Source organism: Drosophila hydei, unplaced genomic scaffold (genome assembly GCF_003285905.1).
Source record: "Drosophila hydei strain 15085-1641.00,03,60 unplaced genomic scaffold, DhydRS2 tig00008113-arrow-arrow-pilon, whole genome shotgun sequence".
Classification (NCBI taxonomy): Eukaryota; Metazoa; Arthropoda; class Insecta; order Diptera; family Drosophilidae; genus Drosophila; species Drosophila hydei.
This window is the reverse complement of record NW_022045826.1, coordinates 1-56,047: the sequence shown is the minus strand read 5'-3', so window position 1 is coordinate 56,047 and position 56,047 is coordinate 1. Positions and strand designations below refer to the sequence as shown.

At 39.5% G+C, this 56,047-nt stretch overlaps 12 protein-coding genes across 18 annotated transcripts; 7 read left to right on the top strand and 5 right to left on the bottom strand.

Annotated features, from left to right (window-relative positions):
* Positions 1 to 2,928: 2,928 nt before the first annotated feature.
* Positions 2,929 to 8,341, top strand: LOC115483183 (protein FAM49B-like; the record flags this gene model as incomplete). Its single annotated transcript, XM_030224341.1, is given in 4 exon segments — positions 2,929 to 3,013; positions 3,016 to 3,191; positions 7,258 to 7,520; positions 7,588 to 8,341. Coding segments are annotated over 4 exon segments (789 nt in total), but the record flags the coding sequence as incomplete, so codon positions are not given.
* LOC111599841 (myb-like protein M) lies at positions 5,635 to 6,689 on the bottom strand. The gene is made up of 2 exons (XM_023315636.2): positions 6,615 to 6,689; positions 5,635 to 6,532 (listed from the first exon to the last, which is right to left on the bottom strand). The coding sequence occupies exons 1-2, from the start codon at positions 6,663 to 6,665 to the stop codon at positions 5,843 to 5,845; spliced, it is 741 nt and encodes a 246-aa protein (XP_023171404.2). The 5' UTR covers positions 6,666 to 6,689; the 3' UTR covers positions 5,635 to 5,842.
* Positions 8,342 to 11,523: 3,182 nt separating the features above from the next.
* Positions 11,524 to 12,538, bottom strand: LOC111599775 (nuclear envelope phosphatase-regulatory subunit 1 homolog). Its single transcript, XM_023315537.2, has 2 exons — positions 12,289 to 12,538; positions 11,524 to 12,217 (listed from the first exon to the last, which is right to left on the bottom strand). Exons 1-2 carry the CDS (start codon positions 12,380 to 12,382, stop codon positions 11,922 to 11,924), a joined length of 390 nt encoding a protein of 129 aa, XP_023171305.1. The 5' UTR covers positions 12,383 to 12,538; the 3' UTR covers positions 11,524 to 11,921.
* Positions 12,539 to 12,654: 116 nt separating this feature from the next.
* Positions 12,655 to 15,860, top strand: LOC111599772 (histone-lysine N-methyltransferase E(z)). Of its 2 annotated transcripts, XM_023315529.2 has the most exons (8): positions 12,655 to 12,836; positions 12,900 to 13,598; positions 13,654 to 13,814; positions 13,975 to 13,989; positions 14,303 to 14,400; positions 14,461 to 14,641; positions 14,757 to 15,323; positions 15,381 to 15,860. In XM_023315529.2, the coding sequence occupies exons 1-8, from the start codon at positions 12,727 to 12,729 to the stop codon at positions 15,788 to 15,790; spliced, it is 2,241 nt and encodes a 746-aa protein (XP_023171297.1). In that variant the 5' UTR covers positions 12,655 to 12,726; the 3' UTR covers positions 15,791 to 15,860. The 2 variants fall into 2 exon arrangements, with proteins under 2 accessions (XP_023171297.1, XP_023171298.1); XM_023315530.2 differs by lacking the exon at positions 13,975 to 13,989.
* Positions 15,834 to 19,379, bottom strand: LOC111599774 (chromosome transmission fidelity protein 8 homolog). The gene is made up of 3 exons (XM_023315536.2): positions 19,250 to 19,379; positions 16,230 to 16,353; positions 15,834 to 16,172 (listed from the first exon to the last, which is right to left on the bottom strand). Exons 1-3 carry the CDS (start codon positions 19,267 to 19,269, stop codon positions 15,867 to 15,869), a joined length of 450 nt encoding a protein of 149 aa, XP_023171304.2. The 5' UTR covers positions 19,270 to 19,379; the 3' UTR covers positions 15,834 to 15,866.
* LOC111599771 (general transcription and DNA repair factor IIH helicase subunit XPB) lies at positions 16,435 to 19,138 on the bottom strand. The gene is made up of 3 exons (XM_023315528.2): positions 18,995 to 19,138; positions 17,101 to 18,941; positions 16,435 to 17,040 (listed from the first exon to the last, which is right to left on the bottom strand). Exons 1-3 carry the CDS (start codon positions 19,044 to 19,046, stop codon positions 16,498 to 16,500), a joined length of 2,436 nt encoding a protein of 811 aa, XP_023171296.2. The 5' UTR covers positions 19,047 to 19,138; the 3' UTR covers positions 16,435 to 16,497.
* A 120-nt stretch (positions 19,380 to 19,499) lies between the features above and the next one.
* LOC111599773 lies at positions 19,500 to 21,508 on the top strand. Of its 5 annotated transcripts, none has more exons than XM_023315533.2 (4): positions 19,500 to 19,797; positions 19,853 to 19,936; positions 20,010 to 20,141; positions 20,204 to 20,500. In XM_023315533.2, the coding sequence occupies exons 1-4, from the start codon at positions 19,719 to 19,721 to the stop codon at positions 20,380 to 20,382; spliced, it is 474 nt and encodes a 157-aa protein (XP_023171301.2). In that variant the 5' UTR covers positions 19,500 to 19,718; the 3' UTR covers positions 20,383 to 20,500. The 5 variants fall into 5 exon arrangements, 4 of the variants coding, with proteins under 4 accessions (XP_023171301.2, XP_023171299.1, XP_023171300.1 ...); XM_023315531.1 differs by having other exon boundaries at positions 19,994 to 20,141; XM_023315532.1 differs by lacking the exons at positions 20,010 to 20,141; positions 20,204 to 20,500 and adding an exon at positions 21,345 to 21,508.
* Positions 21,509 to 22,305: 797 nt separating this feature from the next.
* Positions 22,306 to 23,150, top strand: LOC111599805. Of its 2 annotated transcripts, none has more exons than XM_023315588.2 (3): positions 22,306 to 22,481; positions 22,538 to 22,769; positions 22,826 to 23,150. In XM_023315588.2, the coding sequence occupies exons 1-3, from the start codon at positions 22,380 to 22,382 to the stop codon at positions 23,062 to 23,064; spliced, it is 573 nt and encodes a 190-aa protein (XP_023171356.2). In that variant the 5' UTR covers positions 22,306 to 22,379; the 3' UTR covers positions 23,065 to 23,150. The 2 variants fall into 2 exon arrangements, with proteins under 2 accessions (XP_023171356.2, XP_023171355.2); XM_023315587.2 differs by having other exon boundaries at positions 22,309 to 22,481; positions 22,820 to 23,149.
* Positions 23,092 to 24,029, top strand: LOC111599804. The gene is made up of 4 exons (XM_023315586.2): positions 23,092 to 23,285; positions 23,340 to 23,423; positions 23,478 to 23,625; positions 23,701 to 24,029. Exons 1-4 carry the CDS (start codon positions 23,175 to 23,177, stop codon positions 24,012 to 24,014), a joined length of 657 nt encoding a protein of 218 aa, XP_023171354.2. The 5' UTR covers positions 23,092 to 23,174; the 3' UTR covers positions 24,015 to 24,029.
* A 656-nt stretch (positions 24,030 to 24,685) lies between these two features.
* Positions 24,686 to 25,484, top strand: LOC111599822. Its single transcript, XM_023315610.2, has 4 exons — positions 24,686 to 24,915; positions 24,983 to 25,086; positions 25,145 to 25,295; positions 25,349 to 25,484. The coding sequence occupies exons 1-4, from the start codon at positions 24,765 to 24,767 to the stop codon at positions 25,465 to 25,467; spliced, it is 525 nt and encodes a 174-aa protein (XP_023171378.1). The 5' UTR covers positions 24,686 to 24,764; the 3' UTR covers positions 25,468 to 25,484.
* Positions 25,482 to 26,203, bottom strand: LOC111599823. The gene is made up of 3 exons (XM_023315612.2): positions 26,013 to 26,203; positions 25,871 to 25,954; positions 25,482 to 25,810 (listed from the first exon to the last, which is right to left on the bottom strand). The coding sequence occupies exons 1-3, from the start codon at positions 26,115 to 26,117 to the stop codon at positions 25,514 to 25,516; spliced, it is 486 nt and encodes a 161-aa protein (XP_023171380.2). The 5' UTR covers positions 26,118 to 26,203; the 3' UTR covers positions 25,482 to 25,513.
* A 1,860-nt stretch (positions 26,204 to 28,063) lies between these two features.
* Positions 28,064 to 28,507, top strand: LOC111599845. Its single transcript, XM_023315638.2, has 3 exons — positions 28,064 to 28,124; positions 28,186 to 28,275; positions 28,347 to 28,507. The coding sequence occupies exons 1-3, from the start codon at positions 28,064 to 28,066 to the stop codon at positions 28,505 to 28,507; spliced, it is 312 nt and encodes a 103-aa protein (XP_023171406.2).
* Positions 28,508 to 56,047: the final 27,540 nt, after the last annotated feature.

The following is a 56,047-nucleotide window of genomic DNA, read 5'->3' as shown; positions in this document are numbered from 1 at the left end:
CCAATTTATTTATAATATATTTTCTGAGCAGTTGTAAATGTCCTCATTATTTATAGATAGTTACAAAATATAAATTTCAAATTTTAAGCCGTACTCATTATCCTTATGACGATCGGTATTAATTGTGCACATGATGGCGTTGCTTCTGCGACTGCCCTTAACTTTAATGTGCACTTATCGATTATTACATTCGATATATGCTTAGTTAAACATGCAAACGACCTCCAACACTGGTTGGGCGAGTGTCATCGTTGGTCGACATCAAAGTAGCCGCAGAAGATTAAACACTCGTTTCCGCGTTGAGTGTAATTTAATTTACAATAAAAAATATAAAAAACAACAACAGCAGCAGCAGAAGGCAGTAGGCAGCAATTACAACGAGTTTACTTCTTCTTTTATGCAGAGTGCTGCAGTTCGCAAAGTTAATTAACTATGTGGCGGACGTTATCTCTCTCTCTCTCTCGCTTTCTCTCTTACTCTCTCTCTAGCTGAATTAGATAAAATGCTGAACGATTGAGCTCGTGTATGGCGCATTTGTTGTTGTTGTTGTTGGGCACATTAAGTGTTAATTAAAAAAAGAACTAGAAACAGTTACAAAACGAAAACTGTTTCTTAAAAGTCATGCAAGTTCAAGTTTGTTGTGGTTGTTGTTGTTGCTGTTGTGGGTGAAGTGTGAAGTATTCTTGGTAAAATGCATGAAGCAGACACAGCACGTGCTTTGTTATTGGAGCATGTAACGTTTTATGCGATGCTGCGGAAAAAGGCGATGAATCAACAAATGTTGAATAAGTGAGCGAATGTGTGTGGGGAGTGTGTGTGCGTGTGTGTAGGTGTGTGTCCGTCTGTGTGAGTCTGTGCCAGCTTCCTGTGACAAAGCGCAAGATGCAGCAGAAACTCTTGTACCTATGGCTAGGCTCTTTGTTTTCGACTTGCACATGTCGCGATGTGAGATAAATGCCCTGAAAATAAGCAAAGGGGCTGAATCAGATGCACACCCACACATACATATACATCTAGAAACAATGTGAAACATCTGAGATACACACAGAGTCGCACACACATAAACAGAAATGCAGTAAAGGCGCAATCTCAGCCTGTGAATCTGTCTGTCCACATAGCTGCAGCAGGAGCGCAGTTTCCGTTGCATGGCCAGCCATAAGAGTCCTTAGAGAATCGCAGGCGTAAACGGGACAATACAACAGCAAAGTCAAAAGAGTTTGCTGTCTCTCGTTTACCTCCTCTCTCGCGCCCTCTCTCTATCTGTTCTTTTCTTTGCTTTCTTTTTATTTGTCTCTTCGTTTCGTGACTTGTTTGTTTGCACGTGTTAAACATTTGTGCAGCTTCAAGTGCAGCAGCCAACAGCTGCCGGTGGCCAAGGACAACTCCTGCTTCTGCAGCTTCACAGACAGGTGTAAACGTTGTTTAGCACACAAAGTAATGCACCTAGCGAGCTACTGCTTCAATGCAGCATATCTGGCTTTATGCTCCACTTGGGTCCATGTGTTGATTTAGATGCCGACGGTTGCATTTTGATTATGCCAAAGCACTCGTCGATGTCTGAGGGTAGCTGCAGACTTTTGTTGATGATATGTGAAGCAATTTAATTACAAGCATACAACATGTGGTAACAGGAACTCATGTAATTACAGCCCAAACAGTAAGAGGTGCCCACGTACCAAACATAACAACACATCATTCATTCAGACAATTAGAGTTGAGCTTTTGCCTTGTCTAAAAATTTCGTTATAAATATTTTCTATATTTAGACCCAAGTTCCTTTTAATCAAAACGCTATCTTTTTTAACTTTGCAATCTGTAATCTAAAATAAACAATTTGTGGGTGTGGCTAAACTAAATAAATAGAGCAAAGACTAAAGAGGCAGCAAAGCTAGTAAATTGTGAGTGAGTTTTCTCATTTTGTAGTTTTTTTGTGTGCAGAAGCTGATTCCGAAAGAGAAGAAGCTGTTCCCATTTAGAGATGTTAGAATACAGTAAAGATTCGTTTAATAAAATAAATATAAAATCTTAATTATGTGAACTAAGAAAAAATGATTTATTTTCTATTAATATATCTTTATTTCATTAATTTTTAAATAATATATGCCTTTATTTGATTTGTAATTCTTTTTTTAATGAAAACAGAAATCATAATACCAACAAACAGTTCGAATTATAAATGCTTATTTCAAGCCACTGAATCTATGCTTATATTCTATACATGCATTTAAAATAATTTCTGAAATATTTAACTATCAACTTAAAAGTTTTTTATGTTTTTGCCTACTATCCCAAATGAGTAGTGCCTTATTTCTTGAACTGTGATATTCAGATTAAATCAAGATTGCAGCTTTGAGGTCATTAACTTGCTGGAGCCACTAGCCTTTCAGCTGTGTGCGATTTAAATGGTAACTTAACTGTTATTAGTGGCACTTGGCACTTGTGCATGTGTCGATTAGAGTCTCAGCTGCAACGCCACTGAAACGAATTGAAATAATCGACGCCATTTGCTGATTGCCTATGCGGCAGCAAAGTTTCAAAAAACGGACCTGAAATCAACTTTTGAAAACATGCAATGACCGAGCATTCATTGGGCTTTGTGTTGTGCTTTTTTTGTGGTTTCCTCGCTAGAATCTAGATCAGAGAGTGTCGATAAAAATCGCAGCGCTGGTCACTGCACGCAGCGACGTCGTCGTCGTCGGCGTCATTGTTTGCATGTGGCATAGAAATAATAAAGCCTAAAGCAACAACAACAACAATGCAAGTTGTGTTGCTGTAATAAAAAAATGCCTGAAAAGAGAAAATGAAATCTATAAAACGCGAGGAAAACCGTTTATTCGCTTATTGTTTGCATGTCAGGCGAACATTTCACTAGGCAACGCCAATATTGAATTGAAAGAAAAACTAAATCATTTTCATGTGTGTTTGCAGGGCGCCAACAAAGAAATACGCGAAGCCATCGCTGATCCCTCGCCGGAGGTGCAGGCCAAAGCGTGGTCTGCGGTGCTTCCATTGGTCATCAGCTGAAGCGGTGCTACGAGCACTCCCTGGAGCTGGACAAAATAGTGCCCAAGCTGCTGGGCCAATTGGTTGGCGGCAAGCTCAATCCGACACAGCATCTGGAGACGCAGCAGGCGCTGGTCAAGCAGCTGGCTGAGATATTGGAATTTGTGTTGAAATTCGATGAGTACAAGGTGAGTTACACGACAGCCATGTGTGTGTGTGTGTGTGTGTGTGTGTGTGGTGTGTGTGTGTGCGTGTTTGTGTGGGTGTATGTGTGTTACAACTCTTGCCTAGTTTGGGCACCAGTTACGCCCAATGTATAAATATATCGCTGCTTCAAGGCGCGTGGGTCAACAGTGTTATGTCTTCTTTGAGACCAGACCCGACCAGAGCAGGCAACGTTTGCTGTCGTTTGGCTTACCTTATGTGGGTGCAACAGCCGGTTGAGGTCTTAGCCAACTCTTTGCCAACTCATTGCGCGCGTGGTTGCATTTTTAATTGACTGCCAGTTCGTACATCTATCCATTCGTCTCTCGGTCCCTCCAGCTGCCCGTCGGTCCGTCTGCCAGTCAGTTAAGGCGAGCGCGTGCTGCTGCTCATTGATGAAATATCTTCAACGTTGCTGCATGCGTTCTACAGTGAAGCCTCATTTGCTGCGCACACACGCACTCATTTTACTGGCTTGGCCAAATGTCGGCGCTTCAGTGAGCACGCAAAGCAGAACGTTGTGTTTTGAGGCTGAGCGTATCTCTAGTAACTCGGTTGAAGCGTGTTCAAAATAATTTAAAACTGTTAATAGAAAAATATTTTTCTTTTTTTTTATGTATATTTCCCTCTCTCTATGCATGTGTGGTTGAGGCTCTCTTATTAGACCACACTACGGCAAACTAAATCGAAAATATCTTGAGCTCAGCTCAGAATTAAACAAATCTGGTTTGAGTTGTGGCTAAATATCAAACAACAAATCTTAAACTTGGGCAGAGACCGATGTAAATCCTACACATACAGAAATCTTTCAAGATTCGGTATTTTAATAGATTTCATTTTAAGACTATTATAATCGTCAAGTTCGGCTGGAAATAATCGGAATTAAAATCGATTTTAATTCGCACTTAAAATATCGAGCTTTGAGTGTAGCTTTCATAGCCTGAGTGCATTGAAAATGGGAAACTAAATCATAATGGTTTTGCTAAAATGTATGCAACAGGCAGAAGAATGCGTGGCAGACCACATAAAGTCTACATATTCTAGCTCAGGATGCCAAGCTTAGTCGATCTTGCTATATCCGTCTGTCCTTCAGGGTGAACGCAGCAATCTTGTAAGTCTCGAAAGCTAGAGCTTTGAAATTTGAATAGTTTACTTGTCTATACCATACGCAGTACGAGCTTATAATTATAATTCGATAAGAATCGATAAGTTGAATTCTTTTTTAAGCGTAGCTTGAATACTTCAGATTAACTGTGTGGGTTTCAGTGATGAATACAAAATAGCAAAAACATATATAAATGTCATAATCAAGCTCTGAAAAGTCCAATCTAGAAGAGTAATTTAATAATTAAATTCCCATAGTAAAGCCCGTACTGCAGCCCAATCTCTGTCAAATACTCATTTAGAATGGCATAGTTGGAATCACTTATCTCGTCGAATTGATCAAGAATCAATGCAAATATAAAATGCCGTTCTCTGCCCGTGATTTATAGATATCATTGCAGAAAACTAAAATGGATTTAGAGCATTCAAATTGTCTAATGCAAAATTTTACAACTAAACAAAACGGCCTTAATGTAGGTTAAACTGTTAACTCTTAACTTTTGAGATCTGATTTCTCTCTGTATCCCTTTGTATTCCCTCTGTATTCCCTCCTCCCCTTGAAAAGTATATAAATGCGACTGTTTTGTTATGTCAAGCATATACAAATCGATTTATGCTCTAGCAAGTGTGTGTTCACGCGTTATCCCACTGCTCGTTTCCGTTTTATAAAACTTTTATGAAACTGCAACTCAAGGAATGCTGGAGCGGGCAGGGGTATAAAGCGCGTCAGCTCGATAAAGTTCAACGTCATCGGCTGATTCGCACTCATGACTGTAAATTTGTTGCTGAAGTTAATAGTAAGGATCTTGAGAGAGATGAAGGTGCTGTTGTGTGTTTAAGTATCAGTTACACACACACACACTCGCAGGGATGTGCACATGCACTTGCCTTATGTGTAGGCACTTCAAATACTTATTTCTAGGGTCCAAACGTGCCTAACTGTAATAGTAACAGGCATTTCCGTTTCTAGGCAATTGCTGCCTTTCCACACTTTTTTCTTGCCTGGAGTGTCGGCCCTTTGTGTTTTGAGAAAATGCCTCAAAGTATGCTACACTTTTTATTAAGCTGAATACTGCAAAACGTTACACCAACTGCTCAACTGCGGTGAACACTCTGGTCAGCAGACATTCAGTATTCGAATAGCAAAAGAATGTTAAAAAGATACAAATTTCAATTATTGTATTTGATTCTTGATATCATAATATAATAATAATAAAATCGTAATAATAATAAAATAATAATAATAATAATAATAAAATAATAATGATATAATAATAACACCACATTTTAAAAATTTTATTTTCGTTTATTTATTTGGTGGCTTAGAGCTATTTAACATATAAATCAACAATAATTCTCTTAGAAGCGTGCCGCTTGGCCAACACGGTTGTGCGTTATTAGGTCGTTCGCTGTATTGTTTAGCTTGGCATAGATTTGTCAACAATTAAGATACTTGGCACAGGCACTGGCAAATGGGAACATACTTTAAGTAAGTTTTATAACTCTTTTAGAGTTCAACAAATTGGGCTGATTATTTATCAATGAATTGTTGAGTGTTGAGGAAATGTGGCTGCAATCTTTTTGGGTATTTGCGCAAGTAGTCGGAATAATGTTTGGCATATTTAGCCTGAAATTCGTGTTGGCCCAGCAATAGAGCAGGCTCAACATAGTTCTCACTGTCTCTGTAGTTGTTGTTGTTGTTGTTGTTGTTGTTGTTGTAAGCCAAGGAGCGACTGCCGCCTATGCGAACTATTTGGTCTTCTGGACGTCGGGAGTCAGCTACAGTGAGTAGCTCACGTTGATCCAGTTCCTGCTGGCTTTGTGGCTGTGTGTAGTAGTAGTAGCCATTGTTGTTGTTGTCGTTGTAATTGTGATTGGCAGCACGTGTGGGCGGCAGATTGTGGTTGAGCCAATTTGGGTTCCTGGGATCCGGCCTGACAGAGGCATATTCGCCTCTATTGTTGTAGTAATTAATGGGCAAATATGGACGTTCCTGCTGTTGGAGTATATTCGCTTCATCATTAACAACAATTGGCGCACCAGACCACCTGGACTGCACAGGTGCAGAATAACCCCGAGAGTAGGTCAGCCCAGCGTCTGAATAGCCGAGCCGCTGTTGCTGCTCTGATTGCTGTTGATGATAGCCCCCGAAATGGCCATTGTACGTGGGTGGTGCAAGCTGGGCTGCTGTAAAGCGCAGCGCCATTAGCGAGAATATGAACTATCATGATAATATTACACAAGTCTAAATTAATCAACTTCGGGTTTAATAATAGCTTTATCTGAAATCACACGAAACTCACACAAAGAAAGCTTTTCAAGCTGCTGTTGCTGATCCGTTCTGGTTGCCGCATTGTTACTTACTGTTAGAACGATTTATGCTAATAACGTATTTATATAAGGTTTTGTGCACATTTATATATAGTATAAGATGTTGTCATGTTTCAAGCGCTCCCTCAAGGTAAATGATGAGACAGTCGCAAGTTGTCGGGGCGGCTAGACTGGCGGCAGCTCTCAGAAGTTTTTCTCACGCACGACTCCACTGCAGCCCTGACAGCTAAATAGACGCTCAAGCGTCATCAAATGTACTCGAAAACTGAATTTTGGGCCTGGCTGCAAATTACAAAAAAAATTAAGTACGACTACGATGTCACGTACTGCAATTAGATCTAAATTAGTCTAGCGTCAATTAAAGTAGGAAGCCAAGCAGTGCACAGAAATTGAAATGAAACTCATAAGCAGTACACTGCTCTACAGGCAATAATTAAATTAACAAGCAGTGCAGCTTATACAACATATCTAAGAAGGTCTAAATCCTGTTGGACTAGAATATAATCATCTTCAATTAACTAGATTCCAATTTGACACTGAATCAGAAGATTCAAATAGAGTTTATAAATAGATTTAACAAGTTTTACCAATTGTAAATTGTTTGTATCTTTGTAGATGAAAACACCCGCCATACAGAACGACTTCAGCTACTACAGGCGCATTGTCAGTCGACAGCGCATCGATTCTACGGAAAACATGCTGGTCAGTACAGAGCTGGCGAATCGTATGTCGTTGTTTTATGCGCATGCCACGCCCATGCTGAAAGTGCTCAGCGAGGCCACATCCAAATTTGTGAATGATAATGCGGACGATGTGCAAAATACTACAGAAACGCTTGGCACCATGGCCAAGGTGTGCCTACGAATGTTGGAGAATCCGTAAGTGGAAATCGAATAAAATATAAAACCTATAGAAAGAAAATTATAAAACTCTGGTGCCTTTCAGAAAACTTCTGCAACAGATTGAACGGGAAGAGACGCAAATGCTGGTGCTGCGCGTGATGGTCGGCCTGGTCATACTCTACGATCACGTCCATCCGGTGGGCGCATTTGCCCGCGGTGCCCATGTAGACGTGAAGGGATGTGTGCGACTATTGCAGGCACAACCAGCGATAAAAGCGGAGCCACTGCTGAATGCCCTGCGCTATACGACGAAGCATCTAAACGAGGAGAATACGCCGAAGAACATACGTAATATGCTAGCCGCATAATGCCGGATTAAGGGCGCGGATCAAGCCAAATCGTTTTGTTTATGTGTAAAATTTGTAACGTTAACTTTGTTTAAAGATTTAAACGGTTTTTATTTATGTAATTAATAGGCTTCTACTACGAGTATATATATATAGAAATATAATGTTTAAATTGTGTGAGTGTTGTGCAGAAAGGAGGCAGCATTTAGTTTAATTTATGCATTTCCAGCATTTGTCGTATTCATTTGTAATAAATATATGTATATTTTTCGTATTGATTGGCGCCTCCTTGAGAAGTTAAAAAGAAAATATATCAGTAACAACAACCAGCAACAACAGCAACAATATTTAGATCATAATCTAGCACTAATATTAAGTAATGAACAAACCTATTGCAAATTGAATAATAAACAACAAATTAGCGCAAAGTAAAATATGATAGAAATGAATATCCTAAATTTCAATTTCAACTACTAACCAGAGATTATAAATTTAAATACATTTTTAAATAAATACAATTTAGCATATTTTTTTGTACATGACTATATAAAATTACAATTAATTATAAACAAAAGGATAACAAAACAAAGGCCTGAACAACAAACAAACTAACTGAACCACACGCAGTAATAACGCAGATGCATTTATATTTTCACTTTGAACAAAAACAAAAGATTTGATAAACATATAACGAACCTTCGTATGTCTGATTATAGAAGAACGCTGCGCAATAATACTTTAAGATTTACACATAGAAATTTATAAAACTTGTATTGCAACAAAACAAAAAAAAAAAAAACAAAAAAGAAACAAAGAAAAGATAAAGAAAAAACAATCAACAATGCAAAACAAAAATAAACTAAAAACACATATTAAAGACTTACATATTTTTTTTAGTGAAACGATTCTTTGAATCAGCTTAATTAATAATGCAGGGTATAATGAGAATTAACTAGAGCACAGATCAGACCAGCTCTTTGTCCTCTTAGATTCCGACAAATATTCAGGATAAGTTCTTAAACATACGAATAATTTCAAGGTAGAAAATTCAAACATAAGACATTGAAGTTTTTTGGATTTTTAAAAATATTCTCTATATTTTTTATAAAATGCTGCGTTGCTTATTGTTAAGGATCATGTAACCCATGCAATGCTAAGCTGTTTAACCGCAACAAGCCTTTGGCTCCTCCTTTCCTGGCGTGTTGTCGTCCGGGACGGCGCCTACTGCACGGGCGATCCTTTGATGTTCCTGATTTGCAGGGCCCGCTAGTTCAGCTCCATCGACCGGCTGACCTAAAATACGAAAACTTAAATGATTACAGCTCAACACTTAGTCGAATCAAGTCCTTGGTCTTACCTGCCGACATGCTGAAAACAACACCAATGAGGAGTGCTAGCAGGAAGAATATTTTCATCATTGAGCTTGGATGGCGAACAACGAACTTCGATAAGCTCACAGTGGACTGCCGTCTATATTTATACTGGTTGTCCATGGTTATATAATTATTTCTTAATAAGATTTTACAACCAACATTTGGTATTACAAATCGCACTTCACTTAGTTACGGGCAGCTAAACAGATGCATTCATTAACAAGCCAGGTGAAAAATTGGTAATCAATATGTTCTGTTGGCAGCTCATTCGTGTAAACGGTTGTCAGGAAATACAGTGCAATAAGATTACTTTCATTATATATATATTATATGTATTAATTTATAGTAAATAGTGAATGGAGTCTATATATGCATATAAAATATATATTATTATTTATATACTCCTATCAGGGGAGCAGAAGATGCGCGATTTGCTTATGATATATTTTTATAATTTTAATTTTTCATACTTTTATTCAATATGAAAAATTTTTTTCTTTGTTTTTTTAATTGCTGTTTTTATTTTACTAGACAATAAACAAATTTGTTAACAATAATATTATACAACCAGATGGCTTGGGCTCCAATGAGATCAATCCATATATTTAGCGACTTTACATATTTATCTATTTCTAGAGCATTATCGTGGTTATGTAGTTTATTCATGTATCTTTTTGCATATAGTTGTATTTCTTCTTTAACAAGTGGAAGTTTAACATCTTTGTGGATATTATAATTAGTCACATACCAAGGTGCACATGTAATCATTCTGAGCGTCTTGTTCTGGTATCGCTGTATAATATATGAAATATGAAGTAAAACGCAGCGCATTGAAAACAGCATCCATCTCAGAAATTTCATTAATTTTTCTTGTGTTGGCATCTCATCGATAATATATTTTCAATAAACAGGTTCAATAAAAATGTCTTAGGGCTTATATTTTAGGCATAGATCACAAATCTCCAAATAAATTAATAATGTTTCAGATTTGCAGGCTTCAAATAAATTTTTACGATTGTGGCACGGTGTAATACCGTGGCCATAACTATATATATTTTGGATACAAATAAAATAGATATCTACAGTTGATCGTAAATATTTGGACAGGAATTTATTATTTACATATGGATATCAGTACATTTTTACCAGAATTCAAATGCAACCAAATGCTTAAAAATTAAATAAATAAAATAAAAATGAATTAAATTTAAGGAACGCTACTGGAAAGTAGTGAAGAATTCGCACTCGTTTAGACAATTTAAGAAAATACTGCTCAAGTCACAGACTGTACTTGAACTTATAAAACAATTATAATAGTTAGTAGTAGCCAGTGGCCTACAATTCTATTAGAAACTTATAATAATAGTTATTATATATCTATAAGGAATATATCGAAGAAATAATATCAGAGACGTAAACCTGTGAAGATCCGCGCTAAGCAGAGCGGAGTAGTAATTAAAAAGTATATTTATATGGATTTTCAAAATATTGCTTCTTTATTAATATATTTAATTATAATACGTGGCGGTAATGTGGAACACCATTGCGATATAGCGACCATAGCCACTGATGCACTACATCAGCCGCAACATGCTAGGTTTTTGTTGTCTGGCTCGGCGGCTAAGCTGCGCACAAACTTGTGATGATGGTCATGTCCTGTGCCCTCTGGGTGTTCATGGGAGTGAGCTATAATTTAGTTAGTGGAATATTAAAAATTTCAGCTTATATGCATTTTTTTAGTCTTACCTGCAGACAAGCTGAATACAATGCCCAGCACGAGCAAAGCCAGAAAGAAAATCTTCATCTTGAATGGTGGTCGAGTGGCAAATGTAGTGCAATCGTATTGACGGGCTTTCATTTATAGTAGAGATTTACCTTACACCTAGAAACATATATGTTTTAATTTATTTCGAACAGGTGAAACTGTAATTAGTACACGGAAATACCCGCCTCATAACAAACGAACCGCTGCTTATAAGCAATCAGCATATAATAAATATATATGGATGTATATTATTTGTTTATTTATATACATATAATACATATGTATATATATATATATATATATATATATATATATATATATATATATATATATATATATATATATATATATATATATATATATATATATATATATAAATATATAAATATATTTTGGCTTGTCTTTAATATTTAATTGAAAAACGCACTTCAAGCGAATTTTAAATAAATTTAAAAATTTATTAATTGCATAAAAACTATATCATCCTTTACATATATGAGCGCATATTGTTGAGCAAAGGACCTTAAATCAATTACATTAATTAAAATTTGTTCTATTTGAGTTTTTAGGCAAAAATCGTGTCAACAAAAGGATCTCTTTCCCAAAGCCATATAAAGATAAACTTCATTATAAGACTATCAGATAATTTATGTAAATAAAATTGGCCTGTGAGCTGAGCTACAATTTATCATATTGTTAATTTGGTTGTGTGATCCATAAATTATTAATTATATTTGTTTCTCTGCTAAACATTGCCAGCATTGACATTGTACAAGTGGAACCAATCAAAAGTGTGTAATTTTGTGATTAGATTAGATAAGATTATATTGGGATTTTATGCATTAAACTAAGGTTTCGGATGCAAATATACGATCAGCGTGGAAGTGTGCATCATAGTTAGGTTATAAATGGACATGGGCAAGGCAAATTAAAAGATTGTATCTAGAAGCCTTCATGTACATCCATTGTTATTACTCTGTCGAGGCTTTAATATTAATTTTCCAGTATGCGGCTCTAGGTCCAGGGCAAAATCTGTTAGCACTGTCCGCGTACGCGACGTGATTATCTGTGGTGCCACAACCAACTTCTGTATGCCAAAAATGAAGAGGAATATTAATGTGATTGTGGCCACTGTGAAGATGGGGTGTATCCATAGAGATTCAGTTAGCGGCACAACGGTCGTGCGCGGATCTTTCAGCCAATACCATGCGCTGATTGCTGTGCATACGGATAATGCAGATAGTATGACTGTAATATGAAATAAAAGCGATTATTTATGTGTTTCCGTCCGGCTTAATGCGAAAAACTTTGTTTCTTACTGCGCCAACGGAACGTGGGTGGTCTGTATGATGAAACCACTTCGGTTAGTCGCCGCTCGAATGCCTTTAAGTCTTCGCAAGCTGATGGTTCCATCGCGCCAATTTCCTCGATGCTCGTGGCTGCCTTGATGTGTTTGAAATTGTCCAGCTTATTTGTGTAATTTTTCCTTATTTTGATAAGATTTCACATTTAATTTGTTATTGTGTTGAATTTCCTCTTAAATAATGCCAAATATAAATACCGAAAAAAATACAATATACTAAAGAAAACTTCGAAATCTCTTAAAGTTGGTGTGGTGTAAACAACGAGCAGCTGATTAAATGATTGTTCTTCCCACCACTGTTTCTACCATATTCCAACACTTTTTTAAATTAACTACATTACCAAACACTGCAAAAGTCCGCCATAAATAGTTGCTGCAAAAATTTTTATCAAATATGAGTAGCAAAGAATGGAAACGCGTGGTCAAGTTGGAATATATGAAAATACGTCAGCAAAAGCGATATAAACGTGCTGATGAAATCAAAGAAGCATGGATCAAAAACTGGTAAATTAGCTATACAGAGACACTGTATCACTCGGCGTCTATTTACTATGTTCGTCTACTTAGGGATGAGCACAATCATAATGTGCAGGATTTATATTGCGACTCAAAGGTATGGCAGGCAAAGCCATACGATCCACCACACGTTGACTGCGTTAAGCGTGCTGAGGTTACTAGCTACAATGGTCCCAACAGCGGTCCTCAACGTGTCCCCATTTGCGTGATCAACGCCGTCACGCCTATTCCCACAATGTACACATGGGCGCCCACACAGCAGAATTTTATGGTCGAGGATGAGACTGTGCTGCATAACATTCCGTATATGGGTGACGAAGTGCTCGACAAGGATGGAAAGTTCATAGAGGAACTGATCAAGAACTATGATGGCAAAGTCCATGGCGACAAAGATCCATCTTTTATGGACGATGCCATATTTGTAGAATTAGTGCATGCGCTGATGCGCTCGCACAGTAAGGACTTGGAGGAAACTGCGGCAAGTCCGTCTGTTAAAACAGAGACTATAACAACATCAAAACTTAAAGAGGAAGAGGAGAAAAATGCGACCCCGGCAATAGTAGAGCCAACAATAGAAGCATCTTCAACTATAGAAGATGATAAAGAGGAATCGTCCAATACAGATGTGGCAGATACAAAGTGCAAAGTAGAGAAAGTTAAAGAGAAACTACCGTTTCCAGCACCAATCATATTTCAAGCAATCAGCGCCAACTTTCCAGATAAGGGCACTGCTCAGGAACTGAAGGAAAAGTGTGTTTGGTTTTATATTACGAAAATTATATGCTAAACGTATTTCCTCATATAGGTACATTGAGCTCACCGAGCATCAAGATCCAGAGCGTCCCCAGGAGTGCACACCCAACATCGATGGCACTAAGGCGGAGAGTGTGTCCCGTGAACGTACTATGCACTCGTTCCATACGCTGTTCTGCCGACGTTGTTTTAAATATGACTGCTTCCTTCATCGTAAGTGAAATCTTTGTGTGTTACCTCCAGTTGGGTTACTCTTAATAACGTTTTGTTTTTGCTTTTTCTCTTTATTTGGAAAACAAACAAAAATTGTTGCAAAACATTTCTTTTGTCTAAAAACTCTTAAATTTTGTTAAAATAAATAACTGCAATTTAGGTCACCATGTACAGGGTGAGTCGTTGTTGTAGTTGTTGTTCTCGATAACCACACGCACACACACTCATGCCGCCTAGGCCAAAAAGTCGCCTTGCTCCACATCATCATCAATCTTTCCTATATATATATATTTTATGTCTGTGGAAATCGGCAGAAATTGTCTTGTGTCAAAATGTTCTTGGTGTTTCTCGCCTCATTTCGTGCGGCTTTTGCATCCCTCGTTAAGTAACGTATCTGATTCATGCTCTAACCCCGAATGTCTCATAGTCATGACTTTGCTGTTATCCGTACCCATTTGTGCTCAAAATGTTTCAATTTCGATTCACAGGTTTGCAGGGACATGCTGGTCCAAATCTACAAAAGCGTCGCTATCCAGAATTAAAGACCTTCGCGGACCCATGTAGCAACTCTTGTTATATGTTAATAGTAAGTTCCACATTTAATTAATGTAAATATTTTGGGTGCTCATCATTGTTTTGCTGATAGGATGGGATGAAGGAGAAGCTGGCAGCTGATAGTAAGACGCCGCCCATAGATTCTTGTAACGAAGCCAGCTCTGAGGACAGCAATGACAGCAATAGCCAGTTTAGCAACAAGGACTTCAACCCCGAGAATGGGAAGGATAATAGCATAGCTGTCAATAGTGCAGAAATTAACTCCATAATGGGTAAATTTGCTTATACATGCAGAAAGGCAAAGAGGCTCGGAAATGGCTTCGGCCAACGGGAAATGATGTGCCTTAAAGAAAAGTACTTTCCGAACTAAAATAATTTCTGTTGTAGCTGGAATGATGAACATAACCAGCACGCAGTGTGTTTGGACTGGTGCCGACCAAGCGCTCTTTAGAGTACTGCACAAGGTGTACCTAAAGAATTATTGTGCCGTTGCACATAATATGCTTACGAAGACTTGTCGGCAGGTTTATGAGTTTGCGCAGAAAGAGGCAGCCGAGTTTAGCTTTGAGGATCTACGTCAAGACTTTACTCCGCCCCGAAAGAAGAAGAAGAAGCAGCGATTGTGGTCCCTACATTGCCGCAAGATACAGCTGAAGAAGGACTCATCGTCCAATCATGTGTACAACTACACACCTTGCGATCACGCCGGTCCTTGCGACATGAACTGTTCCTGCATTCAAACGCAGAACTTTTGCGAGAAGTTTTGCAACTGCAGCAGTGACTGCCAGAATCGTTTTCCAGGCTGTCGTTGCAAGGCTCAGTGCAATACCAAGCAATGTCCTTGCTATTTGGCGGTGCGCGAATGCGATCCAGACTTGTGTCAGGCTTGCGGAGCCGATCAATTTAAGCTGACCAAAATCACCTGCAAAAATGTTTGCGTGCAGCGTGGATTGCGTAAGTAACACGTATTTGTAGTACTATGAAGATTTTGTCTAATCGTTTTCTTTGCAGACAAGCATTTGCTAATGGCACCCTCGGATATAGCCGGATGGGGCATTTTCCTTAAAGAGGGCGCACAGAAAAATGAATTCATATCAGAATATTGCGGCGAGATAATCTCGCAGGATGAGGCCGACCGTCGTGGCAAAGTATATGACAAGTACATGTGCTCATTTTTGTTCAATTTGAACAATGATTTCGTTGTGGATGCCACACGAAAAGGCAACAAAATTCGGTTCGCCAACCATTCGATTAATCCCAATTGCTATGCCAAGGTCATGATGGTCACAGGGGATCATCGTATCGGAATCTTTGCCAAGCGCGCCATACAACCTGGCGAGGAACTGTTCTTTGACTACAGATACGGGCCAACTGAGCAGCTCAAATTTGTGGGCATCGAGCGGGAAATGGAAATAGTTTAATATGCTTACAAACAATTATATTCTTCAAAGCTTATCTATTCAACTAAATACAAAGTGACTCAAAAATATCGAACAATTAAACGGTTTTTGCCACATTGGCTATAATTGGTTTCGGTCGGGACTTAAAAATTAGTTTCTTCGAGCAAATAGCCCGCACGGTGTATTCGGTTCGCTGGCGACTCTTGTGCTCCAGTGCTACTGTATCATCCAGCAGTGTTCGCTCGGCTCCTTCGGTGACATTCATGGTGCTTGCTTCTAGCATTGCATCAGTCGTATTGAGTAATTGATGTCCTTCGTTAGTTTTCGATTTCTCCAGCACTGCAAACGGTTTTTCCAGCTTCTGCTCGCGTCCTTGTAATATGTGATGACCTATTATTAGTATCTGAAAGCAGTAATGCTGCATATCTATTAAGGACTTTTATTAGCTAGCTCTACTTACGGGCTGTCCATATTTGTTGTAGTACAGATCACCTATAAACTGATCGTTCATGCTTTGATTGCTACGCACCTCCAGATCACCTTGCAGTTCGATGATGGCCCACTCACCACTGCCAGCGTTGTGACTAAAATAAAGAAGCAGACATTACACTATGATTCACACCAATATAAGAGTCTGGGACATTTATAGTACATAACTAAGGGTTTACAGAAAAACAACATTATACGGCTGAGATACATTTATTCTGTTGTGCACAGTCAATTATCAATTATCCTCTAAATTTCTTAAACAATGGATGTACGCTGCCAACATTCTTGCGCCGATGCTCATAGTAGATGGCATCATCACCTCCTGACATTGAACTGAGGCCACCCATACGTTTCGTGGTGCTAGAACCACCTGGACGATAGCCTGGCTCGCCTGGTACTTTCTCATCCTCACAGTCCAAATCAGAAGCAGACAACACCAACTGTAAAAGCTGACCCTGTTCCTCCTGTGTTCCATACATAAGATCAGTTTCGGTGTCCATGCCTTTAAGATGTGTGATGACTTTATAGCTATAGCCCTGATTCACCAGGAACCGCTGGCGCTTTCGTGAATAGCTCATTTCCATTGTATCCTGTGAGACTAGGGTGTAGAAGAATGCATTATATTCCTCGGCAATAGCTCCCTTTTTGGCACGCAGAATACGACCCAAACGTTGTGCTTCCTGACGACGTGAACCGCCATGCGATGAAATCTGAATGAGCACATTCGCCTCGGGCAGATCAAAACTAGTATCGGCCACCTTTGACACGAAAATCGTGTTGACCTATGGCAAAATATAGTGTTAATGAGTATGTTGTTCGATTAGGAAGCAATATTCTCATACCTTGGCATTAAACTTGAAATTCTGTAGAATTTGTATACGTTCATTCTGAGATGTGGGGCCATAGATGAATGGTTTGTTCATCTTGATGGCATAGTGCTTCAAGGCGAACACATTGTCAGAAAAGACAATCGTCTTATCGCCACGTTTCTCGTGGTATTTAATAAGGAATTGACAGCTGCGGAACTTGGAAGGATTCATTACATAGAGCAGCATTTTCTTGGACGTTTTGGTGGTTAGATACTCGCGATAGAACTCCGGCGACATGGGACACCACACTTCGGCACACTGTACACGTGCTATATATCCCTTCTTTTGTAGTTCCAGCCAGTTAGCTTCGTACAGCTTGGGACCAATTAGGAAATTCAGATCTGCAATTTTGTCGTCCTCACGTAATAGCGTGGCTGTCAAGCCAAGCTTGCAGTGGGACTGCACAATGGTCAGGACACGACGAAACATCTTTGCGGGTATGGTGTGCACCTCATCCAATACCATGATACCCCATTCCTGCTCTTGTAGCCAGCGCATCGTTTGTTCCGCCTCCCATGATCGCTTTTGTGTGTGCGTAATCATAGAGTATGTGGTAACCAGTATTCCACAGCCCATGGGCTTATCCTTTGCCTCCGAGGTAAAGCGACAAATCATACTGTCGTCTGCTGTGGACCACATTTTAAACTGCTGCTTCCACTGTTCCACTGAAACACCGCTGTTGCACAGCACCAAGGCGCGCTTACGGACAGTACAACAGGCGGTGACACCCACCAAGGACTTTCCAGCGCCGCACGGTAGCACAATTACGCCAGAGCGTGCTCGCCCATTGCCAAACATTTTACGCAAGCTCTTTTCTTGGTAGGGACGCAGCACCGCTGCCGGTTTGAGGTCAATGTTAATATCGGGATTGTTCGTATCATTACGAAAATCATACTCTGCTAGTAGGGGATGCTCGATTTCGATGCACCGCTTTTGTATAAGCTCAATTTTTTCCTGAGCCACCTCAAAGGATACTGTTTTAAGATTGGCTTCGTCTTCGTCCTCTTCTTCTTTGTCTATCTTTTCGTAGAAGTCTGTAATGTCATCAGGAACTGCTACCGCTGCAGCTCCACCCTCCCCGGTGGCACCTGCTGCAGCTGTTGTCCCTCCTGCTGCAGAAGTGCTAGCCGAATCTTCTGCTGGATTATCAACCCCCGTTGGCAGCTTGGTACCGAACTGTGTGATGGCTTTGCTATCCACTGTGCCCTGTATAAAGCCTTCGCCTTCGTTGCGTATGAGTCGGCACTTCTGAATGACCGGATCCTTAAGCAACTTTTGAAGCACCTCTGGATGTGGCGACTCAATAAAGTATTTGTTATGCTTTAGAACAAGCTTTACTTTTCCATACGACAATGTACAGAGACGTATAAACTCTAATATGCCCTCAGGAATGGTGGTTTTGCTCAAGCGCTTTAGATACTCCACAATGTCGTGTGTTTGCAGTCCTACAGATACAGCTGCATACAAGCTGTATGCTGTTAACTTGTACTCATGTATGTGCTCAGGCCGGCAGACTGGCTCCGAAATAGCAATAAGAAAGTCATGGGCATGTTTGTAGACCGGCGAAAATGATTCAAGGAACACGTGCCCATTCGGTGCCACCCACAAAGGGCGATTAGCGTGATCAGGACGCAATTGCATCTGAGTACGGTAGTCTTTGGCACCGTATTCGTCTGTGTTGGTGTTCTCATCGTTGGTTTCTGCGTTTTTGGACGCGGCGCCCGGCACGCCGTCCGACTCGCTGGCATAGTCCTGGCTGTCATTGTCATCCACCAGTTGGGTGTAAGCCTCATCTTCAGCGCGACGCTTCTTAGCTGTGAACTCGTATCAGTTTTACCGGATACTACAATTGTTTTTGCGTTCTTACCAAATTTATCGCTTGAGCCCCGATCCTTTTTAGACTTTTTTGGTGGCCCCATTGTGAAATTGTTGCTCAGTGAAACTTTGTTTCACATATGAAACAGCTGTTTCCAGTGTTGCAAAGTTAAAAAAAGAAGCGAAAAAAGGCGCGAGAATTTACAAGAACTGGCAACTTTGCTATATGAGCCATGTAAATTATTTTTATCAATTTTAAAACTATATTTATGGATGAAATAATCTTATATTATATTATATTACTTACGTTTTTACGATGATAGGCATATTTGTTTACTTATAAATTAGTTTCAGAAGTTCAATCGTATAATAACTTAAGACCAATTAATTGACCAGTGTGAAACAACCGTACCGTGGCTTATACCATTGCAACTAACATTCTAAGCCTTGCCACATCGGTAAACAAACAGCTGGCTATGTTATGTTAACAGATGTACAGTGAACTTTTACGATTCTGCTTAACGAAAGAAATGCTATTTTTCATTATTTTACAACCATTGAGCGGTATCTCGAACCTTAAATATTTTTTTATAGTATTTATTTATGAAAACTCAATTAATGTGCTCCGCCACATCACTCACATATATGAAATATATCAAAAGTTCCACTACTTAACTCTGAAGTATGGTCGCTGAAAAGCATAAAAAGAAAACAAATAACAATACAAACGAAAATTCAAGACTAACGGATTTCATTCAAAGAAACTTACGGCAAATATGTGTCGTCATTGCCATATGCGATTTTTGTCATGCGATTTTCTTTGTGGTCAATGCGACAATTTTCTTGGTCACGAGGGTAAGTCAGATATTTGAATAAACTGATAAGGCCGTTAAAAGCTATTATTTAACAGTTCAATATATACTCCTCATTGGCGGTTGTGGGAACTGTATTTTGGGTGCTAATAGTGGTGCTATTAATTGTTGGTCTCTGGAAGGTAAGTAAAATAATTTGATATTTTAATTAAATGTCTACAAAATATATCCTTATAAAGCGGCGTCCTATATTAGTTAAAATATGGCTGATCTTCTCAATAATTGGTTTTATTGTGGATATAGGATTTTCAATCTGGATCATCGTGTCTGCTATAACAGTTGATTGGGTTCACTTAAAAGAGTTTTTCATCATATTTGTGGGAATTTGTGCGTGAGACTTTGACTTAGATTATAATTTTGGGATTCAAAATATATTTTCTTATTTTCAGTTATCGAGAGCATATGTATATATCTAGTATATAAGTACTATTTAGGTATGGATCCATATCAGCAGAAAACAACAAAGAAAAAACGAGATGAAAAAGCGTGTAAAGGTACAATAAAAGTGTATTACTCCAACCTATTAAGATATAAAAATATATGTATGCAATATATTAACGATTTATAGAGAGCCAGAAAAAATCCAAAAAGACCCATAAGAGACCAGATAAAAAGGCAAAGAAACCGGAAAAGAAGAAATCTAAAAAAAATAATCCGTTTTTCTTATAAGATTCTGTGACATAATCACAAACAAATATTATATATATAAATATATAGTAGGCCTTATGACCTGCTCTCATGAAATATATTTTATAAATATGTTCCGAAACATATGTTTTTAAATAAGTAGATTTTCGGTTCTTAATATGGAAGACCAACAATCTGAGAATAATCCATATGGCTATGATTTTAATCCGTTTGGTATAAATATACTGCAAATTTGTTACTTAATTGCTATGTTCGATTTGGGTCAGTCTCTATACTTTTTGGTCCAGTCGACCAGGGTTTTGATTTCGAATGTCAGTGCAATAGAAATTGGTCTGCTCTGTATTAACTGACATCTATTTGTAGATGCAGGTAGATATTTATTCACTAGTTGCAATTCTAGGCTCGTTATTTTGGATTCTGATGGTTATCGCGCTTTTAGTGGGTCTATGGAGGGTAATTTGTAAAAATTTATTTCTTCAAATTTTGATACGCACTCTTAATAATTCTAGATGCGTTTTCAACTCATAGTCTGTTGGCTGATATTTTCGATCGTTGGATTTATATTTGATATATTCTATTTCATTTGGACGATTTCGACTTCCCTGTATGTCGAGTGGCCTCAAGTTATGCAGTTCACTCTTTTATATTTCGGCATAGGGTAAATGAAAGCGAATTTTTATTTGTGACTGTACATTCCAGTTGAATTCTTGTGCTTTTTAGTTATTGAATGGGTATGCATTTATATTGTCTACAGATATTGTGTAAGTATCGTTAATATTCCTGCACACGCGGAAGCCAACATTGATAGAATCGCAGAGAAACCCAGGTCGTAAATGTATTAACTTACCATAATTCAATAATAAATAATCTGTTTTTGCACAGCTACTATCGTCGAGAGCGAAGAAGGAGCAGGAAGGACAAGTTAGAAAATGCAAGAAATGAAGACACTGCGCATCAACGTGAGCAGCGATTAGAGGAGGTGGCGGTACGATAAACTGAAACAATCAGAAATTAAGTAAAATACTATTGACGGGCTTCGCTGTATTTGAACAATGCATATATAACTTCTTTGTAAAATATACATATGTATTCAGATGGAAATAAAATGCCTCCCATTCATTGGCTCTTTAAGATCATTTCAATTTACTGCCTAGCCGAGTGCCTAGTGCCAAAATCAATTCGAATCTGCCAGCACAAACAATAATAATAATTGAGTTTGATAGTTGCCTTTTTATTTCTTTCTTTTTCTTTTTCCTCTTTGAGCAGTGTCTATCACGAGACTCCGTCACGAAGGAGTCACGTTGTCAATGGGGCAAAATCTAATCTCAGAACGGCCAAGAGGCGGCAGCTGACAAAACAAATGCCGTAAATGAAAGATGGCCAGAAGACTTGTCGCACATCAGCACAATGAATGCACAGAGGACGAAATCTAAAGAAACTGGTCATTATATGTGTAAGATTATTGGATATGCAGGCCATTATGTGCTTTGCCTCTGATGCTGCCACATTTCTATTTTGTATAATCCAAGCAAGTAATTTTGTTTGGTCAAATTTGTATATAGCTATTTTTCAATCAATTTATAAGCATTCTCATAGTTAAGTCATTTTTTTTATTGAATTGTTATATATATATTGTTATACTAAATTAATTATATAACTTAAGATATCAGTTTTAATTAAAATAAAAATAGTTATTTGAGTATTTTTATACTTTTACTGCTGTGTTTTTCGCAGTGACACTGTCGTCGGGCCTCAGCTTTTGACAATCAAATGTCATTGATTAAGAGTTGAGTTGCCAACAGCATTCTTCTCACACTCTGTTATATTGAGAATACGTGCTCATAATCATTATAGCTTTGATTTAGTGTACAGTTCTGACCTATGCCTGAACTCTAGTTCAAATGCCGGCTGGATGAGATGGAGAAATATTTGGTAGTTTGCAGCTATGCGATTGCAATTCTGGATCTATTGTCCGCAGTGCTTTTCGCCAGTGTCTCTGGAATGCTATATGCACAGCACGTAAGTTGTGTAGCTTGGGATTGGGTCTAAGTCGAAGTGAGTGCTATCGTCTATAGCATCACTGGACGTCGCTGGCAGCGCTTGCTTTTGCCATCATTTGGATTTGCCTCATTATTGTGCTGTTGCTGGGTATTTATCGGCGCCAGTTGAATTTCGTGCGCTACTGGTTGGTTTTCACCTGCTTGGGCATTATGCTGGATGCCTTTCTCTTACTTTACGGATTGACACTGGCGGTGTGCATGAACTGGGAGGGCGTTAAGTTGACCGTTATGCCATTCGCTGGGTTGGGTAAGACTTTTCCAAACGCCTTGGGTGTCAAGTGCCTTATCCTTTTACAGCTGTAGAAATGACTTTCGTGTTCATTATATACGTATTCTACCTGGATATTATTGAGAGTGAGCAGTGGATACCACTGAGATACACCAGATTTAAAGCCGGCTGTAGCTTAAAGCACAGCAAATACACCTCTAGTAGTGCTGGAATACTGCGAAGGGAGCGCAAGCGTCTAAGGAAAATGTACACGAGAGACGAGAAAGCTGCCTTTAAGGAGCCACACCGTAAGCTGCGTAGAGGGCAGCCTTAATTACCACAGCACACCTATAATTTATGCCTTTCTGTCAAGTCGGGAAAAATGGAAAGTAGGCCAAGCGTTTCTGCTGCTCAACGTTCTCGGATAAGCTATCAAATGTCGTCATGCAGCCGGAGAAGACTACGCTCTTATATTGCGCCTATGCTATAGCCGTTTTCGATCTGCTCTGTGCTGTTCTCTTCGCTGCACTCAGTCTGTTCAAAATCTATTCACATGTAAGCTCGAGTCGAGTAAGCCTAACAGACTATACTCTAGTTTCCGTATTACAGTTAAGCTGGTTAACCATATTTGCCGTCTGTTTTGCCATGTTTTGGTTAACATTGATTGCTTTGCTTATCTATGGCATTTATAGCGTAAGTTGTAGTTGAGCTTTATTAATTTCAATAAAATACAAATTTTATTTGCAGCGCAAATCGAAGCTCGTCAGATATTGGCTTATATTCTCATGTGTGGGCATTGTCATAGAGATCTGTCTGTTGATTTATGCTTTCTTTGGCAAGAGCACTTTTCAAATAGGAGTGGTTGACAATCGTTTGACTCTATTCATTGGTTTATGTGAGCAATAGCGTTACACACATATTTGCATACATATAAATTAACTTTTTTATTCACTTTTGATGTCTCTTACAGTTGTTGAAACATTTTTTGCTTTAATTATCTATCAATTCTATCAAGAGCTCTCGGAACGCATTCCAGTTGTCCGGGAAAGTAAGCAGCCTCCTATAGACCCACCGCTGCTAAAGGTGGTACAACAGCCAAAGGAAGAGCCGCAACCAAAGGCAGAGCTACCGCCAGAATCAAAAGCTAGTACTGTGTCGCCTTGTCGAAGCTACCGATCCTACAGATGCAACATATTGCAAACTAACGCCGATGCATGCCCCAACACCTACACCTGCGGACCAATGCAGAAACAAAATCGATCCTTAAATAATGCAGAACGTTGAAATCTTAAGGTTGTTCTTGAGTTGGCTTATATTTTTAATAAATTTATTGCTTTATACTGTCGATTCATCCTGATTAACCTGGAGTCAGTTCAGTCTGTGTATAAACAGCCCTTGTGTAGCGTGCTTCGATTGTAGGAATACTTATATATATCATCAGCAGGATCATCTTTAGTGTCTTACCTTTGACTAGCCATCGCGCGCTTTAATAGTGTTCCATTTAACATGCACGCACGCACCCACACACACACCCAGCCATTTGGAAATGTTAAAAACAAAATCCTTTTAAAATAATTTGCACAGCAGCAGCAAAAAAACAAAAACAAAAAACGATTGCGGAAACGGAAACAGCAACTCAGAACTCGAAGCTGGCGCAAGTCAAGGGACTGGCTTGGTAGTCGGTAGCCTGCGAACTCTTGTCTATTTATGCAAAAAATGTGTGCATAAATACATATACGTTTATACTTATAATGCCAGGCTGATGAAATACGTGCACTTGCATATATGTATCCACACACACGCAGACATTTACGTGCCTTCCTGATGTCAAATATAATTTACTTTTTCGCGCTCATTTTGTACGCAGTCAGCCCGGGTAGATCCGCTGTATGGCACAAAATCAAGTGTTTGCAGCAGTTTTAACTTTAAGTTTTGTCTGTCAACAGAGAGAAACAGACAGACAGTCAGAGAGAGCGAAAGAGGGAGAGAGGAAATAAAAGTTAAAGAAAATAAACATTTCGATGCAAAGCGAGAATGGTGAGCGCATTGAATTGCTTTGGCCTGGCCATCGGTTGTGTGGACATCATAGGAGCTTTGTTCTTTGAGCTGATGATTATTTTCATGCTGTGCCAAAGAAAAGGCCACAGAACAACAACTGAAGAAGAGCAGTCGACGGATGTGACAAGTGAGACTTTGAATGGAATGTGGTAGAAGTTGCCAGCGATTGCATCCTAACTGTAAACTATTTTCAGCGTTCCGTGGCAACAGGGTAAGTGCTCGGTTGCTGTGGATTTACCTGTTCATATTGAACGTGTGGATAGCTATTTCAATGCTGATGCTCGCTGGAATCATATTGGTGAGTAGCTGTTCAGACTCTATTCTAATGTGTTGTCCACTGAGAACGCTGTCCACAGCACAAGCCACAGCTGATGCTGGTCTGGCTTATCTGGTGCTTTGGTGGAATGATATTCGATGTGGTGTTTGTTTTTTTATGGATCCTGGAGCTACTGTCGGGCGATGTCATTGAGGCGCTAACTAACATCATGATATCATTGCTAACTATGGGCAAGTTATCCACCTGCTCTAATCTAATAGAATCTAATTTCCAATCTCCTTAGCTGTCGAATTTGCCTTTATTCTTATAATATATCACATTTATGTCAGTGTACCACAGTCACCAAGCGCACGGCAAGTCCAGAGAAACCCTTTGTTACGCTTCACACACTTATTATTTTAATTTGGCAAACGACTGCTGAACAATAAAAGACTTGGTTCTGTGCAATTTACTTCGCTTTTAGCTCGGCTGCTGCCTGGTCAAGCGGTATGCCGTATTGCTTTGACTTTCGTGGCTCTAGGGACTTAAAGAATCTATAGGCGATCAATATAATACCAAATCGAGTCAGCACTTGGCCAATGAGAGGGCCATGATTATCAGATAACTCTTGCAGAAATTGCTGCCTGCTTTTGTCGTGGTCATTGAACAAATAATGGAAGATGGTGATAAAGACGTCTCCAATGGCTAGCCATCTGATCTGTAAATAGGCCATTAGCAGCCACAGCCGCATTAACAATTTGTTGCGCTGTGGGTGGAGCTACTTTAGTAAGTATAATTCATTAACTAACACTTATATAATACTTACGCCAACGACACCAACGGCGAAGACACCAAAACAAAGGAGTTTACACATCGCCTGAAGTATAATCACAACGTCCAACATATCAAACTGTTGGGCATGAAAACGTTTACATGTTGACTGCTTGCCAGAATGTTTGTTATGTTACCTTCATGATTTTGGAAAAGTTTATCATCTGAACCATGACAAGGAATGCAGCGGAGCCCTCATATACTAGCGCCATGTAGGCAGAGCAGTCAATAAAAACCGACATTGGGCACTATTTAAGATACTGATTAAATAGTTTGCTCAAAAATTGACTCGAATTGTGAATATGTTGCTTAGCAGTCCATATTTTTCAGATCTTTGTTGATTGCCTATCATGAGCCTGCTGATTTTAAGTAATTCACAAATAACACACTTTTATCGCTTGGCGAAAATCCCAAATTAATGATTGTCCTTCACAATAATATAACTTCGTAAAGTGTTAAAGTATATTGAATTCATAAGTGTAGGCAGCCAGTCAGTCAGTCAAGTCTTTCACAGAACCAATATACTCTTCAACTTTCTGAGCGAGTATATAACTCTCGTCTTTTTTGCACTGCCCCTACGCTGCAATACAGAGCGAAGTTGCCTACGACTCGCATGAGATGTATGTGGAAAGAGAAGAACCCTTCTCGCTCCATTTTTAATTGGAAACTTTATAGTTGCTTTGTGCTTAGTGCTTCAAGTGGTTTATAGTTTTTAAAAGTCTGGCCCACGGAAATTGATTCATTTCCGCCTTGTTGTTCAGCACTTCCGGCCGGAGTCTGGCGCCGTCTTATGGAGCAGACACGCAATCAGCTTAAAGCAAACAGTGGGTAATCCAATATTTAAATGTCGGCTTAGTTCCAATCAAATTCTTATACCAAAGCACATTCAAATCAACGGCATTGTCAACTGCCAAACTGTCATTTGCATGTCGCAGCTAAGCAAAAATATAAAATATTTTTTATTCTTTAATAAAGAGTGCTTAGACCACTTATTGGGTGCCTTTAACTCCACTCCACTGCACTCCTCTGTGCCCCTTGCCATTTTTTGAGGAGCCACTGGCTGTTCAAATTTATTGTTTGCAAATTGAAATTCTTGTCGACACGCACGAGCAACTGCAAAATCCATTGGGAATGCCGGGCACAAGGCAGCGCCTGCTATCCTCTTAGCTGATCCAAGCTTGTCAACTCGGGCAACGTCTTTGCTGGCTTTGTGGATGGGCAGCTCATCATGACTCTTTAGTATTTATTAAGATTTTGATATGCCTTGAAACATATTTCGAAATAATAAACAAATATTTTATAGCTGCGTTAACAAAGTCTTAAGGGAAATCGTCAGGATCCCAAGACGTTCATAGAACAATAAACGAAGCGGTGCTCTACTTGGAAATTTATGCAAATCCTCAGACACTGATACTAGTTAGCATTAGCTATAGCCATGTTAAATTATAATAAGATGACCTAGCGGTCACAGATTCCAGTTGAGAATGAAAAGATTTGTTTAAAAACTTCCTAAAAAATATATATATGTCGATCATTATACAAATCTCACCTTTATTTTGATGATGTACTTTACGCCTTGGTTATATGAAAGTGTAAATTAATCACACAGAAATTTATCTACTTCATACACTGTTCTATTGCGAATACAGACTTCAACAATTGATATGCACAGACTGTGATTGTTGACATGAGAAAAATGTAGTCGTAGTAATGGGCACTGATAAATGCTTTATATTGGCTGTAATAAATATCGATATACTTGCTTATATATTATAATAATAAAAGATGAAATGTATGAATTATATTGTACTCTACTAAGGCATCGGAACAAGATGTTTGGTGCTGACTTGAAATAAGAATATGTGATATCCATATCTTGTATAATCAAAAGAGAGTTGACAAATCCTGAACATTATCTGGAGTTTCATTAGAACCCTTCGACATTTTTCATGAACCCTTCTGTCTGTTTTTCTATTATAGATACATCCATTCACTAGATCGATCGGATACGCTCGCTGTGGAGCTACTACAGGTAACATAGCTAACTTCTCTGTTGTATTACTGTGTTTTGTCAAGAGCGACGGCAAGTAACGATACTCGCTTGCTGTAAGTCTCATTACGATAAAGAGAGTTGGAAGATTGCTATAAATAGAGCGAAACTGTGTATTTTTCATCATTTTTGTTTAAGATGAGGCCACTGTTGCTAATACTATTGTTGTTTGTTGCCGCCACTGCTTCGACTACTTACGGCAAGTAAAGTGTATAAATTGTTAACGGATAAATGAATAAAAAAATTATGCAATTATTTAGTCCCTGACGATCCTATATCTGGCGAAGATATAGACGAAAGTATAAGGGCATTGAGTAAACCAAACGAAGTGGTTGATATCAATACAAAAGGTATACAAATCTTAATCAATAGGTGTCGGTTGAAATAATGTGACTATTATTACAAAAAATGATTGACACAGGCGGCCCGAATTCAAAGCCAACAAACGAAGCGAACGTTCCTACCGTCGCATTGAAGGTAAAACGGACTCTTCAAAATCCAAGAAGACAAAGAGCTGAAGAAAATGCTGATGGCTCTAGTCAAATCATCCAAATACGTGGAGCCGTACTAACTGGAAAATGAAAATGAATATTTATGTGTATTATATTCCAGATAGAAAGCGAATATAATTAACTTAAGAGATCTCAAATGATATGCTAGTCAAAAACAGTCCATATCTATACTACAAACATACAGCGTACCTCGAAGGTAAGTAGCTCTAAGGTAAGTTGCCAGTGTGAATACATTACACTACATTAGTCACCAAAAGCACATGTTTTGTAATTAAATGGGGTTTTTATAGGAGGGTGACTTTAAGCTTCAAAAGCTATTTAGCCGAACAATAATTGTTTTTTTTTTTTGCTGCGGTGGCGGTGACCGGTTACCGCAAGGCCATGTGTTGTAGTTGACATAACTTTTAATAGATCGATTCGTTCCGATTGCGTTGTTTTTCATTTGCCTTGCAATACGCCAGTTGCGCCGAGAAAGCAACTAAATTGGAATGTCTATGCCGGAAATTGATTGATTTCCGTAACGTTGAGTGAAAAGTGGAAAAGAAGAGCACCTAAAACGAACGGACACGAGGCAGGCGAGATTCTGGCGAGCCACTGTAACAACTTAGTGAACAACTACTACAACTTTAAGTAGCATTGACGCCCTCAAGCCATAATGTTGGTTTGCAATTAGCCGTTTATGTGGCTGGGCACTTTGTTGCACTTGCAACCAAATATTGTCTGTGGTAGCTGTGCGTGGGTTGCACCCTGCAGCTGATATGTTGGCAGCAAACATAAACTCTGACAAAACATATAACAGGGCGCATATGGTTTTCGCCAAAAACAACCAAAGGCTGGGTGGCTGGGTGGCTATGCGTGCTCGCCGAACCAAGAGCTGCCAGTTGCCAGATGCCCGGACTGCTATTGGTATTGTATGCTTGCATATATATATATATATTTATATATATATATATATATATTTCTCACAGTCATTGGCAGTGGCTTACGGTGCGTATGTGTGCTGCTAAAAGCATACGATTCACTTGTTACATGCTCAATTAAGCCAGAAATGACAGCACAGCCAACTAAAGTCACGCTTTGTATAGCTTTAAATTTGGCGCATAACTTACACACACACATACACACCCATACAGCCTCTCTCCACTATATATGTTCTGTGTGTCTGTATCAACTGCGTGGCGAAGATCCAGCCAAAATGCGAGTACTTTTTGAGTGTGCAAGTGTTAAAGAGTTTTTAGTGGAGAATAGTAAGTTAGCTGCTTGTTTAGGAGTTAGTAATGCATCTAGTTGATGTATACTTAAAAGACAGTGTAAGAAATAAATTAATAATTGATTTGAATAGTTGTTAGGTTAAGACATTCAGTTAGAAAATCTATATATATTGTATGAATTGTTATATTTTGAGAGCAGCAATATAGTCTTCTAAGGTATATATATACTAGTCAAGACCAGCTCGTCCTGTTTGTGTGGTCTATGAACGCAGCTATCTCGTAAAGTACATAATTTTTAAACTTAAAATTTAATATATATTTATATTTTGCTACAATTCATATTTAGATTATCACACAAAATTTTTGTGTTTATTTAAACATATTTTTTATTTATAATGTTAGCTATTCATTCTAAGATCTGCTGTAACATTTATTGTCGTAGTGAGTCACATTTTATTTCACAAAATGTCATAATATTTCGTACCTTCTACGAGTATACAGAAATAAAGTAGTTGAGCTTTAATATACACACTTCGATGCCAAAATTAAGCTTAAATTTTTTGTGGAAGGTTGCACGAGGAACCTTCGTAGAAGGCTGTCGCATAAGCTTACGTAAAGGCCTTTAAGGCACACATATGGATTTTTGAAGCGTGTTGCTTAGTTGTGCTTTAACATTTGGTTTCATGCCAATTAAACTATTTAAAAATGTGTCCCCATAATTACAGCCGCATCCCTTTGTGCTAAGTTAATTATCGAGTACGCAAAATTGCTTTGCCAAGTAGAGCAGGACAAAGCGGCTGGCAATTAGCGCTACTCGGCATATTGCAGACTCTGTAATATGCTTAGTCAGGCCTCGTCCTTTGCCAGAGTGACGCAGGACACGTGCAAAATACATACACACCAACACCAGACCGTACAGATGTTTTGCTTTGGGTGCAAAAAGGCTGACATTGTTTTCTAGGACGTACTCCTAGTGAAAAGTTGTGTCTTGGCTTCAAGTTTGAGGTGACGTTATGAAGGACATGACACCCCTCCCCCCACACACACCCACACACACCCACACATGCCCACATTGGCACACACTAGGAATTGCAAATCAGTCGCCTAATGTGTACATAATCAGTCATGTCGCAACATGTGAATTCCATTAGTGGATACACGGCTCAAGCAAACAAACGAGCATTAATCAGCGCAGGACGAGGGTCGCAAATGAGAACGAGAAAGTGAGGCCAAATAGCGGGCAAGTATCTCAGCTTAAGGTCCTGACCAACATATCCTTCTGCCAGCAGTATAAGCTTCTCTGTTATTTATGTTTCTTTTTGTCTAGCCATTTAATTATGTACATACACATGTGGAATAGCAAGAAGAAGCTCTGTGTAGCCTACTTAAGAGCACAACACACGCACACCCATACACCCACACATTAACGGGCGACTTACAAATTGCCCCAGCTACCTTGATTTATCCCCAGATATCAATGCAACGCTGCAATGGCACTGAAAGCCGACATCTTATTAATATGCCATTCATTTGGCCGCTTCATAGTTCATTAAAGCAGGACCTGAGCGTCCGAACAGTGCATCCTGGCGCCAGTCTTGGCCGCAAAGTGCAGCCAGCAAAAATTATGCGGCTCGTTTGCTACTGCCTTGTTTGTAGCTTCAGTCCATGGACAGGACGAAGAGCTGACTCTGGCACTGGCTCTGGCTCTGACTCTGGCTCTGGCTCTGGATCCGAGCCATTCGTTTATCCCTTTGTTCTCGTTTATTTGCATGCCATTTGCTTTTCTCTCTTATTTTTTCATGGTGTGTGTCTTAAATGTGTGTGCGTCCGTGTGTGTCGTTTGTTTCTTCGGTCACGTTTGTCAGGGCGCCTGTTACTTATGACTGTTGTGTGAATTACCAATATGCATTGTATGACTACGATCTACGCTTTATATATTTTTGTGAATGTTTTCGTTCTTTGCCTAATTGGATACTCAAGAACAATCTAAAAAAACAATCATTGTTTTTTTATTTACACATATATATACAAGATATGTAAAGGAAGAGAGTTCCTGATTATAAGTAATTCCTAATATCAGACAAACATTCGTAACACATAACTGCTGATCAAGAATAATTCTGATCACAGTTGCCTATAGCTACTGTAGAATGCTGCTCTTGTATCATATAGAAAACATGTTTATATATACTATATAGTTCTCATATTTTATACATATGCAACATTGCTTTAAAGCATATACAGACTCAGCATAAGAGAAAAAAAAAAACATTTCCTTATTTACACTTCCTCTGTGCTGGGTTCTCTGAATTGCACTCTTAATAACGAATTCCTTTTTTATGGTTTCCGGCTTATAGAACAGTACATAAATTGGCAAGGAAAGCAAAATCACAGCAAGCAATTCTTTAATCACGTTGTATGTGCTTGTTTTTTAAAGCCTTATTTGATTTTTGCGAAAAGCTGTTGGTGTTGTAGAAATTCGTGCTGCTGTTGCTGATGCAGCATTGTTGCTTTGTTAGCCAAGTTAAGTCTGAGCCAGCTTCCGTAGTTGGAGCCGCTGTTAATGTCGCAACAGTTGCCATTCCAGTTGTCTCTATCTCAACCACTGCTTCTGGCATTATTCCGTCGCTGCTGCAGTTGCAGCTGCAGTTGCAGTTGATATTTGTGCGCCAGGCGTAATTAGTGCTCATGGCATAGGGCGCACTTCCTCTACGCGCAGCTCCTGTTGTTCTAGCTTAGCTCAGAGCTGCCATCGTTCGTATTGTGGCACTGCATTGCGTTTCCATTCGTAATCAGTTTTTGCAGGCTCCAGCGCTTAGTTCCGAGGATTTACGAACTGGACAACGACAGAGGGCAGCCACATACAATCACGTTACACAGACGCTCTTTTTGTCATCATGATGCGCTCTTTGCTGTTCTTTTCATTTTATGGATAGGTCTTGGTATTTAAATTGAAGTTCCATTTGGTGCGCTAGTTAGACCAACATTTGTTTCAGCTTTTCAATAAGAAATATTTTTTTTTTTTTCAAAATAATGGATACTTGGTGAACACATAATAATACTTTTCAAGTATTTCCTGCCAAGAAGTCAGCTTGTAATAAAAAAAGGTAACTTTTATTTGAAATAATTGCCAATTTTCTATCGATCTATCGCTAGAAATATTTCGTATATGTGGCTTTTGATGGCTTGAATCCTGAGACCCTCCTAAGATATAAACACGAACTATTCCAGTCACGTCCAGTTATCCAAAAATGTCATTAAATAAGGTATGGAACGTTGCTTATAGTTTAATAGAATTGTAAGCAAACTGAGTTAAAAATGTTCATCTTAGAATCAGAAATTATAAATCAGAAATATAAATGCCCAAGCTTTAATATTGTCTTAAATTTAAAACATGTTTCAAACGAAATTCCTGTCATAGTTAGCTGGCTAAATATGAAACTCATTTCTACTTGTACACTCAATTGTCTTGTGCTCCCTAGCTGATTCAACTTTCAATGCTAATTGCCTTTTGGCAACTTTCGCGACTTGATTCAAACTTCGCTTCCCACTGGACAATGAAAGAATGCCATTTTACTATATCTTCTTCTTTCTCTCTGGGTGTGTGTGTGTGCGCGTGTTTGAGTACGACTCGATTGCCGTTTGCTTTGGCCATTGTTTGAGTTCACGCAGCCTTGCCATTAATTTCACAATTAGTTAGCAGCGGCTGCTAAAGCTGCTCGGAACCACCAGGGAACCACCTGACGGCAACTCAAGACAAAAGTCCAACAATCTTTAATTAATTTTTACAGCAGTTCTGTGTGTGTGTGTGGTGGGTACACACACACTTATATATGTAAACATATATATATGTGAGTCTCAGAATTTTGCAACTATTCTCGAATAAGTTGTAGCTGAACACTCGACAACTGCTGTAGCTTTACGAAAGCGTTGCCTGACGATTTTTGCTGACTAACTTTTGACAACAAAAACAACAAAAACGCCAACAACTACAACAATCGGACGCGCATAAATTTAAATTTATGTGTTCGCGGGCTGGCTGCATGTGTCGGGCTCAATATTTTATTTATGTATGCTGCCACCTTCTGCGTTTTGCCCGACATTTGCTTTTAGTGGCAGTAGCAACAACAAAATACCCGCCGTCTGCGACGTGAGCTTAAAGCGAACATTTCTGCTGATGCCGCATTGTCAACTTTCACTTCAGCTGCAGCTGGTGACAGCAAGACACACACACACACAGCCTTGACACGCAATTTCCCTATCGTAGCCACATTTAAGCATTAGCCACGAATAGTCAAATATGTTTGATCACTCATACGCAACGTGGTACGTAGAATTCGCTTTTTCGCTTCCATTTGATTTCCACTTTAACTTGAATTGTGCGCCACGAAAAGTTTTGCTCAAGTTGGCTTTATTTCTTTGTTGTTGCTGTTGCTGTTGCTATTTTGGCGTTGATGTAATGAAATTCTGTGCAATTGTATGGCAACAAGAAATCCATTAAAGCTTATTTTTCGAGCAAAACTTTTTCGGTCCGACCATTTCACTGATTGATTGGCATCAACAATGTGCTGCCAGGGTGGCAACTGCCAGTATAAAACGGGGCGACTGGGCGGATGAGCAGATGGGCGAGTGGGCGGGTGGGCGTGTTGGCGTGTTGCCAACACACTGTTAATGCTGCCAAATTTGCTGAGCGTGTGTAAGACAATAAAAATAATTGAGTGCGTTGTTGCTTGTTACACTTGGCCCTTGTATTTGGATTGTCAACGTAGTGTAAATTGTGTCGCCTGCTTCAGCGTGCCCCACTCACCAACACAATTGGGAGCGTCGAGCTGTGCAGATTGGGGCCAGACGATAAGCCCACGTCATTACCGTGTAGAAGAGGGTAGCAGTCGTTATCCTGCCATGATACCCATACCCGAAGCGACATGTTAGCTGTCTAGCTAACTGACTGGACTTGAGCCATGGATTTGCGGCCGGCTATTTGTTGCAGCAAAGCCCGAGTGCCACACGAAGCAAGAAACTCATTACATAAATGTGTATGTATGTTTGCAGAGGGCATATTATTTTTTACGAAATTGTTGGCAAATTAAAGAGGTTACTTCTAAGGTCAAATGGTTTTCAGCATACGGATCTTAAGTTATCTGGCAAGAATTCAGATTCTATAATCTCAGATTCTAGAACCTTTTGCCTCCAATCGGTATTTGGAAAGTTTTTAGACTTGCAGAGCCCTTATCGCTTATCCGAACATTTTCTATGCCCTTTAATTAAAATTTTTTGAATTGCTGCCAACAACATCTGTTATAATTGTGTTATATTCTAATTAATAATTAAATTGGTTTTTAACCTTAGGCCTCTTAACGTATCTTGTGATTATCCTTCATTTGCAACTTTAACTGTAGCTCATCTCTTAACCCACTCGTCCGGCACACTCACACACAGATAAAAGGGACTTCAAATGAATTGTGCGGCGCATCATTAAACTGCTTAAAACTGCGTGCTAAAATGCCAACTCTCTTTACATAGTTTCCTCAGTCTTCCTCTCTTTCGCTCTCTTTAGAAACTGTTGTCATTTGCTCATTCTGCGCCATTATACTCTTGGTAAATGGGGGTATATAGGATTGCGTAAGTGAATGTATGCATAAAATCAAACATATTTTGATGTGATAACTTAGTTGTAAACAAATTGAGAACATTTTATTTTTCAAAAGAAGTTTTAATTACATTTAGTTGGCACTAGATACAGGGCATCTGCTCGTCTCGTCGCATGCTATCAAGGCGCTCTCGTTTGTTTATTTTTGCAGCTTCAACAAACAAAGCCAACTGCCACAAGCGGCCACACCTCCAGCAGCTTACCGCCCACCGCCCACCGCCCACCGCACAGCGGGTAGAACTTCGCGCCCTTCTCTGCGCAGCACTTGCATAATTTGCATGGTTAAGTGAGCAAGGAGTCGTCAAAATGAAGCACAGTGCCGCTCCAGCTAGTCCCTTTCTGGCGAGGCATCACTTTGATAATGTAGCCCAAATGTGCGTCCATTTTATAACTCAATTTTAATTGAATTATGCAAATCGCCAGCTAAAAATTAGCAGGCGTAAACTATTTTTTAATGATGCATTGTGCGCTTTTAATTAAAAGCAAGCGAAAATTAAATTAGATGAGCACGTTTTTTCAACCACTCTCCCGCTTTATGTCTAGGCAACTTTTACAGCCATCCGGCTGCAGACTTTAACAGTTTATCATCGTCGTTCGGATTAGCCATTCCGGCCATCCCCAGCACGGGCCACCATCAGCAGCTGGGGACTGAGCGCCCTGGCTGTGGTTCTTTTGCAAATGATGTCCATTTTGTGTAGTCGCCAAGCAGTCCGACCGACAGGATGGACGGGTTACTCTCAATATTTGTGTGCGTGCGTTTGTTTGTAAGTTATGCAATAATCCATGACTATGCGATGCATCGAAGTTGTTGTCATTGGCAGCGTTAACCGAGGCGGCTTGCTCAAGGAGTCACCCAACAAGCACACACGCATCATCACTGCTTCTGCTAATCTGCTGTATATGTTACGAAGCTCATTTATTCTGCAGTCCACCGTGTCTTGTTTGTGTGCGTTCCTGGCTATGGCACTACATGTGTATGTGGTGTGTGTGTGCGTGTGTGTACGTGTACTTGCATAGAGCTTATCCGGTGACACTAGGTTTAAGCGCTTGTGTAGTGCCACTCGGTCCTGTCCAGAATTAAAGCGCTCTTCCAGCTGGACACTGACATTGTCTCACAGGCGCCAAACTGCTAGACCAACAACACAAAGAAAGGACAACTGAATCGAGGGTAGTCGGGATAACCGATAAAACTCTGTTTGATTGCTACAAGCTGCCTATATACTCTATTCCTGTACCCGGTCAAATCCTTTAATATGACATCGAAATGAGATTGTGATGATGACATGGCGCACCTGAAGCTGTGAGTTCTCGCGAAATGTATTTATTTTATTAATTTAGAAATGAATGTATCTTTGACATGTTGAAGTCTATATTGGTATATGAAATATTTAGTGACATTAAATTTGCACGTTATTAATAACAATCAGAAGGCATACGAGAGAGTATTGTATAATTTAAGACTGTCTTATAATTATTGTTAAATTTGACATACAAATTTTTATGATTGCAGATAGAAGAGAAAGCAGAATATTTCAATTTACTCACTTTTTATTGTCAGCACTTCGGATGATTCGTATATGGTCATTTTATCACACACTTGTAGAATTTAATGAATATAATTTGAAGAAGATTCGAGTTTGAATGCATCCATCTGTCTCTATATATCTTAGAGACACACAGAGAGACAGTGCTAGATCGAATTTACACTTTATAGGGTCTGCCACTTATGTGTATTATATATATTTAAAAAAAAATATAAATGAATTCCTATGCCTATTTATGTTCATTATTTAAATTAGCACAATAACAATTAATAAAATTAAACACAAAATTCTTTCCTTAATTCAGCCACTTTTTAGATATTTGTGCCCTTTATGTAACTTAATAGGCTGTCCAATTAAATATGTGATTTAATTAAAATAAATTGATTTTAATATTTCACCACATCATACATTACAACATTAACAAAAGTTGGTTGGTTGAGCATGCCCCATAAGCAAATACCCTGCTTAAATTCATGAATGAATTCTTTAATTTAGTAATTATATTATATTGATTTATTAACTTTGAGGTATACAAATTATTGAGAGAAGGAAACCCGTTGAAATAAAATTTAAATCATATAATCGATGCTAACAATTCAGCTGCAGTTTGTGGTCCTAAATTACCCTATTTCAATATATATAGGGTATACAGCTAGTCATGCTAATCGCCTTAATTTGCAAATGACATTCAGTTACATGAAATAAAAATCGTGAAAAAAAGCGCAGAAAGGAAAGATTTATGCGCATTATTAATACAATTGAATTTGCATATCATACTGGGTGTGTGCATGTGCTATCTACAATCAATGCAGCAAAACAATTACGTTTAGGCATTAAATTATCGCCACAATTATTTCGCTTGTTCATGAAAATTCATAAAGCCAATTGCAAATATGCTCAAGCTCAAGAGGAACACAAATAAATGTTCGTAAAACAATATTATTACAGCTTTTAACATTTATCGTTCTGTTGGCACTTAAATCTAAGGAAAACTCTAAACTGAGTAATTTGGATATAAAAATATGCGTTAAAGGAACCTTATTATTTTAGTAATATATTTCTATAGCTATGTATTGGAATGGCTTAATATGTAATGTGAGGCGCATTAAAAATATTGACTTTTTTCAATTCTTTAGGGTGCTGGAGGGAACTGGAGACAGATTGTTTGCCAATCGAGCTGCAAATACCTTATTTGTTGCTAACAATTTGTAATATATTGATGGGGTATAGAAGTGGTCCCCCTCTCATCTTCTTCAACGTTTACACAGGTTTCTGGCTGCCAAAAAAGAAGGGATTGCAGTTGCAGCTGCAGCAGAGCTGAGCTTCGACACTCACACACTTAACGGTAATTGCAAGCACTCAAGTGGCGCCATTGTGTGAAGAGTGTTCTGGGCTCGAGAGAGGGGACGGGGAGAGACGTGGGGCAAATTCAAGTTGCATCGTTTTAAAATAATTTAACAGCATTTTGAAGCGCATTGAAGTCAACTTCCGTTGCTGCTGCAATGGCTGCTGCTGCTGCTGTGGCAAGTGCAGTTGCAGTTGCCATTTGCTGACTCGTCCTTCGCCACGTTGTTGCAGTCTACCGTTGGCCAAGCCAGACGACTCTGCAATTTGTCATATGGCCAAATACAAATGGAAGATGAACGGTGTGTCGTTTATAAGTTGAAGTCCTTGGAAACGGCGGATTGCGAACAGGGCCAACTGTTGTCGGATAATTGAATGAGTGATTGTTGCCAAGCTTAGAGCAAATAACAGCTGCCAATGCAATCATCTGCTAAGGACTCTTCATCCATAATTCTGAAATGTCGATGCGAAATATGGGAATCAGAGCTGGCCTCCGGCTACTTCAATTATTATAGAGCACAAGCGCAGCCAAGCAGCGCAATCAGTTTTAAGTCCATGAATAATAGACAGTTAATTTGCAGGTGTATATAAAGGACCTAAGATCTGAGCTACCTAAAGCACTCAATAAGTAATTAAGTAAAATGTAGACTTTCGCATAATTAGTCGTTCAAGTTAAACTCACTTCAGATGCCAAGTTGCAAGCTGCAAGTTGCAAGCTGCAAGCTGAGACATGCAGTTCAAGTGGCCAGAGAAATTGCACTTCGAGTTTAAATTTGAAAAAATTAATTGCTTTTAGTACCTAAGGGGGGCAGCATCATCAGCGACTGGATCAGCGCTTGCTTCAGCTGCAGATTTAGTTTCCGTTTTAGCCATGCTTAAATATTCATTGAGAACACACAAACGCAGCCGCCCTGTAGTTCCGCTCACCTCTGGATCCTTCATCCTGTAGTCTCCGTTGTCAAGTGTACTATGCAAATAAGTTTGGGCATACAAATTGGCTATTGGTTAAATGGCTTGAGCTGGGGGTATTTGGCAAGGATAGAGCTGCTGTCCTTGTGACCCGCTCGCTCTGCAGAGTGGGGTCTCTTTGTTGAGTTTTCCATTGATCTGTACTTTGTTTTGCTTTTCATTTGTCTATTTGCAAGTACTATAACTCAATTTTTAATTCAAGATGTGGGCGGGGCAGGTTAAAGGCGGACCAAACTGGATCGTTTTGTAGCCAACCTAAGTGCTTCATAATAATTTAACAGAAGCGCTTCTCAGTGCCCAGCTACTCTTTCCGCTTACTGAGCTTGTCGCTCAGGTGTTTTCAAACTTTTCGCCAAGTTTTTCGCGTTATCTCGCGCTCAGATGGTATGCAGACGAGGAAGCAGAGGATAAAGTAGTGCTTTATTCGCCTCTTTGTTTTTTGGTATTTTAATTAAAAAACTGTCGCTAGTTGCGCTCAAAGTTTAAATTATACAAGCGAAGCACAGTTGCCAAGGGTCTCTGCCTGGCTTGGCTTCGATGTCCATGGCCATAAAGCTGTCAGAAAATTCAGACATTGTTTTAAATTGCATTGAAGGATTGTCAATCATGTTCTTAGACATCTTCGAGGATAACTGTTATTTCTACAACTAATCAAAATTCCCTCGGTGTAAGAGATTCAGATTGTGTAACAATCGTAAGAGTTCAAGGAATTTCTATTTATTATTGTGGTATCTTCATTCGATAATTCCTTGAAAGCATATATAGTTATTTAATTAATTTTGCTACTCTTATTATAATTAATTCAGTATGCGGGCTTAGATAACAGAACATCCAAACACTCAGCTGAGATTTTAAAGCCAGCACACTCCTTTGCTCAGTTGATTACTGATTGGCTGGTCCATTGTGACAATCAGCTATAGAGAACGAGGATTAACAAAAAGGTATCTATTAGCTCAAATTTGTTGATGGGCTCAAAGAATGAAGGTGTCTGGACCTGCTTTAATTAAGGATAATTGTGGAAAATATTGTTAATCACAGAGTACTAATCGGTTTATTAATCGGATTACGTGCTGCACACACACATACAGCTGTCGGCGAGCGTGTCTGGGCGTGGCAGCACGCCTCTGTGGCTGATTAGCCATCAGTCGAGTAATTTGCACATTGATGGCATCTTTTATTGAAGCATTGAACAGGAAATTCTTCGGAACGGGCCAAGTCGTGCGCAGGCCAAGCATGTTGATTGCCATAATTAGTGCCGTGTGTTGCCAAGTGTGCGTGTATGTGTGTGGGTGTGTGAGTGGGTGTGTGAGTGTGGTGCTATAATGCTATTTAATTAGTTTGAAACCGGGCTGCATTATGTCAGTGTTGTACTGCCATCAGCAGCAGCAACTTGAAATTGCAACAACAACTTGTTTAGCTAGTGTTAGTTAAACTTGTGGTAAGTACAGTCACAATCTCACACACACACACTAACACAAAAACACACACACATACGTGCAGGCAGCTCTTTAGCATTTGTAGTTCCCAGGCAAAGCCCAATGAAAGCCTGGCAATAAAAGATAAGCGCTCTCAACTTTGTCGATGCGAGTGTGTGATACTAGGTGCGTTTGAGTGTGCGTGTGTGTGAGTGCGTATGTATAAGGAACGCAACTCATTTGGTTAAACTGTGCAGCAGCAACCGCCTGGCACTTAAAGCGCATATTAACTGAATTTCAGTTTCGAAACAAAACTCATTAAAGGATGTTGCAAGTGGAGTAAGTGTTTTTGTTTTATAAGTGGAAAACAGTGATAGGGAAAAGCTCTCATGTACCTGTATGTAATCACACCTGATGGCCCCTGGGAGAGACTCGAGACAATTAAACGAATGAAAATTTCGCTTTGCAGATACAAAAATGGCAACGTTAAACGAGCTCTATTTCGGGAGCTCTGAGCAGGGGTTTTTTGACTGATTAGCCAATTTGAAATGACAGTGCTGCAAATGGCAGCACGTGACGCTAAACGTGGGCGGAGGGCGTGTTGGAACTGTCTGCTAGTCAGCTAGTCAGCTAGTCAGCTAGTCGAGCTGTGCACCTGCATAGCATTATCAAGTGCACGTTTTGTAGTGAATGGTGAAAACATTGTCGTCCGCCCATCGTAGCAATGGCAAAACTCTTGTGTATTCATGCCATCACTCATTCAGTTGCTCATCATTCATTTATTCGTTCATTCATTTGGTGCAACATTGTTGCTGCCCTAACAGCGATGACTGCCATCTAATGAACATTGCAACAAAATGCTCTTATTGCCGGCTACCTTTTATTTCACATGCGTGCAACACAGCCAGACAGCCACATGAAGCCAGTGCATTCAGGTCCCAAGATATTTTCATCAATTAAACTGATATTATGGCTGCGATAGACAGGAATATGTCAATATGGAAGATAAGCTCACAGAAATGCATTAAAAACGTAAATATCAGCCGAATCCTTGGGGCGTTTCACGCAAATGAGTTCGAGAATGCAACGGGATGTGGCATAATATGCAATCTATCTTTGGCCCAAAGCGAACCGGCGCCCTCATTGCAGCACGTAGTCGCTTCCACTGCAGCACAATGTAAATTTCTGACTGCACGACTAAGTAGCGCAAAATGTGAAGAAAAAAACAGAAAAAAAACGAACTGAATGGCAATAGCGCAAGGATCAAACAAATGTAAAATATAAAAGAATTGCAGCGACCGTTCGCAACTTTTGTTGATTTTTTGGGTTCGCCAGCCAGAATGTGACGTATCAATTTGCATAGCGTTCTCGCTTTGTTCCTTCCTGCTGTACATATGTATATATATGTGTGTAAAACCTTTTTGATCTCTCTGCTTTTTGTTAATTTAGCATAAGTGACGAGTGAGCGACTTTTGGCAAGCGCTTTGGGCAAAAAGTTCGATTTAGATGATTAGAGCGTAAAAATTGTTGGCGTTTCGTTTTTTCATATTTCTCCAGAGCTATTTCCCATGTTCAATGCTCTCACTAAAAACTTTTTCACTCACAAATTTTTTATTGCTCGTTTTTCATCTGCAACGGACGCTGTCAATGGCACATTGATTTTTATGAATATACGCAGACAGAAATGACGGTTCATTATTAAAGTATGAATAAATACTCCAGAGCAACATATAGTTTTTAATAAATTATAATATGAAAGCGACTGCTTTGACATCTATTGTTTGTATTATTCATTAAAATGAAAACGAATGTAATACAATTGAGTTAAGCGGTCTGGGTGTACGGGGCGTATGATTATGAATTATGCATAGTAGCAGAGATCCCTATTTGCTGGCATATTTCAGGTGTATATTTTATGTATAGTATGTTTCAATAACATTATATTTCTTCTATCTACTCTTTAGTCCCTTATCTACAGTGGCTAGGTTTATCCAGATATGAGTTCTTGGTCATTATTATGTTGCTAAATGGCCAGTGACAGGCAAATGCTGTTGCGTAACCCGAACGGCATCAGTCATACGCTACGTAAGCCGAAATCCGAAGCCGCTAGTCGAAAGCCGCCATTTTAAGCTGCATATTTATTGCTAAGCAGAGGGGGCAGCAGAGATGGAAAGGGTTTGCGAGGGGCTTACATGCAAAATGCTGCAGCTGCGTGTGCAGTGAACGATAAGCGAGAAAGAGAGCAGTTCCCAAGGGTCGCCCACGACGAGATATGCATGTTAAGTTGCGTAAAGCAAGTTATGACCGGACAGGAGCAACAGCAGCAACAGCAGCACCAGCAGCAGTTGCAGCAGCTACGCTGTAACTGTAACTGCGGTTAAGTCAACAAATTAAAACTTTTTTAATGCCACCGCTATGCCCTCATACACACGCAAACTCCCTACGCTCATCTAACGCCAAGCAGTTGCAAAATGAGGTGGGGCCGCAGAACTTATGCACGAGTTATGTGCATAAAACTCGGTAAGGCAGTTGCAGTGGCAGCGGCAAGCAGCAGCAGCAGAAATAAAATATTATTTAATTAAAGTTTTGCACGTGGATTGTTTTGTCTGGCTGGCAGTCTGTCTCTGTCTGTCGGGCTGAATGTATAATTATTTTAATTCAATTTACACCCAACTCTCTAATGCTAATTGAGTGCTAAAATTCACAGAGGCATAGGCGGAGATTGGTTTTTGCATATTGAGGCCAATTTTTGTGGCAGGACTTCAATAGTATGTGTTTATAATTAAGGCATATAAATAAGAGCTTTTGGTCCGAGCACGTTGCTCATTTGTACAGCTGGACCCGCTGTCTTGCCGAGACCACGCCCACATCTCTGTGGGTATATAAATTGTTTATACCAGCTCTGTAGTCTGCTGCAAAGGGGTGCATGCCCAGCTATATAAATTGCTTGTGAAATTGAATCTTTATGGCTCAGCTGGAATATTTTGGCAGATAGTCTATAAATTATGGCCACAAAGGGCATACACGCAAAAGTTATTCTCTGCCTGTCCCTCTGTGTGAGTGTTGTGTGTGTGTGAGTGAGGGTTTTTTCTCCTTTTTTATTTTTATTTTTCGAAAGGAAAACGGATTTGTTTTTGCGTGCCTGACAGAGCACTGTCTCTCCCATATGTTATTGCCACAATGCCTTTGCATTGTTGTAAATGATTATCCTGGGCCCATGTCGTTGAATTGTGTGTTGAAGTGCTATAGTTTTGGGCCTTATAGTTTGTGGCTGCCGAATAGTTTCTAAATTAGTTTGCAAATGTTTTTGTTGCCTGCTCCTGCTGGGTCTTACATACGGTGAACATGTGGCGTATACGTAATATTTCGAACAACAACACATTCTTGTTACGGCATGGGCTCACGGGTCGAGCTCAAATGCCTACGGAATTGTTAACAGTTCCAGGCTATAGCCCATTTAATAATCTAATAAACTCAAATAGTTTTGCATGCAAAATATAACCGACGTCCAATTAAATGCCCTTTGTCGACTGCTGTTACCCACACTGAGGCGAAACATCAATTTTGACCATCTCTTTGAGTTTCTCTCAATTTATTTAAGCAATAACAGACTGTGTGAGGTGCTAATGAGGGCTTTGTATCAACTCGACAAAGCATATCTTTCTGTATATAAACAAAATACAAAATATTCTTACAAAAATATATTTCTTGAACATTCCATTGGTTCTTGTTGAGAGAAAGAGAGAGTCAACTACACAAATTCCGAATATTTCAATTTAACAGAGCTACGTTTTGTTAATAAAACAGTTTCAACATGTGTACACATTGACTTGAAAATTTCATTAAGATCGTATAGCAAATGCCAAAGATATTCAAGAATGAATTTCAAACTATGTGAAGCAGAGCAAAAAATGCGGCATTGTGCGCAGTTTGTGTTTGGGTATGCATATTTAAAAAATATGAAGTAGGAGAGGTTGCTATAGCTGCTAGGGGTTGGGTATATTATGTGTTCCACAGGCAATTTCAATTGCTTTTATAATTATATTTTAAGCAAACTGAATACCTATTCAAATTATTTTTATTGGACATTAATTTGACTTATTGAGATTCTGTGTTTCCTTGACTTAATTACTAATAATATTAAAGGTTCGAGAAACCCTCAACTAAGTGCACAACGAGGTAAGTCTTAGTCGTGCAAGCACACTAAGAGCTATTAAATTATACAGCACTTGTTTATGGGCTCATAATGCATGGCTATGCAACCAAGCCGTGGGAACTTCAACGTTTTTACCTATAAAAAGTCTGGTTAGTGTGGCTTTCAAAGCATTCTTTACAGTGCATTTGCATGCCGACTTCTTATTTTTTACCCCTGCATACGTCTGCATATTTTTGTAGAGGGGCTTGGGAGTCTTCTTCAACTTCAACTCATTGTGCTGCATATCAGGCAATATGGCTATCTAGTTGATGTTGCAACTTATTGGACTCTTTAACAAGTATATCTATATGGATTTTCTAGCCAATCTCTAATAAATTGACTCGTTGTTTGGTAAGTGCTATTTGTTACTTTCACTTTTGCAGTAGTCCTAGTGCATTCGGATGCTGCCAAGTGCAACTTGTAGGCCAATGTAACGAGTCTGGCGAGGGGCCACTTTGTCTTGGGCTCTGCTCGCTTACAGCTGAAAGTGTAATAAGTGAAATGTTTTTGCTAGCGCAACAACAGCAAAAACATCGGCAACATCTGGGCAGAATTGACAGAGCTCACGCCCTCAAGTTTGTGGCTATTTTCATTGAAAAGTTTACGAAACGTTGCAAAATTGTTTGCGGCCATAAAACTGTGTGAAGCGTTCCTTCCAGCCAAAGCAAAGGCCATGCCAGCCAACTCCTGAAAGGCCCTTTCCAAATTGTACACTGAATAGCTCGCCAGGCAGTTTCCCATCATGTCGACAGCCGACAGGACCCATGGGCATTTGGCAGCTCTTTGGCTCTGTGGCTCTGCTTCCTGCTCTACGGGTTTATCTTTGGCTATCAAGTTATTAAGTTTATGTAATTGTTGTTACATTCTGTGCCACTCTGCTTCTCAAATTGTGCGTTGTGTGTATTTGTATTTGTATTTGATTTGAAATGCTTTGTGGCAGATTACGAAGGCGTTATTCAAGTGTCCGGCTGTAGCTGCCAGTCGCTTACGTCAGGCTTGTCTGCCATATTCGATTCAAAGTTCAAAGTTTGTATACCCTGTTCTCATTGAAAAACTTCATTGATAAAACTTCATTGAAAAGATTGAATGCCATCCTCGAATGGTATAAAAGACTTGCAATGTAGCCAAACAGACGGAAAGACTTTTCATTGTCCTTGTTGGAGAATCAAGTGCGAAGGATGTCATTCTTTAGTTTTCTCCAATAATTTGTTGATTGAGGTAAAATGACACACAATTGTTGCTTGCTTAAGTTTTCAAATATCCACATCTTGATAGAACGGAGCTAGTTATAGGATATCTTCAACGCTAGCAACATCTATTAGCTTGTGCTTTTTGTTTGTTTATTTTCGGATCACTTTGATTTAGACTCAGATGTGCACAGACCTGCAAAATAATGTGTCAAAGTGTTGATTTTTTGCTATTTCTTAGGCGACGGCAACGGCAGTTGGAATAGACACATCACTGGAGTCATACATCAGGTGCAGCTTCAGACAACTTTACTCTTCTTCACTCACATTTACATCGTGGCTTGACAATTTTCTCGCATTGCCTTGGCTTTGGCTATGGCTTTGGCTATGGCTTTGACTTTGGCTTTGTCAATAGGCACGACGCCAGTTGATTAATGATGACAAAAGCGTGTGCTCTGTGCCTCGTAGACGTAGCCTTAATCAACAAATGTGACATCGGCTAAACCAGACGTAAAACCCGACTCCATCCTCTAGCCCAAGCAGCATGCCATGGAACACTTCATCAAGAGCTTCGCGTTGCCTCGAGCGTAAAAAGTGGGCGCGTCTCTTGGTTACTTTGATGTCCCTCACGTAATCGGCCCGCCTATTGCGCACGGTACGCAGCATAAATACGAAATGCGACTTAAATTAACAGACCATGAACTCTTTTTCAAAAGAACACAGTTTTAGCTCAGAACAAATTTTAAATTTAATATATTTTCCATAGAGAAATCTTATTAAAAAATCGCACGTGAGTTAACATTGTGATTGCTTCGACAACCTTTCACAGATATCCTTTAGCTCAACAAGAATGTGGAGAATACATTTATTTTCGAATAAATACAATTTTTTTAGCTTTATTTTTAATTTCGAGATCTTCATGGTAATTCATGTCATATTTGGAAACGAGTAACCTCTTTTTCTTTTGATGTCCTTGCCGCGTCCGGTAGGCGTGTCAAATTTGTTGATAGAAATTGCAATCAATATGTAAAAATGAGTTTTACATTTCGTTTATTTAATTTCATTTTATGGCACTTTATGGCGCATAAGTCAAAAGAGGCTATAAAAACCCGTGGGCCTGCATGTCCTGCCCGCCGGCAGCCTTTTACTCGTATTACGCATTCGCCGTGTTGAGCACGCAATAAAAATACCAATTGCAGTTTGGTCGCCCACGCAGTGAGGGGCAGTGAGAGAGAGACAGACAGGGCAAGCGTGAGGGGGTAAGGAGCAAGCGGTTTGCTATTGTTTCGTAATGTTGCTGCATGCAAAATTTATTGTTGATTTTATTTTCAACGTCGTCCTTTTTACACAACACATTTTCCGCTTCCTTTTTATGCCTTTTTATGGACATAAATTTACAAGCAGCTACCATAGGCCACTGGTACTGTAGCTGTAGCTGTAACTGTAACTGTAGCTGGAAGTGGAACTGGAACTGGGACCGACTGGCCCCACTGATGACCAGGTACTGCCATATTGCCAGCCTTGACCGCTGGCGAAATCAGCGACCAGCATAAATCGAGCGCACGGTCAGCTCACCCACCTGCCCAACTGCCACGCTAAAAAGTTAAATAGTAGACAACAAACACACATCGGTCGTGTGTGTTCGGCTAATCCTGCCAAAGGCAAAGTAAAGACCTCAAGATGCTTGTCTCTGGCCACGTCGTACACCCAGTGCGCACTCTTCAACGTCCTTGCCTGCCGCCTCTAAGTGCTGAGCGCTGAGCTCTGAGCTCTGAGCTTGCGTGCTGTGGCGCCATTAGGGCTACGTCGATGACTGCTCAGCACGTGGCAGTGGCACAAGGTAAAGGCAAATATCCTTATTCTCCGCAGCCGCCTTGAAACGAGCGTGAAAGTATTTGCAGCCTTTTCGGTGTAACACCATCCAATTAATAAGGCGCCCCTGGCACGCCCCTTATCCTTTCGCCTATTGATTTTCCCCCAACGGCTGGGGTCACAGTTTTTGGGCGCATGCCCCACAATTAATTCATCTCGTGTGGCACGGGCCTTGCGTGTAGCTGTGTCGCTTGGTTACATTTCAAGTGCGGCTCCCCAGCTCCAGCTACAGCACCCACACATACACACATAATTTATTTCGCTCCATTGCGCCGCCCGAGTAATTGCAATATGTAATTGTCTGATTGGACGAGCGCACAAATCGCGATGGCTGGCACGCAGGTTCTTGGGGCTGGGCTGACTCGCTTTATGAGGCGTTATAATGCGCTTATGTTGAGGCATAGCCAGAATGGAGTCAGCTAATGCAATTAGGCAGATAGCGCGTCCACGCATGTTAAATGCACACCGCCAACTGGAGGGGATAGAAGGATCAAAGTGTGGGCATTGCAATGAATCTGTTTAAATCACTGCACTCGGGCAACTTGTGCTGTGCGTGCTTATCTAATTGGAAAATCCAATTGCATTGTGCAATCTATAATTGAAAGTGGTTTTGTGTGAAGGCTGTCTGTGTGTAAAATATTATTAGACAATGCAAACGCTCTGTGCTTATTATTTTCAAAGACACTCAAATCCGTTCACTCCCTTGAATCGAACTAAAATTCGTGGAATTCACAATTATTTCATTTGTTTATATCTGAAGCAAGGCCTTTCGTCATCTTAATTGCAATTACATCTCAATTTATTCAGCCTTAAATGTTGAAGTAGAACATTCAATGCTCAGCTTGATACAAGCTGCTGCCAAACTCAGAATTGCTTGTTTTTTCGCTCAGTAATTGCCGCTCATCGAGTTCGACAACTTGTTGACTGTTGGTCCTTGGCAGCCGGCTCTCGAATTGCGGCAGTCAACAAAAACTGTCACAATTATTTTAAATGACTCGACATGCAAATTAAGAGTGCAATAATTGCATAGTGCGAGTGCCAGTGCCAACAGGCAATTGGCTCTGGCAAATCTCCAAAGGATCTGAACAATTCAGCCTTGTGCCTATGCCACATGCACCTAGACGTATTCGCTAATCACCTCTTGACTGCCAAGAGGAGAACAATTTATTTGCGAGTATCAACTGGAAACTGGGAATAACTTCTCAGGCGGACGTTAGCAGCACCAAATCCAAAGCCGCTTAAAGTGTGTGCTAAGTGCCGTTGAGCTTATAATGAAACAGGCACACAAAAACACAAACTCGAACTTCGTATAGAGTTTAAACACATGGACCTCTACTCACCTCTCATCTCTCACCTATTCTCTTTCCCAGCTGTGGTTGGACGCATTCAGGCACACTTCCCACGCAACTGCCACGCCCACTTCCGTTAGTTTGTAGGCTGTGAATGCGGAGCTAAAGAGAGGTAAGTCGCTAAAAGCGTCGACCACTGTCAGCAACCGCAAAAACCACCAACAATGACAGACACCAGCGCAAACATGACATATATATATATATATACCCACACTTACAAACCCACCCACCCACACACACACAGCTGAACACTAGGGTGCTTGGCTAAACGCCCGGTAACCGCAGTTGGGACAACGCTTGGAGCCTTTTGTTGTTCCAGTTTAGCTGCGTTTTTTTATGATTAATTCAGAAGCGAGAAATCGCACGATTCCAGTGATTGATGTGCCCGGAGCTGTGGTCGGATCTTCTGGCCCCAGTTTCAGCAGTATTTTAATAAGTCTGACACTTGTAATTAGCGTAATTATTTGCCCATCTTCATGCGCCGACTGCTGCCAGCGTGAAAATATGCTACAGTTTGTTGGCCAACCAGTTTTAATCTAAAGTTACATTTGCCATAGCCTGCAGTGCCCTGGCATAATTTAATGCAACATCAAAATGCTCCGTAACGCTGTTAGAGCTGCAAAGTTTTCACGCCTGATATGCGCACCATGCCTGCCCCTGGGGGCTGTCAATGTCAACGTCAACTTCAACGTCGCTGATCACACAAATTGAATCGCATATACAATTGAATTTTTGAAAAATGGCTGCTTGGCAGCATCGCATAATGCCCCGCACACACGGACGGCAAGACCACGCCCCAGCTTAAGTTATGGCATTCCTCTAAGGTCAGAGCCAACAGCTGTGTCTGACGCGACTGGCAGCAGGGCAACAGAGCCTTGGGAGTGAAGTCTTATGCACAGCGATTGACAGCTCAGGATATTCAAGGATTTTCTAATGCCTGCCACCTAAATGCAATGATGCAGAAGTTGCCCTAGGTCAAGGAAAATACAAAAAAATTTATATACACAGCACATAAACTGATTTAAATTTTCGTTTACCAAGAACATCAGAGAACTCGTTTAATCTGTATCTACCAGGAAGTCTACAATTACAATTATCCTATTGGAAGATTGTTGCTCTTCCAATCATAAAACCACAGGGAAATACCTACTATACTTGGGGCTCAGCATATCTAACTAGGCTATTGTTCATAGTTATGACAAAGTCAAAATGTTGTAAATGTTGCAATCTGGCTTCATAGTCTGCGGGTAAATATATTCGTAGGTAAATAAATGCCACAGCTGGAATTTAAATTGAAAACTAATTTACGTAGAGAGTTTCTGCAACCACATCAAATCACATTCTATGGGCACAGCTGAACGAGCTGAACATCGAGAATTGTTTATTAATTTGTGCCTATTAGGAAAACTGATTCATGTCTCTTTATTCAAGTGCTAAACCAAAATTGTTGAGCGACAATTAGCAGTTGAGCTGCATATACATTTTTGCGGCTCGATTGCCAGGGCATTCAATGAAAATCAACAATTCGCCGCAGCCAATGAAAAACCGATGCAAATTTGTTGATTGTCCAGTGCTCATCCAAATATTTACACAATCAAACGAGATTTGAGGCTGTCGATGCATTTATTTCGTATTTAAAAAGCTCAAAGCAAGAAGCAGCGGCAGCCACAAACCAGAACTAGCCAAAATTTCTGTGAAGGTGCCAAGCGACAAAGCAAATAGAAACGAAAGCCCACGCATACTCACACACATATACGCTCACACATATGCAAACACACACACACACACACACTTACAAACACACATGCAAACTGTAGCAGATCAGAAGCTGAGCTGAATTGGCGCTCGACTTAAAGCCACAATCGGTTTGTTCCAATGCCTCCGTCTGCTGCTATAGTTAGAAGTGACATGTGTGCTCATAATAATGCTCTATAGAATTAACAGTTGATACTGGAGAGTAAGTCTGATGGTCTATGGAATCTATAGAAACTGCAAACAGAATCAAGATATCGAGAAGTGAACTCGTAGCTCATAGAATGGTAAGCAAATAAGTTGTCTTAGGTAACATATTCTATAAATGCAGATTTTAAGGAATATATACATAAAATATATAAAATATAAATGTATGAGGAACCTGCCTATTATTATCGCTAAGCAAGGTAATGCTAAAAACGACTGAATTTATTTTAATTTATTTATTTATATTAATTTCTTTATTAAAGAAAAGTAAATTTTTAACATAGGTTATATAATAGGAACGACGATGATTTGAAATACTAATGGCCTTGTACCAACTAGATATATGCAACTAAAAGGTCAGCAGCAAGTTTGATTATCTACTTGAAGCAGTTCTGTGTGTTTACCTCCTCGAATTGTCTTGTCGAAGATTTAATTTTAGTTTAACAAAGAAATGTCAATGATAAACTCCAAGTAAACTTGTGCCGAGTGAGCAAGTCGAGTCAATAAACTGTTAAGGGTCTAGTTGGCTAGTTATATAAGGGCTTTAACAGGACTTGGCCCAAGATTAAAGTTGACTCTAGAAGGCTAGTTAGTTAGTTGTAAGTCTGGTGGCAGAGCTCGTTCGTTGTCTTGCAGTTGTACTTTTGATTAGATTTCGTTGAGCAAAAGCGATTTTGTGGTATTGAGCGGAGCAATTTTGCTGTATGCAGTAATTGGAGCACAACTTACAAAGTGAAAGCGAAAATGCAAAGCCAAAAACCCTGTGAGATTTTTTTCCACTTTTAATTAAAAGCGCAATTTAGGGAAAGGAGAACAACGCAAAGTGCTTGCACTGCAAAGGCGCTGTGTACACTGCTATACACACTCGACTGTAGAATTCGATTAATTAGACATTTCGGCCAATTGTTGAGCTTGCTGTTGTTGCTGCTGCTCTCAAAGCTCAACGGCTTAAGCGACGTCAATGCGAGCAATTACATAAGCTTTAAAATGCATTTAATTGAAATGCGCGTGACAATTGCTCTCTTAATAACAGAGAATGTCGGAAATCTCTATCTGTCCCTGTGCGTGTCTGTGTGAGTGTGTGAATGTTTCGGGATGGGCAGCTTTATTGCGATGCAACGGCAATTAACAGACAAATACGAGCAACAATAAATAGCGGCAAGCGATGCGGCCCTTGCAGCTGTTTCGATTTTTATGCTCAACGGTTGCCACTGAATTATTGGTGGTTCATTTTCCCTGTTGCATGTTGCATGTTGCATGCTGCATGCTGCATGCTGCATGTAGTGTTTCTCTTATGCTGGCAGAGCGTAACGCAGCTGGCGGCATTAATCCAGCGTTCACACACTGACAGTGAGAGAGAGAGATACACAGGACAGGCGATGGCATGCACTGGATGCGGCTCGTAAAGCAACCAACAATGCCGCATTGCCTGGTTTCCGGTGGCTGTTGCTGATCTCCAGTCCCAATCCCGAGACCACACCAGCTCCAATCACAGCCCTAACTGCTGTTCGTTTGCTCAATACATTTTTGTTGTGATTCTCATGCAACGGCCTGTCCTGCGTGGCCACAGCCTGTCCATGTGCCTACATATCCACAGATATATTTGCGCGCGAGGGAAGTTTTTTGACCCCGTCCGCACTTTCAATTCAACCGTAGCCTGAATTGCCTTTTGGGGTCAGCTGCAGGGGGCATACGCACTCTCTGATTGCCTCAACTCGAAATAATGTAATTAGTTTTTGCATTGCGGTTAGCGACGCGTCATGTGTAGCTCTTTTTTTTATCGGCTTCAAACCGGTGGGTAATGGGCCATCTCCTACTCCCTATCCGTTCGAACCATATATAGTTGTCGAAATAAATCATTATTTGCAATATTTCAAAAGCTTTTCGATTTAAAAGTATCATTTTTATGCTAGTGCTTAACCATATGCAACAATTTTAATATCAAAAGTTTAATAAAATTGTTTAAAAATGCAATTCAGTTAACTTCATTTATAGCTCGAGCTCTTCACCACAAATCGCTATTTAATAAATAATACTACGTTATTCTTATCATTATCTGTCTACAATGAACACTACTATATATATAGACTGCTAAATAAGAGATTAAAAACATGTCTACTTCAAGTGAAATCGTTATAGGACTCAGGTGTAAAAATTTAAATAATTTATTTACTCAAGTTAAACTCCAAAGTTTTATTTCGGATTGAGCCAACATATGGTTTGATTTGTCATAGGTTTTCTATAATATATGATCATAGCTAATAAGCTTGACAGGGGCTGCGATATGAAAAAAGTGTCAGGCAATCAGCTGAAAGGAAAGTTTCGGTATCTTAAAGACTTTTTTCAAATTAATTTTCAATTTTCCAAAATATTTCAGCGTTATTCTTACTTTAAGTTGTCACTCTTCGTTGTGTGTCCCATATACTCAATATTTAAGTAGCTTTATATTAACATGGTCCAATTTGGACGGCTATTTACGTCTGCTATTCCCTATAGCCGGCAATCAGAAAGCAAAGGAGGCCCATTTTATGGCAGCCACTTGGAGGCTTCATGGGACCCAAAGCCGATGCTAAAATTATCGCAGCTTCGCGTCGTTTGCAGAGCTGTCAAATAATTAATTAGAAAATAATTGCACGTAATAATTCATTGGGGCCGGAGGGACATTCAAATACACAGACATAAATAGACCGGAGGATAGACATATCTAGAGGCAGGCGATGTAAGAAGAAAGCACAACAGGAATAGCCGAACGAAAGCTGTGATTTTCCTTCTTTTTATTGGCTAAATGGGAAATGGAGCAGCAGATGGACGCGCGTATGTGTGTATGTGTGTGTCTCTCTGTGTTTGGGTGTCTCTATCTGTAATAGCCAATTCCAAGCACTCATTCTGTATGCATTTGATTGGATGGCCCCTACCTCGCCGGCTGTCATGTTGTCATGCAGAGCTCAAATTAATCATTGCTATGCAGCATAATTTATTATGTCACACTGTGGGCCACAGCCGCGAGGTCACAGGGCAAAGCTGAACTAACCGCCTGAAACTAGGAGCTGGGGCATAGGCGTAAACTTCCTGTGGTCGGCCAGTTTGTCATGGCCCATTTAAAACAGCGGATGTCTGGCTGTTTGTGCGTGTGTGTGGGTGTGTAGCTGTATACTCTTGAATCAAATGTGAGGCTCTGAATAATTAGAGACCCATTGCGAACTCGCTGCTCGCCCCACTTGATCTAATCGGGTTAATAGCCTTTGCATGTCGCGCACTCTGTACTTGGGAGGTGTTAAATGTTTGTAATGACCGCACATCAACTGTAATAGGCATGAATTGAAATGGAATGAACAAAAAGTGCCACAGCAAATGTTGACTGATCAGCTTTTGTTGTGCGTGCATAGGTGTGTGCGTGCGCTCTTGTGTAGGTGTCAAACATCAAAAGGTTTCCGTTTTGCAAACACACAAAAATTTGCATAATTATACTCGTTCAAAAAGTTGATGAAGTGCTTTGTTTTTATTTCTTGCACAAAGTAATGAATGTGTATTGTTCTCTTTACATTCGATTCCATTTTGTTGTGCGTCTTTTAGAAATGTATTTTCTATCCGATGCTAGCTAGAGATTTCAGATTTATATCTACTTCAGTTCAAGAGAAATATATACATGTTAGGAAAGGGGCATGACCTACCTATTTAGAAACATATATACTTGGTCAGAAGTACAGGCTGAGTCGATATAGCGCGCCTATATGGACGCCGCCAGCTATAATAATGATATCTCATATTTGAATTCACATCAATCAACACAAATTTATTTTTTTTTTCGATATTTTATTTCCTTATTATCGATGCAAATCAATATTTCGACGCAGGCTTTGAAATTGACATGAAGACCATCAATTTTCGAAATGACTTTTTATTGTAGAATAATTCCCATATTCCTCCATAATTAAAAGAAAATTAAATTTTTGTATATACCAACTTTTGGATATCATATTCATGAGTTTATTAAAATTGTACATCGAAAACTAAAACTATTTGATAACTAGTATCTCATAATGGGTAATCGCAGAACAAGAGCAGCCTCTCCAGCCTTCAGCCAATGCGTAGTTCTCGAAGTTCTCGAAGTACTTATAATATGCGAGAGTTTGTGGTTGAACGATATAGTATCTGTATGAAAAAATATATCTATAATGATTAAATGCGCAGTTCTCGAAGTACTTACTTATTGTATGCGAGCGTTTGTGGTTGAACGATATAGTATCTGTATGAAAAAATATATCTATAATGATTAAATCAGCATCACGGCGAGTATCCCCTAGTCGGGCAATCCCCACTTAAGCACCCTTCATATTTCTTGTTTCACTTGTCGTTCAGCTTATAGCATCGATTTATACTCCATGTTAAATGGTTTTCTAATAAAGCAGTGGAACAACTGCGTGAAACAGTCAACGAGATGCAAATCACTTCCATTTGTGCCCCATCAATAGCTTCAGTAAATAACAAATGCCAGTTAAAGTTGTATTTATATTTTTAAAATTTATTTTTATTGCATTTTTTTCTTTTTTTCGTTTGTATGAATCTCAAATATTCTTTTTGTTTTATTTTGTTTGTTTTGTGTTTCTCTGCGCTATTCTATTTGCCGTTCGCATATATTATTACATTTTCTGCACGTTTTTAAAGGTTTCCCATTTTTATTTTAATTTTTATGCTTGTTTACAATTTGTCACAACCTTACAAATTGAAAATTGATATAAACAATATATAGTTTTTGCTCAATTAAATTTGTCTCATGTTTATGGCCATTTCTGTATGCATGGGATTGTATCTCTGTGCGTGTGTATAAATGAAAGTCAATGGAGTTAAGAGGGGAGGTTCGAGAATGTTTCATCTTTGGAAGAGAGAAAGCGGCTGTGTATGTGATTGGTGCGGA

Excerpts from the sequence above, each read along its gene's own strand:
- LOC111599774 (XM_023315536.2), bottom strand. The coding sequence starts at position 19,269 with ATGCCTATCATCGTAAAAAC. Across the intron at positions 16,354-19,249 it reads ATGCCTATCATCGTAAAAAC|TCACAACGCTGGCAGTGGTG; the intron begins GTAAGTAATATA and ends TCTTTATTTTAG. Across the intron at positions 16,173-16,229 it reads ACAACAAATATGGACAGCCC|ATACTAATAATAGGTCATCA; the intron begins GTAAGTAGAGCT and ends TACTGCTTTCAG.
- LOC111599773 (XM_023315531.1), top strand. The coding sequence starts at position 19,627 with ATGGTCGCTGAAAAGCATAAAAAGAAAACAAATAACAATACAAACGAA. Across the intron at positions 19,937-19,993 it reads TAATTGTTGGTCTCTGGAAG|CGGCGTCCTATATTAGTTAA; the intron begins GTAAGTAAAATA and ends ATCCTTATAAAG. Across the intron at positions 20,142-20,203 it reads CATCATATTTGTGGGAATTT|TTATCGAGAGCATATGTATA; the intron begins GTGCGTGAGACT and ends TCTTATTTTCAG.
- LOC111599841 (XM_023315636.2), bottom strand. The coding sequence starts at position 6,665 with ATGCGGCAACCAGAACGGATCAGCAACAGCAGCTTGAAAAGCTTTCTT. Across the intron at positions 6,533-6,614 it reads GCTTGAAAAGCTTTCTTTGT|TTCATATTCTCGCTAATGGC; the intron begins GTGAGTTTCGTG and ends TTATCATGATAG.
- LOC111599775 (XM_023315537.2), bottom strand. The coding sequence starts at position 12,382 with ATGGAACCATCAGCTTGCGAAGACTTAAAGGCATTCGAGCGGCGACTA. Across the intron at positions 12,218-12,288 it reads ACCCACGTTCCGTTGGCGCA|TCATACTATCTGCATTATCC; the intron begins GTAAGAAACAAA and ends TTCATATTACAG.
- LOC111599823 (XM_023315612.2), bottom strand. The coding sequence starts at position 26,117 with ATGTCGGTTTTTATTGACTGCTCTGCCTACATGGCGCTAGTATATGAG. Across the intron at positions 25,955-26,012 it reads ACTTTTCCAAAATCATGAAG|TTTGATATGTTGGACGTTGT; the intron begins GTAACATAACAA and ends CATGCCCAACAG. Across the intron at positions 25,811-25,870 it reads TCGCCGTTGGTGTCGTTGGC|CGCAACAAATTGTTAATGCG; the intron begins GTAAGTATTATA and ends CTCCACCCACAG.
- LOC111599805 (XM_023315587.2), top strand. The coding sequence starts at position 22,380 with ATGGAGAAATATTTGGTAGTTTGCAGCTATGCGATTGCAATTCTGGAT. Across the intron at positions 22,482-22,537 it reads GAATGCTATATGCACAGCAC|CATCACTGGACGTCGCTGGC; the intron begins GTAAGTTGTGTA and ends TATCGTCTATAG. Across the intron at positions 22,770-22,819 it reads TATGCCATTCGCTGGGTTGG|CTGTAGAAATGACTTTCGTG; the intron begins GTAAGACTTTTC and ends ATCCTTTTACAG.
- LOC111599822 (XM_023315610.2), top strand. The coding sequence starts at position 24,765 with ATGGTGAGCGCATTGAATTGCTTTGGCCTGGCCATCGGTTGTGTGGAC. Across the intron at positions 25,087-25,144 it reads TGCTCGCTGGAATCATATTG|CACAAGCCACAGCTGATGCT; the intron begins GTGAGTAGCTGT and ends CGCTGTCCACAG. Across the intron at positions 25,296-25,348 it reads GATATCATTGCTAACTATGG|CTGTCGAATTTGCCTTTATT; the intron begins GCAAGTTATCCA and ends CAATCTCCTTAG.
- LOC111599804 (XM_023315586.2), top strand. The coding sequence starts at position 23,175 with ATGCAGCCGGAGAAGACTACGCTCTTATATTGCGCCTATGCTATAGCC. Across the intron at positions 23,424-23,477 it reads TTATCTATGGCATTTATAGC|CGCAAATCGAAGCTCGTCAG; the intron begins GTAAGTTGTAGT and ends TTTTATTTGCAG. Across the intron at positions 23,626-23,700 it reads GACTCTATTCATTGGTTTAT|TTGTTGAAACATTTTTTGCT; the intron begins GTGAGCAATAGC and ends TGTCTCTTACAG.
- LOC111599771 (XM_023315528.2), bottom strand. The coding sequence starts at position 19,046 with ATGGGGCCACCAAAAAAGTCTAAAAAGGATCGGGGCTCAAGCGATAAA. Across the intron at positions 18,942-18,994 it reads GGGCTCAAGCGATAAATTTG|CTAAGAAGCGTCGCGCTGAA; the intron begins GTAAGAACGCAA and ends ACGAGTTCACAG. Across the intron at positions 17,041-17,100 it reads ATTTCAAGTTTAATGCCAAG|GTCAACACGATTTTCGTGTC; the intron begins GTATGAGAATAT and ends ATTTTGCCATAG.
- LOC111599772 (XM_023315529.2), top strand. The coding sequence starts at position 12,727 with ATGAGTAGCAAAGAATGGAAACGCGTGGTCAAGTTGGAATATATGAAA. Across the intron at positions 14,642-14,756 it reads AGAAATTAACTCCATAATGG|CTGGAATGATGAACATAACC; the intron begins GTAAATTTGCTT and ends TTTCTGTTGTAG. Across the intron at positions 15,324-15,380 it reads TTGCGTGCAGCGTGGATTGC|ACAAGCATTTGCTAATGGCA; the intron begins GTAAGTAACACG and ends TTTTCTTTGCAG.
- LOC111599845 (XM_023315638.2), top strand. The coding sequence starts at position 28,064 with ATGAGGCCACTGTTGCTAATACTATTGTTGTTTGTTGCCGCCACTGCT. Across the intron at positions 28,125-28,185 it reads CACTGCTTCGACTACTTACG|TCCCTGACGATCCTATATCT; the intron begins GCAAGTAAAGTG and ends GCAATTATTTAG. Across the intron at positions 28,276-28,346 it reads GGTTGATATCAATACAAAAG|GCGGCCCGAATTCAAAGCCA; the intron begins GTATACAAATCT and ends TGATTGACACAG.